Source organism: Setaria viridis, chromosome 1, assembly GCF_005286985.2.
Source record: "Setaria viridis chromosome 1, Setaria_viridis_v4.0, whole genome shotgun sequence".
Lineage (NCBI taxonomy): Eukaryota > Viridiplantae > Streptophyta > Magnoliopsida > Poales > Poaceae > Setaria > Setaria viridis.
In genome coordinates this window covers 23,990,636-24,051,583 of record NC_048263.2, presented here as the reverse complement: position 1 = coordinate 24,051,583, position 60,948 = coordinate 23,990,636, and the positions used below count along the sequence as shown (strand labels likewise).

Here is a 60,948-nt window from a genome sequence, read left to right as displayed (position 1 = left end):
ACATGTTCCAAAACACGATAGAATATGTGGCTATTTCAAGCACCAGATGGCGAGTTAGTGTAAGATCAGTATTGAATTACCAGAAAAAATACTAATAAGGTGCCTATAATGATCACCAACCAGACCCATACTTAAAATTGCTCATCCTAGAGTAAGTATAGGATACATGCTTAACAGGAAATTACTATTGCTTTTCATTGTCATCTGTTATACATAACAAAATATATTACGCTCTCAAACATTTAATATTAAAGTTTAAGTTGAGACTGACTACTTTTTTCTTCATAGAAAATAGACTAGCAATAAAAAATAAGTCATAACTAAATAAATATAATATTTTTGAACTTAGGTGAACTCCTATTTCTCAAGCATACTGCATCACCCCTTAATGCTCCTACTTTATGGACTATAAGTATATGATGTTGAAGTGTCATCAATTAGAGAGTTGTTGTAGACCACATATTGGTCGTGTAATGCTGAAGGATAAGGTAAGTGGTGGGTCACTATTTGATTGTGCAGGGTGATCTTTTTGCTTTAGGAGTTTGGCTTTGTGATTAATATCTAGCTTTGCATACCCATAATGTATATGTTGAAAGGATGGAGCTGCCTAAATCGCTTGATTGGGGTGAAAAACTAATGAAGGTTGGGGTATTTACCAACAGTAAGGGCGAAAGTGAGTTACATTTATGGCGGCCCATTGATGATTGGACTACAAGGAATGCAAGTAATCAGAAGAGGCATACATGCAGTGGGATGGTCCTGTTAAGAAATTCTTCTGCAACCACTTCTTCCAATATTTACAACTGTATATATGTGTGGTGTCTCTAACCATAATTGTTGTATCGGCGGAGTAATCTCAATAACAATAGACATAGAATCCAATTTACATCTAAATATCCATTATAAGAAAATATTTCAACGTAACCCTTAAATCTACACCTAAATTATCCGCATTTGCCAATGTAGAAAAAAAAACCCTCAAGATCTTCTTCGAAGGATTTTCCAATCGAAAGAAAAAAAATCTAATAATAATTCTTCCCCGTCCACACCTTATTGAGCTTTCCTTCGTCTCTCTTCCATTGTAGCCCTAGCCCTGAATCTTCACTTCTCGCTACATCCGGTTCTTGGCAAGACAAATGATGGATATAAATTATAGAATGATTTGTTACCTAACCTAATGTTCTAGCACGGTACAGATATAGATGATAAACTAAGGACACAAAATTGAGAGAGATGGAGTTCGGGATAGGAACCAAGGATCGGAGAATGGATTGCAGGACAAGGTAATCTAGAGGAGGAGCAATAATAACAGCATAGGGGAGGAGATGTATTCTTATATTCTGTTCATCGATGCCCCTTTGTTCCTGATGATGGCCATGTATATAAGTTGTGCATTGTTGCGGTACTCCAAAGTGACCATTGATCATCAATATAGTGAGATCTCGATGGACATGATCACCTATTAGGCTATTACAAAATGTTTATTTATACATTTTTAATTTTGAAAATAGGATAAATAAGAAAAATATCTTCTATAAGATCTAACTCCATACGTGATATACGTGATCCTATTATATCCAACAATGTCTAACGTGACAATCTATTAATTCTAATAACATGTAAACAATGTGCTACATATTAGATTTACGTGTTTTTTTTACATAGGTGATCCCTATTAGTCGAGACAAGGTGAGCTTTGCCTGTTTTTTCCCCTAACAAGACATGGGTTCGCCACTAATTCTGACCATGCACAATTAAAAAGTAAACTGCATGTATGCATGCAAATCAATTTCTCCTAGATCAACGGAAGCAGATGCGTACTACCACTACTGAAAAATGGACTTTCCGTTCAACATGTTAGTACCAGCCATACTGATGCGCATAGTACCCATTTCAAATTTGATAACCTCTGGAGGTCTTTTAATACTGGGTGGTAAAATCATCCGGTACTAAAAATTTTAATGCTAATAAAATACGAAACCAGGAATCCGTGATCCTTTGCTCTTATAGGCAGGATGGCACAGACATCCATAGTTGCTTCAGTTCTCCCTTGGCATGAGCAGTGTCAGTGAAATCAATTCTTTTCTGAACAGCACGCTGCCACTGTACAAAGAACACAAAGAAGCTCTGAACCTCCAAGATCCCATGGAAAATGATGCGTCTTGGAGAGCAACAGCCTTTTCTTCGTACAATGCATCAATAACATATTCTTGGTTGAGGTTTCTACCGGCAGCCATGCCTCGAGTAATAACAGATAGTAGCAGCCTGTTTCTCAAGTGAACACATGTTGTCACCTGTAACTGTAAGATCATAGCTTTGTTAATTCCTTTGATTCCAAAATATTCTTCTTTAACCTGCCGAAGAACCCCAAAACTGAATCGATTCTAGCTATCTTGCTGATCCATGTATCATTTGTGCCATGCTTTGTTTTTTCAATTCACTCAGTAAGGATACAATATCGAAAATGCTTTGGCTTGTTCAACCCATTGTTACCAAGAGCTGCAGTATCTCGATTGTAATTGTGCAAGTAGTTCTCTATGTAGGATATTGTACCTTACTACAGTTTCAGACTGGTTCGGCTAAATTTAATCATCCTAGTTCGTTGCTGTCGAATTCTAGACAGTGGCTGCAGCATGCTCAACTTGTGATTATTTTGGGTCACAGTTATATTGGCCTGGTTCCTTATTCACAATGCAGCCTGCAATATCTTTCTGCTGGACTGATTGTTGCTGATGGGCCCAGGATTGTTCTGTCTGATGGATTGGCTGCTGCTTGCTGGTGTGCTTCTAAAATTTCCACTTGAGCAACGATGGTTCCAGCATATGTTGGTTGCAAAGAACTACCACATCGAACTGTTGAACTCTGTTAGTAATGGCAAGCCAATTACACCAGCACAGCAGAAAGAGCCTCTAGAATGCTTATCTACTGGAATGAAGATATTTTGTGAAGCAACTAAAAAGAGCTACTACTCCCTCGTCCCAAATTACTATTCGTTTTGGTTTTTTCTAGATACATAGCTTTTTTGTATTGACATAGATGTATGCATGTCTAGATACGTAGCAAAAGTTATGTATCTAGAAAAGTTAAGACGAATGATAATTTGGGACGGAGGGAGCACATTGAAATTCCCTTGGCAACCGTAGCAAGCAAGTTATATCCATCTCCATTAACAGAGTCGCAAGAAGATTCGTCCGTCAAACTAGTGGTTGTGGTGTGCACTCGCGCGGCACCGTCATTTGGTGAATGTACCTGATCATTGCCCGCGTCGTGAAAGGTAATGGGTGAATAGTTTCTAAAAGAGAAAAAAAAAGATCTCCAGAAGTCTATAGTCCTTTGAAAGGAAAAAAAATAAGAGTAAAATGTACGAGTGGTTTCTGAACTTTGTTAAGTGTTCATCTAAATCTCTAAACTCTCAAAGTGCAGATCCGGGTGCATAAACTTTTAAAGTGGATCACCTAGGTCCAAAACTGCCACAAGATCCTTAAGAATTCTACGTGGCACTGACATGCTGCTACCTCCTCCCTTCTCTTTTATCCTCTCTCTCTTCGGACTTCGCTGACTGACGACCGACGACTGGGACTTGGGAGGAAAGCAGAGCGGCCACCGGAAAACGGCGCCGTGCGGCTCCGGCCGCTCCACAACCATAGCGTGTCGCATATCGCCGCGACAGCCGAGAGCATGGTGCCGGCGAAGATGGACGCTGTGAGGAGCGTGTGTGCGTGGCGGGTACGGGGCCAGCGGAAGCTTTCGTGGTTCAGGGCGGCCCCAAGGAAGGCGTCGAGGTCGAGTCAGAGTGTGACGTAGGAGGTGAGGAAACCGAGGAGAAACGCGCAGGTGGTGGCTGGGTGCTCGGCGAGCTTAGTAAGAGGCGGCGCCGGCGGCCATGGCCCATGGCCGTTGTGCGTGTATGGAGAAGATGGCTGGGCAGGCCGACCAAGCCCTGTGCGTGCCCGCGCGCGCGGGACGGCGGGAGCTCGATTTCTTGCGCCCATCGATGGACCTGGACCTATCATCTCCTTTCTACCTCCCATGTTCGATCAATTGTTCAGATCAGACGAGACGGTGGTTCAATAATTGTTCAAAAACTAGCTACTTGACGAGATTCATCCAGGACAAGTAGAACTGCCGGGGGGCAGCGCCAGCGCTACCTCGCTCAGTACGGCGCAGGCCATCTTGGCATACTTGAGGTGCCGAATGCCCGCTTGTCCGCTTGTTCAAACGCCGGCTGTCGACTGCGCCCCAGGAACTGCCAGAACGTGTGGCCGTTTGCCGCCGCGCGCGTGCCGGATCGACATCGCGACCGCCACGGCGTGGGCCCTGTCCGCAGGCCTCGTCCCTCGTGACCTGCGCGGCGAGAAGCCGAGAACCGGGGCGGGCGACCTCCATGTCTCGAGCTCCAGAACGAGCTGCATGAAGCCACGAACGCCTCCTCATGCTCGTCGTTCCCGAACGAGCTGCATGAAGCCACGAACGCCTCCTCATGAACTTGATGTTTGAGGAGGAGATGGCAGCGGGGAAGAAGTCGATGGAATCGGCGCGCAAGGCCAGCTCGCTGGCACGGTGCTCTGCTCTTTGGCTGACAGCTCTGGCTCACAGGCTTGTGGTGAAGCATGCATGTTTGAGTGTTTGACGGAGAGATGAATAGAGGTGGCAGCCACGGATGCCACGTCGGATTTTGGATGACCTTGTGATAGTTTGGGACCTAGATAACACACTTTGAAAAGTTCAGCACCCGAATCTGCAGTTTGAAAGTTTATGGACACCCCGAACAAGTTAGGAACTGCACATGCATTTTCCCCCAAAAAATAATGATCGGCTGTCTTGCCATCTGGACTCTAATCAGTAATCATCTCACCAAAGCAAATCATAAAAAGTTATACTAGAAATTTGATACAATATACATTTGTCACTTCTGTGACTTTGGTCCATGAAAACTTGCACAGCTCCTCCTAAAAAGAAAACAGAATAATCACTCACACAGCTCATTTGCTATGCACTACTGAGATTACACAACCAAGCTACACAAAATTTATAACAGAACCACAAAAGCAAAACCATCACCCTGTAGATCACATGTCAAATACTTTATCCTCAAAAGGACACTAATAATTCACCATGCTCTATTTGCAGCATGAATACACAGAAAAAGAATGATGCAGAAGGAAAAGGAAGACACGATTTGTTTCAGACCATGTAGATATGATCTCAAACGTAACACGAATTATTACTTCATCTTCAAGTAAATTTCACACATAACTCGATATAATCTGACACAGGGAATGAGCACCTCAATTTTGGAAGTAAAATCAATGGCACGCTGTCACCAAGACTATCAACCAGTATCATATATGATATATACCTTGTGAAGCAAGGGTTCAATGGACCAAAATTTGTTATGCACCTAGCTCACACTCATATCCATAGGAACTGATTTGGAAACAGATTCTTGAAGACATTCATGATCAACATCTATTAGTGACTTGGATATAAATGCTTCAAGACCAATAATGTTGCAGCACTCATTCAAAATTTCAATGATATTTAGTACGGGACATATTAACAACCTTGGTAAACTTAAGCATTGTCTAAATTCAGGGCTTGTTTGGTAGGGTTGTGGTTGTGGTTGAGGTTGAAACAGCTTCGGCTGTGGCTTCTCTAGTGGAGTGGTTTTTTTTGGCTTTGGCTTATCTAGTTAGAAAACCGTTTGGCAAAATGGTTGTTCCATGTAATTTAAAATGGATAGATAAGATGAAATGCCCATAATACCCTTTCCTTTTCCTTTTCCTTTTCCTTTTCCTTTTCCTTCTTTCTTTTCTCTTCCTTCCCTAATTTTTCCTTCATTATCCGGACTTCTTCTCTCCCATTCTCTCTCTTCCCTATCCAATCTCCCGCACTCGGACGCCACCTCGGCTCCCGCCTCCTGCCGCTAGCTTGTTTGTGCCTCCCGGCCTCCTACCACCGGCTCACCTCCAGCCCCCGCTGCCACGCATCCCGGTCTCCCATCGCAATGCCCACCCCCGCCTCCCGCGGTCCTCGCCGGCCACCTCCACCTCTAGCCATCTTCGGTTCCGTCACCCACCTCCGGCTCCCGGCCTTCCGCCACTGCGCCGCCATGCCTCCCACTGCCAGCCCGCCCCCACATCCTGCCGCGCCTCCTGCGGTCCTTGTCGGCCGCCTCCACTGAGCTCCACCCGCGGGCCCTCCTCACAAGGGCAAGTGGGGAAACGAGGAAGAGGAGGTGCGGGGAGCCAGTTTTTTTGGCTCCTCCTCTCTTTTCTAGCTCATATCACCGAAAATCGCGGGGCTTCTTCGGCAAAGCCGTTTTGATTTCATCCGTCTGGCAAGACTTCGGGAGAAGCCGCTCGAGGAGCCCCTCAAGAAGCCCTACCAAATGGGGCCTCAATAAGTAAGGTCAAGATTAAACCTATTTATTACAATATAAGAGGGGACATCCTCTATCCAAATAGTTAATTAGCACATAACAAAAAACCTTATTTGCTGCTAGCAAGAGCATGTGAAAGGTAATTGAATCTTCTCCAAAATACGTATTCAACTTCGTAGACTCTGTACTTATAAAAAATTATCTGGTATTTCTTTCAATAATATAAGAAATTTGTCACAAACTATTACACAATAATTCTCTAAATATCTATTCTAAGTTATAACTAAATCAATGGATGGCATTTGTATAGACAACATGAAATCACTCAGATTCCATATGTGAAAAATGATCTTGCAGGAGAGGTCCTAATAGCATTTAGGATATAGGATTGGCTACTACTCCCTCCGTCCCAAAATACTATTTGTTTTGGCTTTTTAGATACATAACTTTTGCTATGTATCTATGCATAGTATATATCTAGGTGCATTTTAAAAGTTATGCACCTAGAAAAGCCAAAACGAATAGTGATTTGGGATGGAGAGAGTATATATTAAGCAAATAAAACATATTCTAAAAATTTGCAAATACATATCTAAACATCGCATTGGTTAGGGATCAAGTAACCATGACATAATGATTTCCATATAAATTAAACCTAAAAAATGAACATGGAAAACATATGGTTCAAAAATCGTATTATCAAACATGGCACATACGTTAGGAAGCTTACACCAGCAGCCCAGTGTCAGCTGTAAGCAGAAAAGAAGCTCATCAGAATAAGATTTGATGAATTATATATCACCTAGTTTAGTGTTAGTATATATGGAAATAAAGTTGGTGGGTGATTGAAAATTTCAGCTGTGCATAAACAAAATAGGAAAAAGTCTAACTTACTCCCCGTTATAGTATAACCAAAGTCTGGATAACCCCCTAAAATATTTATTGGTTCAATTTACCCCCTAAACTATACCATTCGGTCCAATTTACCCCTTAACACAATTTATCTTTTTTGTTTCTCTATGCACAAGTGGAATCTTAAGTTCAAATTTTACAAGATGATAGCGGATATTATAAGACATATTAAAAAATATATCATGATTTTTTATCATTATTTCGATAGGGTAGGATATTTGATAATAAATTTATCCTTGAGGTGCAAATTATATAAAAAATAATGTTGTAAAATTCATACAGTATATTTTAATATAGATTATGATGTCCACTACCGCCCTGCAAAGTCTCAAATTAAAATTCAACTTGTGTATGGAGAAACAAAAATGACAAATTGTATTAGGGGTAAGTAGAACCAAATAGCATAGTTTAGGGGGTATTGAACAAAAACATAGTTTAGAGGCTACCTGGACTTTCGCTATACTTGAAGAGAGTAATTATTTGGACTTTTTCCAAAAAAAAATAGCAAAAAACATCTGGGACACACCATAATAGCAAGCAAGCAGTGAATCTTAATGCCCTCTTATATTCATCAAACACCATTTCTTGGGATGCTCATTTGCTACAAATAAGTTTATTAAATTACATTTCGAAATCATCATACAGGATCTGCTTTTGTGCAACAACAATAGATAATACTTCTTCAATCGTATCAACGATCAGCAAGAAATGTCAATTCATTTACTTCCATCCATTCCCAATTTCGAATCAAATACATTCTCCTGCCAATTCTTGCAACAGTAGATATATAAAATTATATTTCCATAATCTGATGTGGATGATACATAATAAATGCCTTACATCTCTCCAACGTTCTAAGGACCCTTTCACTCAACATCTCTGAGATAACTATAGTGTTTAGAAGTAAGTCAAGAAGAAATAGTTCCATAACTTGCAGAATGGTGCCTTTGCAGAGCATACCAGTTTATATCTAAAGGATAGACATGAAAAAGTGAGATCCATGATTCTTTGTGTAAAATTATGCACCCTAATATTCTTTCATTCGACAAAATGGGCTGATCTTGAAAATGCCAATGGCAGCACATGCCCAGTCAAAATTCTATGCCAAGTAAGAATGCAGAGCTGGATTTCACTGTAAACTAAGTGGCTACATGAAAAAAAAAATGGATGCACTACTGACATACAGGTTTGATTCAGATCAAACACAGTTTGCCATTGAACTCTACGTTTTCATTAACAAATTTTCAAAACCAGATATTTAACTGCCTGTTCCAACTTCCAATTGGGATGTTTGCTTTAACCATCACATGAGCACAGTACAGCTATTGATTAGGAGAGCGTTGACAATTAGTCTTGGTTACCTATATTTTCCGTGTTCCTCACACAAAATAGAAATTAAGTTAAAATTTCAGACCTGACAAACAGAAAAATAATGCACGTGGAGAAAACATGATGTGCTAATTACAATCAGAGCATATGGTTAATATTATGATCATAACACTTATTAATGTAATAGCTAATATTATTATCTTTCAGGAATTTTCACACATAATTTGATATAATTCCATATGCAAAAGCAGTTATCTTACCTAGCATATGTGCTTAGTGGTTTGACCACCACCTAGCCTTGACTTCAGTACAAGATCAATGGCACGTTGTATATACCATTGTCCATACTGAAATTTTACAATGCCATATACCTCATGAAGCCAAGGGTTATATGAGGTCTATACATTAAAAATCATTTGAAATATAAATAGAGGTCTTTTACGGTACACAATACTACCTTATACTGCTATTCGAAAAGGACTCGTATGTAAGGATCCGACAGTCGAGATTAATTATATACTACTAAAATCTTAAATTGTAGTAAAGGTAGTCTGCATGAGTAGTATAGGTAGTATAGGAGTATGTTTGAAAATATGTAAAATAGCATCCTTGAAACTTTCTTAATTATCCTATTCTTTATCTTGTTTCCTTCTCGCACGCGGGGGACCAGCGGCGATGGCGGCGGCAGCGGGCAGCTGCGACTGCGCGGTGCCGGCGAATTGCAATCAATAATCAATCTGCAAACTTGGATGCAGCCGGCGCCGTCGTAATCCATCCAGCGTACACCATGGAGGGGAGGAGCCATGCCGAGCAACCGCGTGCATGTCCACCTCCTCCATGACTCCTCTGGCCGGGGACGCGCCAGAGTATTTGGAAATCTTCGGGAGTTTGCCTGACAGGTTGACGAACTCTGCTGTCTCTGGTGAGTGGTGATGCAAGTCTGACAGACCCTACGGCGACGAGTGGCTAGGCGCCACCTCCTTCCCCTACGACGACGACGTCTGATTAACCTTGCTCTGTAAAATCTCAAGAACGCAGCGGTTAGTCACAAAGTTACTGTGCGCGCTATGCGGATCCATCAGTCTTTAGTAAGTTTTCCGTGTGTTTTTTGTCCAGTGGAATTATTGTGCGCCGTAAAAGAACTCTATAAATATTAGGATCTGATGGCATATGTCAGATAAAGACCGTGAACAGATCGATGGAGAACATGCAAACAGGTGAGCTGCAACAATTTGTACAGGGCAATTCGAGATTTAGGGATCCAAGATGTAAAGGGATCGAATGGACAACAGCGAAGGTCGCAGAACCAAAAATAAACTCACCAGAGAGCTCCTCACCCAAATCCATGGCAATTTGTAAGGGGATTCATGAAGACCTGCACTGCGAATATGGACGGAGCAGACTTATCTGAGATCTCCGCGTAGTGTACATTAGTTGCTAAATCTGAAAAAAAAAATAACAATTCAGTGAGCACCTTACCTTGGAGGCATTTCCTCGAGCAGCTGCCGGGCGTTGTCCATGACTCCATGTTGATACCTACTCTGGCTGTTGGGCGTTAGCGGGTACACTCTACAGTGTGGGAGGTCACACACGGGTGCAGGGGAGCTGTGCAGCGCTTGCGCCGCATGTCTTCTTCTTTGGGGCGTTTGGTTCTCTTTGCTTATTTTTAAGCAAGTGTCACATCAATGTTTAGATACTAATTGGAAGTATTAAACGTAGGCTATTTACAAAACCCATTACATAAGTGGAGGCTAAACAGCGAAACGAACCTATTAAGCTTAATTAATCCATCATTAGCAAATGTTTACTGTAGCAACACATTGTCAAATCATGGACTAATTAGGCTTAATAGATTCGTCTCGCCGTTTAGCCTCCACTTATGTAATCGGTTTTGTAAATAGTCTACGTTTAATACTCCTAATTAGTATCTAAACATTCAATGTGACGGGTGCTTATTTTAAAAGAACCAATCCAGGCCTTTATGTGCGTCTTTCGCGGTGCCGGCAAGGATACCATGGCTCCTCCGCGAGCGGTGAGCAGCGAGCGTCGGGGACAGGCGGAGGGAGGAGTAGAGGGAGGCGCAGGTGAAGAAGGTGGGGTTCCATGCAACATTGGCGTCGGGGAGCACAGCCTTGGAGGAAGCACTGAAGGTGACTCTGCAACTTGGTCTGCCTCCTTGTTGCAGCAGCCCGACACTACACGCCACCGGTGATGCGTGAGTCCAGCAACTCGTCCCCGACTTCCCGCCCCCGCAGTCATGAAGCAACCGGTGATGGGCGACTACCTTGGAACAACGCCAAGACACTGTGGCCGTTGCACGGCTTTCCCTCTCCGCCATGGTGGCTGCAAGCCCCTCCCAAGCGCGTCGGTGGAAAGTCGAGGGGAGAATGTTAGGGATGGTAGATATAGTTGGAGGGCGTCATGGACCGTGCTTCCTAAAGTGGCCCTGGTTATGGCCAATGGAAGAAACATACAAAAGGAGAAGAGAGCAATAGAAAAGACATTGATCAATTATCCAGAGATCAGAACTTACCCTCATCATCTCCACTGTATCTCTTCTTCCTCCTGAGTATAGTAGATTGATTGGCATTCTATTTCTTCAACCAAGGAACATGTATTGACAAAAATGTAATACGGTAGACAAGTATTAATCCTTTAATGAAGTAAAATGGTATTAAAAAGGTCATATGGTATTCAAAGTACACGTACAAGGTAGTGTAGATTGATTTTGTCAAACCAAAATGTGATGCGTGTGTGCGTGCGTGACTGATGTGGTCTTCTAGGTCTTTTCTTTGCATTCAAATGAGACTTAGATACAAAATTAAGGGACATATATATCAATCTTCATACATATATCTATTGGTGGCTCCTGAGACACATGCTTAGGTCTAGAACTGTGTCCAGAGGGGAAAACGATAGATTTTTCTTTGAAGGGTGGAAAATGATATGATGAGCCATGTTGTGAGTTGTGACCTAGTAACTGGAAAAGGACATCAAAAGCTAGAGAAAAGGATAAATACTATGAATTCTTACAAAAAATCAGAAATATTTGGCTATTAATTCAGTAGACTAAAATCATGATTGATAATAATAGTCAGTAGATCTATTATGTTTTATAAAAAGGTTACCAACTAATTTGATTTAAAAATAGTCCAAAGTAATCCCTAAATCTATATCTAAGTTTCCCACCTCTACAATTATGAAATTAATAACATAAATTAATCTCATACTCTATCTAAATTACCCACCTATGCCAGTAAATAATAATCTAAAGTAACCTCTTAAATTTACATGTAAATTACCCACATCTACCATTATTAAAAGTAACCTCAAGTAACCCCTAAATACGCATATAAATTTCCTACATCTATCATTGTAAAAAAAACTCAAAGTATACTAATATATGATTCTAAATTACTTATTTCTATTACTATTAATATAGAAAATCCTAACTTATTAGAGTATGCATGCATAATGTGTGTTACCATGTAGACCACGTATGCATGTATGCAAATACCGATTTTCATGTTAAACACATAGATCAAACTAAAGGTTCAATTAAACATATGCCAAACACATATGAAGGTGTGAATGCAAAATGAAAAAAATATAAATGCAAACGAACTGTATAGGGTAATTGCTAAGTAAAGTACATGAATAAAGATAGATAAATGTGATTGCTTGATTGGCAAATAGAATCAGGGTCTTCAAAAGATGAACGTAAATAGCAACACTTACGTAAGGTATCGACGAAGAAGTTAAGGAATAGATAGGAGTTGATGGAGCATTTTATTTGGATCTTAACATTTATGTCACGTAATTATGGCATGTCTAATCTCGTATACCATATGTTTTTTGGACATATGTATGTACACAAACAGTATACAAGGTATATATGTTTCTAATATTTCAGACAACGTTTTCCTATCCATAAGCATATTATTGAAGTTTGGGCGGTTCACTTCTATTAAACAAACGGTAGAATCAGAGCTGTACAACAAATGGGACATGCGTGAAGTGTTTTCCTTCTAATACTACATCTTGAATATTAAGTTGATTAATTCAATTATTCCACTACTCCAACTACTCCCACCATCCACAAATATAAGTGATTCCGTGTTTTTTATAGGACTGTTTGTCATATAGGAAAACACGCATATACCTCGCATTAAAGCTCAGTGGACATGTTCTGATTGGCACAAACCTCTAGAGTAAATGGCATGTTACACATGTAATTAGTGAGATTTGTTAGGGAATTAGTGTGCCGTATCCTTATATTTATGGACAGAATTTGAACCGACTGAATATATTAAATCTGTGGACATAGAAGTATTCACTTATATTTTAAAATTGGCAGCTTGTGCAGGTACACGGGTTTGTTATTATCAAAAATAATGTAAAGTAACCCCCTTAATATGCATAAAAATTTCCCACCCTTGTCATTACAAAGATCATTTAAAGTAATCCTTTAAATTTGCATCTAAATTGCTCACATTTGTCATTATTAGAAATAAACTAAAGTGACCCGTAAATCCATATCTATGAGCTGTGATTATAAAAAAAATCCAAAGTACACTAATATATGATTCTAAATTACCTATTTCCACCATTGTCAATATGAATACACTAGCTTAATTTATGCATGTATCCACGTAGACGATGTATATATGAATGCAAGAAGCGATGCGAATACCAATTTATATTTAAACACATAGCTCAAAATAAAAGTTTGATTAAACATGCCAAACACACATATGGATATGGGTTGCAAACTGAAAAAAAACTATTAATGTGGATGAAAAAGTGTACAGATTAATTGCTAACTAAAGTCTACCTTCTCAAAAAAATAAAGCCTATCACAATCGGATAAAGATAACTACCGTGTTAGAATATTTAATAAATGAGAGTGTGTGAGGTAATCAATTTTGACAATAAGTATATGCCCTATTTTTTGTGAATTTATGATACTTATATATCTCAAAATTATTAGCTCGGGCTGGAGCATGGGTTGTTGGACAATTTCAATAGATCCATATATGTTTTTAGTGTTGTTGATTGTCTCCTGTTGAGCAACCACTTGTTTAAATATATAGAATTGCAAATGTCTGGTATTTTTAAACTGTACTGTTGTAAAAATGATAATGTTACGAAATAATGAATTGATGTTAGTTGTGCTAAATTAAAACTACTTGACATGTTAATATTTCTTTCGATGGCAAGGACGAAGAGACTTTTTTGCATATCAAGAGGCTAATTTACCTTCGATTGGCAGCTAGTATACGTTACACATGTCTTATGCTGTAAGGACACAGAACCTTTATGTTGTGGGATTAAACTGGGAAAAGGAACCATTGGAAATATTTTTGTAATAATAGTCAGCCAATTGAAATCACATATTCCTAAACCTAAGCATCAAAAGAAGCATCATGGAAACTGTTTTGTGGCCCAATTGGTTGTATCCGTTCTGATTCGATGGAACGCAAACAAATGTAAAAGGGTTTGCTTCTTCATCCATATCTCTAAATAAAAAGTTGAAAGATGCAGCTAGGTCGCAAATGCCTCATGGATGTAATACTCCAGTCCTGCAAAATCCCCACCAAATCTCTCAGCGAGGCGAGGAGAGTTTATATCAACCAATGGCCAATGTCAAGTGTCAACAGAAGGTCCCTTCAAGAAAAATAAAGGTGGAACCTTTAATTTCATCAGCGAGGAGTGTTTGCTGAATGATTGCGCCAGCAAAAGGATCAACTATTCCGAGGGTGAAAGGGGTGGCGGTGCATATGGTTGCCGATGACAAAGGAGATGAGTCTTGAGCAAAACAAATGAAGTGGCTGCCATAGGAGGAGGTTGACTAGAACCTTGCCCAGTCGAATGAACCTGTCTATGCTGAGTTTTGTGTGAAGTGTCACAACCTGTCGCTGCTATCATCATCAAAGGAGTGGAACGATGACTCCATGGTGCTCCTTTATGCATGTGACCGCTATTGCTATGAGGATGAAGAGAAGTTCACGAAATTCCAGCCTTTGGGTCCACTGCAAGTACACCTCCAAAGGATTCGTGGAGGTTGACTATGAACATTTGTTTTGAAGCACATGAGCAGATGTTTGGAGATTGGGATCTCTATTCAAACAATATGGACGGCGATGATTGCAACTTCTAGAAAGGACAATTAGGAAATTTATCTAAAACAAATGTTGTGTGCTTTATACTTATATGCGATGATGCTTATGGCTTATCATTGCATCAAAGTTACTCTTATCTTATCTTGTAGCCCTTGTAAAAAAATTTAACGAATGAATGCAATTTCCTGGTTTAACAAAAACAAAAGGCTTTGCCCTGCAAATACCTCACCTCTTTAAGCTAGTGACATTGTGCTACTATTTGCAGTTTGCAGAAATTGGTGTGTGTTTTATCTATCAATTGTCATTCGCCTAATTTGGACTGTCATAGCTACCAAAATTCTTGTGAGCTATAATGTGCTATTTTGTTCATGGTTAGCAATTCTTTTGTTGTAGGATGTCTCCAAAATTCTCTCAAACTGCTTGGATTACACTACTGTGTGTTTGTATTATTGTTGGTGGTTAGCCCCTTTTTTTTGTTGTAGGAAGCCTCTTGTAGTTCAGAGGTTAAGTAACTACAAAAGTCCTTCGAAGAATTGGTTTGCTAGATTCAAATGGTTAAGACTGTGGGGATGATGATGTATCCAACCCTTAGCAGCCTCGAACGTAGAACGTGGCAACATTCCACGTTCCAGGAACTTCGTCCCGGAATGAGGAACAGGGATGACCGAGAACATCGTCCCAAAAGCTGGAGGAACGTGATCCGTTGCAGCTGGAACATGAACAGCAAGAGAAGATGGAAAGAATACTACGGCAACACTTGCAGTCCAACAAATCAAAGCTCCATGTCCAAGCCTCCAAAGACTCCTTATTCTAGTAATTTAGTAACCATATCTAGACTGCCATCTAGCTGGGATTTGATAATGAACGTGTGTTACTTCTTTTCGCTCTAGTGATATCGACTCAAATAATCTGGAACATGTTCGTTCCGGGAACATCGTTCCAATCATACTTGGTACGTGTTCCATCTCCCGTTGGAACATGCTAAAGAGTTGTACTCCATCCATACCATAGTTTCTTAAAATGGCGTTCCATGTCCCACGTTCCCGTTCCTCGTTGCCAACGTTCCGGGAACTCATAGTTGCAACTACAACTAAGCTTTTGTGCTGTTAAATGCAAAACTTTCAGATGATGAAGTTTGGACAATGGACGCCTGACAGGAGGATCTAGTGGCTTGTCATGGCATCAAAGTTCTTTCTGTCTTATCTTGCAGCCCTGCTACAACAATTTAATGAATGAATGCAATTTTCTGATTCAGCAAAAGGCTTTGCACTTATGAACAAATATTTCCCGTATGTAGGATATGAGATGGCGCTTCATTCCTAGTTCGCAGAAATTCAAAGAGTGTTTTGCTCATCAACACTGTCAGCCTTGAAATGCTGTCTGCCCAATTCAATGTTATGTGCTCTGTTGTTCGTGTTAAGAATTTTTTTCCTTATGTTGCATACTTGCATGAAGCTCTTACAGTTCAGAGGTCACGTGAAAATAAAATCTAATCTTTGACTAAACAGCTGCTACATTCATATGTTGTTAAGGACTTGTGAGTTATCCTGTTATCGGAACTTCTAATTGGAATTACAACTTAGATTTTGTGCTGTTCAATGAAAAAAATTTCGGAGGAAGGCGTTTAGACTTTAGACAATTGAAGACTGACTGCATTTAAATTGTGAAGGTTCTTTTATTTTAGACAAGTCGTGAAGATAAGGTAGCAATCTAGGTGATTGATTCTTGGTTTGTGTGGAACTATAAGTGAATACTCATATTCCCCTGATAGTTTAAGCTTTTGAGTTGAACCGATCGGTGCATGCAACTTATTATGGTATCAGGGTCAGAAGTCTCGAGTTTAAAATTATTGAAAGCCACTCCAATTTCCACATATGCAGCTAGCAGAGTCTGCAAGTGAGGGGGTGTTAAGGTATTAAATGAATTGTCCGTCTTTCCCCATCAACTTAAACTTTTAGGTTGAACTAATTTGTACATGCAACACAATAGTTTACGTAAGCTTTGTAGACCAATGAAGCACAAACAACGAAGCAATGCTCAATAATGTGTGCTAGTTCATCTGATGTTAAACTGAGTGTTAGCGAGACAAGGTAACTGATTTACAAGGCACCAAACATCATAAGTGCAAGTGCGAGGTTACTAAAAATTTAGTCAACAGTATTATTTTGCACATCTAGTTACTAATAAAAAAACAATATAGAGGATCAGAATTAAGAACTACCTCTACACTGTGAAAATGGCTAAAATTGAGCCCAGTTGATCTGGTCAGTGCAGTGTGCAGGTGCCGACCCTGCTGCATATATAAATACATCTGTGATATCAATGTTGAAGTTTCCAAGGGACAGATAATGTATCCTAGCGCCAGTCCATCTCAACGTTGACGAGTAATGCAACAAGCACCGTCTTCACCGGTCGACAGCTCAAATGAGACGAGGCATATGAAGGACCCAAGGCGCAGTTGCAGTTGCAGTTGAAGGCTTGCAGCCCAAAGCATACGTCGCCATGCCCTTCAAACACATGCTCGCCGCTCTGCTAGCGGTGGCACTACTCGCAGCGTCTGCCTCCCCCGCGCTTGCCGCCTCTCCTAGCAACGGCACCGACCACGCGGCGCTCCTTGCCTTCAAGGCCGAGCTCTCCGACCAGCTCAGCGTGCTCCGCAAGAACTGGACGGGCAGCGCCTCCGTGTGCGGCTGGCTCGGCGTGTCGTGCAGCCGGCGCCACCCGGGGCGCGTCACGGCCCTGGTGCTGCCCGACGTGCCGCTTCAAGGGGAGATTGCTCCAAGCATCGGTAACCTCTCCTTCCTCACCGTCCTCAACCTCACCAACGCTAGCCTCACCGGCCTGATCCCGCCAGCCCTCGGCCGCCTACGTCGTCTCCGGTATCTCAATCTCCACCAGAACAGCTTGTCAGGTTCCATTCCTGCTACCATAGGGAATCTCACGAGCCTCCGGCTTCTTGATCTGCACCACAATGAGCTATCAGGTGAGATCCCTCCGGAGTTGCAAAATTTGCATGATCTGAGGTACATCCGCCTTGATGACAATTACTTGAGCGGGCCGATAGCTTATAGCATGTTTAACAACACACCTTATCTAAGCATGATCAACCTGGGAGACAATAGCCTCTCGGGTCCGATGCCAGCGAGTGTTGGGTCTCTGTCTGGGCTCAAAAATCTTTTCTTGCATGCTAACCGATTGTCTGGTCTAGTGCCGCCCGCCATCTTTAACAAATCTACGCTTCAAGACCTGGTCCTAGCAAATAACAATGAACTCAAAGGCAGTATCCCTGACAATGACACCTTCAATCTACCAATGTTGCAAATATTTTCAATCTCCGGGAATAAGTTTAGTGGAAAGATCCCGTCAGGCCTCTCCACGTGTAGATTTCTTCAAAAACTTTCTATGTACATCAATTTCTTTGATGACTTCATCCCAGCATGGCTACCAACATTGTCACAGCTTGATTTTGTTTCATTGGGGGGCAACGAACTTGTAGGGTCAATCCCCACCGGAATGAGCAATCTTACTCGCCTGAATCAACTGATAGTTCTCCAGTCCAACCTAAGTGGAGGGATCCCAGCAGAGTTAGGACAACTAAGACAACTCTCATGGTTAAATCTTGCAGAAAACCGACTAACCGGCTCTATTCCTGCTTCACTTGGCAACTTGTCCATGATCGATACATTGGATTTATCTCACAACCAATTGGATGGCACCATACCTGAAACATTTGGTCATCTCAGATTTCTTCGATTTTTTAATGTTGAAGGAAATAACCTTGGAGGAGGGCTTCATTTCTTGGGTGCTCTTTCTAAATGCATGAACCTTCAAGTACTAGACATAGCAATGAACTCTTTCATGGGTAGCATCCCCGATGGCGTGGGGAATTTTTCAAACAAATTACAGAAATTGTATGCGCATGACAATCAAATCTCTGGTAGCCTGCCAGCTATGATGGCAAATATAAGTGGTCTCATCTCAATATTTCTCTCTGGTAACCAACTAAGCCAAACGATTCCCTGGGAAATCATGCTAATGGAGAATCTCCAGAGCCTAAACCTCCAAAACAATCTCATGGTAGGGGTGATCCCGACTGAAGTTGGCATGCTAAGGAGTCTGGTTGAATTGCATTTGGACACTAACAAATTCATTGGACCAATACCTGACGGAATAGGTAATCTCAGCAATCTACAGAGATTGACCCTATCTCAAAACAACCTATCTTCTTCCATACCAAATAGCTTGTGGCACCTTGAAAATCTAATCCACCTTAACTTGTCTCGTAACTCTCTAAGTGGTATGCTACCAATTGGCATCGGCAGCGTGAAAGTAATAGATCAGGTAGATCTGTCAACAAATCATCTATCAGGGGCCATTCCTACATCTCTAGGTCAACTCCAAATGCTAACCTACCTCAACCTTTCACATAATATGTTTCAAGATTCGATACCAGACTCACTTAGCAAGTTAGCTAGCCTAGTGACACTAGATTTGTCTGACAACTCTCTTTCTGGAACAATACCGAATTCCTTGGCCAGACTCACGTACCTTAGGGACTTGAACTTTTCATTTAACAAGCTCGAAGGTCAGATACCAACAGGTGGTATTTTCTCAAATATTACTCTTGACTCTTTGATGGGGAATGTAGCTCTTTGTGGTCTACCGCATCTAGGATTCTCACCATGTGCAAGATACTCTCGCTCGACGAAATTCCATATCCTGAAATATGTTCTTCCTAGTATCATGGCATTTGTTATTGCCACCATTTTCTTGTCACTAATCTTCAAAGCAAAATTTAAGACACCAAAGGAGGGATCTACTCAGCCCCCTATGATGGCTGATGCTGTCAACATCATGTTTGTATCATACCATGAGATCATTCGTGCTACTAGAAATTTCAGTGGGGAGAACCTTATCGGTGTTGGGGGCTTTGGGAAAGTTTTCAAGGGCCAACTGAGTGATGGATTAATGGTTGCAATTAAAGTCCTTAACCTGGAATCTGAGCGGGCCTCTAAGAGCTTCGACGTTGAGTGCCAAGCATTGCGCATGGCTAGACACCGCAACTTGGTGAGGATAATTAGCACTTATTCCAATCCTGATTTCAAAGCATTGGTTCTTCAATACATGTGCAATGGGAGCCTAGAAACACTTTTGCACTCAGGAGGCAGGCCAAACTTGGGGTTTCTAAAGAGGCTAGACATAATTTTGGACGTGGCAATGGCACTGGAATACCTACATCACCATCACTCTGATGTGATCTTGCATTGCGACTTGAAACCGAGCAATGTCCTGCTTGATGAGGAGTTCATCGGGCATCTCGCAGATTTTGGTATTGCAAAAATGTTGCTAGGGGATGAAACCTCCGTTATATCTGCGAGCATGCCAGGGACAATCGGCTACATGGCTCCAGGTACTTGCCTATGTCTGTTTGTTACCGTTACACATATATAATTCATGTCATTGGTGTGAAGTATTTGGCTAATATTGTGTTCAGAGTATGGGTCAATAGGAAAAGCATCACGAAAGAGCGACGTATTCAGCTACGGGATCATGTTGCTCGAGGTCTTCACCGGGAAGAGGCCTACAGACCCCAAGTTCGTTGGAGAGCGAAGCCTGAGGCAGTGGGTTCTGGATGCATTTCCAACTCGGATTGCTGAGGTTATCGACCCTGTCCTGCTGCAAGAGGAGAAAGCATATGGTTTCGGTGCCATGGGTACATGCTCCAATGCTGGCTCCACCTCTACTAACACGCTGGACAGATGCATGGTGTCAATGGTGGAGCTGGGCTTGCTGTGCTCCAGTGAGTCGCCTGACATCAGGATTCCGATGAACGAGGTGGTCAACAAGCTGAAAAAGATCAGGACAGGTTACAATTCCCTGTCTGATGAGTAATGAACACGTTACTACATCTACTGATCGATGACCCTTGCTCTGTCTGTTCCCCTTCAGTAATCGCCGTTTCCTCATCTTGGTACCAGTTGTTTTTCTTGGCTGTTGTTGTAACCATACGGTATATAGCTACACGAATTTACGTAGCACAGTATGAAGTTTCATTTTATTATTTTATTTGAGTTCAGTTTATGCACTATAGAAGAATGCTTATGGTATGGAGAGCACGGTCACCTGGCTTTGTGCATTTGCTTCTGCAACCGAGATTGTGAATGCAATCCTACTGTCCCCTGCTCTGGCGACGATGCTCTGATGAGGCATCGTAATGACTAAGGTTAGGATATGAGGTTCAGTTTTAGGCTGCATAGCGAGAGCAGAGCTCCACAGGAACTGGCAAATGCTATGCTGTCTGCTGCAACCGAGATTTGGCGGAGATTCTCAGATGAGGCATCGTAGAATCGTAATGGCTAGGATTAAGATTTGACGTTTGGATTTGGGCGATACATCATATAAATATGTAATGATCGTTGGAATGTTGGATCGCATCGTGCAGGTAAAAAAAATATAAGGCAGACTCCCAACCCGGTTTTCTTTTCCAGGCCGTCACTGTAACCTGGCTGCGGAGCGAGAGCAGAGCAAGGCAGGAACGGGCAGGTGCTCTGCTCCCTCCAACGGCTCCTCCTGCAGCAGCGCTCGAGGCTCGAGCACGAGCGGCGCCCGGCGCGCACGTGATTCCGCCGCCCGCAACGTTAGGCTCAGGAAACGAGTCGGGCTCTTGACAGGTTGGCCAGGGCGACCGTTGTCCTCTTCCCAATTCCATCCTCGGTACATGCCGGCTGGTGGCTTCACCGTCCGTCGGTGGGCGGTGGAGCCGACCTGATCTGAGATTTCTCTCTCGCCGCGGCGGCATCGAATCGTGCCAACACTGCAAATCGTGTGCGTGACGCTCCTTCCCCGCACGGCCGCTTTCCCCTTCTTCTTCTCCCCGAAGCTCCACACCAGACACTCCACTCTCCTCCACCAGCAGTCACGCACAAAACTCAGGCCCCGCTCCCCGACCTCCCTCTCCCCTCTCGGTGCTAGCTGTTGCTCGGATCGGATCGGCAGGGGGCGGATCGATGGCGGACTGGGGCCCCGTGGTGGTGGGCGTGGTGCTGTTCGTGCTGCTGTCGCCGGGCCTGCTGTGCGAGCTCCCGGGCACCCACCGCCACGTCGACTTCGGCGGCTTCCACACCAACGGCAAGGCCATCTTCGTCCACACCCTCATCTTCTTCGCGGCCTTCACCATCCTCACGCTCGCGCTCCACGTCCACATCTACACCGGATAGGTCTGTCGATCTGTCGAGTCGGATCGGATCGGAGAAGCATGCCGTCGCTGTTGTTCGTCCCCCTCCTTCAACAAGTGCGTGGTGTACTGGTTGTACTGCTAGCTGCTGCTGCGTGCTCGATCGTTTATGGACAAGGTCATCTGTAATCCGATTCTGTAGTAGTCTATCCGCAGGAACAAGTGCTTGCTCTTTAATCCATTGAAGAAGCAGTTCTCTACTTGTTGTGGTGTTGCCTGTCATCTGTTCATTCCGATCCGTCTGTATTCTCGTCATGCTTCTCGATGGGATGATCCAAGCTGTAGCTGTTGAATGTCGAATCCGCGATGTTCTATTGCGTGCGCTGTGCTCGTCTTGTGCGGGGGATGCTCAATCGGTTGCTCGCCGTGAGCTCTGAATTTCCGACGGAATCTCAGATCCCCAGCTCCACTTGGGCAGAGTCAAAATCAACCTGCGCATTCTCGTCTCACGGTTCGTAGTCGCTTCCGGAATGGTCTCGTGACGATGGCGATTACTTACGAACCATTCCGATCTCGAGCAAAGGATACGACGGGGATGGATGGATGGATGGATGGATGGACTCGTGAGCGAAGCGTGCGGAATGGGATGGTCGGTCTTGGTTTCTGAATTCTGATGTGCGTCCCGGTTCAGCAGAAAGGCAACTCTGCTCCGTGTCACGTTTTGCTCCTTCCCCCTCATCAGCTGACCGTGGCAATGGCGATCTGCGTCAGCTGACTGCGGCTGGCTGGCCGGTCGCCACCACGTTGGGCAACGCTGCATACTATCTGACACCAGCGAGATGAGCGTGGCAGCAGAGCGAGATTCAGGAGGCCTAGTCTGTCTATACAATGCAAGTATATTCCGGAGACCTCATTTCACAGGTGAGAATATTTCATAGTTGCTGGACGCCAGCCACATGTATCTTTGTAGTTCGTACCAAGCAACCCAAAGCCGAAAGGGAGGGCATGTAACTTGATGGTTGTGCAAGCTTCACGATTCCCGGGCTTCTCCTCCTTCACAAGCACACAAAGGAATCTGTGAGACGTCGTAGTCTACCGAAGCACACTGCGCGTCTACTGGATCACTGGTTTTCTTCAGGCCGTACTGCAGTACTCGGCGATATTTTTTTTTTTAGTCCCGATCCGATAGCCAGGTAAGGTAACAGGATGAGCTCTTCGTTTCGACGACTGCTGCGACGACGACCGCGGAGAGGCATCGCATGATCTTGAGAGAAGAGTGCCGCGCGCACCCGAGAAAATCCATCCTTTTTTAGAAACATACTTGCTGTTTCCTTTCATAAAAAAGTTTCCACTTTGAAAAAGCACCTAGGTGTATTTTGGATGCCTCTGTACGCGCGACGTGCAATCCAGCAACGGCCGGTACGGCTTTACCAATGAGAAATCATGCACTAGGATTGCATGAACCCGATTTGTTGAGAGATGCTAATATTCCATTTCCACCAACGGAAGGCGCACTCCTGCAAGGTGGTAGATCAGTGTCGATTGATTGTGCAGACAGGAGATAGCCCCTCCTCGGTCGTTCGTTTACTCCTTTTGCCCTCGTACCTTTTCTTTCAACTCGTTGCTGAAACAAGGCATCATTCTCTCCGTGGCAGCCGAAGCTTCTTTCCTTGGCCAGCGGCGCGTAGATCTGATCATCATGCCGAGGCCGTTACCTTTCCGCCGGCACGAAAGCTGGTAGAAAGCTTTCCTTTGCTATAGGCCACGTCGGCGACCGGACACCTTTTTCCTGGAGGCGAGACGTGAGGCGACACACACACCGCAACCATGCCACCTACTCCCCGCTCACACTAGGCAACACGCAGCAGAACACAAGCGAACGCCACTCCATGATCGGCGCGAGAGAGGATAGGAAACGTACAAGCCGAACCGCGCCGCACGGGGATCGGCACGTTGACGGCTCTGCGCATGCGCGTGGGCACAGGGTGAGCGAGCCAGCGCCTGACAATACGGCGTCACCGCGTCAGCATACCCGAAGTTGTACGTGCACGTATGTCTGTACGTAACTTTTGAGGTGGACGCATGCCGTCGAGGCGTCGACGATGGCCGACGTGCTAAGTGCTATACTCTCTCCAACCTAAGCTAATTAAGCTAAGCGTAGGACGGTAGGAGTATTTTTCAGTTCCACCATTATGTCACCTCCTACTCCTGCACTGCACGTTATTTGCGTCCACGACCGTTTTGACTTTTTTTTGGCTGCTGAAGTGACATGAACTTTAGGATGGCATTGACATGTTCTCGCTGTATACTGTGAGACTCTGTTACTACTAGCACTGAGGTAATAATGGAGCGGAATAATCAAATTAGCAAACTAACCTATCACAAGTATTTCACCAAACATCTTGTGAGCATGAATAAAACAGCAATTATGCTTCAAACTTTCAAACCACAAGCTGTCCAATGATTCAATAACAAAATACTTGCAGCAGTTAGCTCACTAGAATATCAATCCCCATCATCTCGTATCAACATATCAAAGAACACACATAAGCCTCTCATACCAACTCATCCATACAAGCAACCACTTCACATATGGATCAATAGCAAGTAAGATGGTGACTTAATCAACAAATATGGCAAGGGAAATACCAAATCAAGAGTAGACACCAAGATTTACATGAAAACCCCTTGCGGGGAAAAATCACGGGCGGCGGCGAGCAATCCACTATATGAAGAAGCAATACAGGAGGTGGGAGCCAACAATGATGGGGAGGCTCCAAATCCCCCACGGATTTCACTTTCTCTTGGATGGATTTGGTGGATCTAAACCTCTCCTCTCCTCTCCCTAACCCTAGCTCTCTCCCAAGAACAAGAACTTCACTCTCTGTCTATTCCTGAGTTGGGAAGAGCCATATAATGCCTGCTTTTAAGTCTCCCTATGTTCATAATGTCCTCTGAGATCCTTAAAGGAGTCCTGAAAAGACTGGATTTTTATCGATCCAAATTCTTTTGGCAAGGTAACAATAATAAATAAAAATACCGCCTAGCCAAATGGGACATATTGTGCCGTCCGAAAGATCAAGGGGTTTGGGAATAACAAACCTCTTGATTATAAATAAATGTCTACTCAGTAAATAGTTATTTAAATTGCTGAATGAAAATGTCATGTGGCAAACTTTACCTAGAAATAAACATATGAGTTCAAAGTGCCTATCTCAGGCTACAACCAAACCCGGAGACTCGTATTTCTAGAAAGGTTTGTTAAAAGTTAGGGAAGATTTTCTAGGCTGTGAGACTTTCAAGATAAAAGATGGGTCATAAACCAGATTTTGGGAGGACACTTGGATTGGCTCTACATCACTCAAAGAGCAATTTCCTAACTTATATAATATAGTCTATTATCCTCACACTATAGTGGCAAATGTTATGAATCAAATGTCATGGAATATCTCTTTTAGAAGAGTTCTAATTGTGGATAAACTGACTATCTGGCATAACCTTGTAGCTAAAATAGCTTCTTACTAGTTTTCTGAAGAGAGGGACAATTTTACCTGGGACTTACATAGCCAAGGTGATTTTACTATAAGGTCTATGTATCAATATCTCATAAACCAGGATGCTTCTCCGACCAATAAATTTATATAGAAGCTAAAGATCCCTCTAAAAATTAAAATTTCCTTTGATACCTCCAACGAGGTGTTATTTTAACAAAGGATAACTTAGCTAAGAGAAACTAGTCTGGAAGTCAAAAGTGTTGCTTTTGTGATTGTAATGAAACAATTAAGTATCTCTTTTCTTATTGTCAACATGCCAAGACAATTTGGAGAGTTGTTAATATAACTACTAGGTTAACCCCGCCAAAATCAATAGCGCATATGCTTGGAAATTGGTTAACAGGCATAAGAATGAATTATAGAAGTTTAATTTTTGTTGGAGTTGCAGCTCTCATGTGGGCAATTTGGTGTACATGAAAAGATGTGGTTTTTGAGAAAAACCATTCACCTCTTTTATGCAGGCTGTTTTCAGGGAAGCATATTGGCTGCGATTTTAGTCTTTGTTACAGTGGCGAGAGGAAACAAGGGAGACCATCTGTCTAGCAAGTAAGGCGTTGGAAGTCATCGCCTTGGATATCTTTGCTAAAAATGGATGGAGAAGCAATAATAGACTTTGCTTTTGATTTCTTCCTGTCATGCGTACTTTTTTTTCTATTATATGTGATCAGCTTGTGAGCTGAAAAGTGTGTAAAAATATGGCTGTGTGTGATTGCAGAGGCCGGAGACAATTCCTTTTTCTAAAAAAATATAATGGCAGCTTTTCAGATTTACCCTCGGAGCTCCAAAATATTACAAACAGCCCCAATTTCAGTATACACCATGTACAACTTTTGTTTTGCATAACAAATGAGCTAATGGGTTTCCAAATTTGGTGAATCAGAGCTGCACATAACAAGCACGCAATCGAGTTTCGAAAGGAGTACTGTATGCGACTTGGCGATGGTGCAAAGGCATTTCCTCCATACGCAGAGAAAGGACCAGTTTGTCGCAATCTGTCTTTGCTGTCGATCGATCTCTTCAGTTCAGACCTAGCCCTCGAGCTCATACTACTACTGTATTGTTTGTAGGCTGCTGTCCTGCTCTTTCCTTACAAGCAATCCTATTTAGGGGATGAACGGCATCGTGCGGAACGAGATCCTCTAACGTTTCGTTCTCATTGGCAGAGGGATGTTCGGCAGCTCTGGAATGTTGATTGAGCATCCGATAGCAAGAAGCATCAATAGAAGAAATAGAATGGACCCCTTGGCCAGGAGCACAATGCAGCCCAGTCCGAACGCAAGTGGAGGAGGAAAAACAGCGTGAGACTGACAGAAAAGGGTGTGAGGCTGACGAGAATGGGCACGGGAAGGAGAGAAGCGGCTGCCGAATGGAAGAGCTGTTGTGCTCTTCAATCTTGTACGAAAGTATTAATCCGCCTTCTCCTGCTATCTCTTCAACATGAAAGGATCACTGATACTGATAGAAGTTCCATCATCAAATTGCTTGAACTTGATCAAACTTTCTCTTTTCTCATGAAAGAAGCAGCTGGTTGAATATGTATTACATAGCATTGATATGGAACAAGAGGCTAACAAAGAGCATCATGTTTTCAATATGTAAGTAATACAACCCCACTTTGTTATTTTTTATGTGACATCAAATTGGTTTTAGTTGTTCCAAATTCCAATATCAAGTATTGCTACTCCTTGCTTGTTCTCTGGAATTGCAGCCCCTACTCATATTATTTTTTCCATTGCAGAGCTATGTTGCCTAGCTTTTGTACTTCATGTTGGCATGGAATTTATAAATTCGGATGGGGCTTGGGCATTTTGGCTTAGTTATAGTGGACAGAAAGGCTTTGAGGCCAGAAAACAGTACACAAACAAAAGACAATCCGATGGGAAGATTACATCATGCTTTTAAAGTTCTTGATTTGATGAGTATTAAGTTATTGCCACCACAATATGTGTTAAAACGATGGACACGAGAAGCACAGAGTGGAACTATACAAGACAAGCAAGGAAGAAATATAATCGAAAATCCAAATAGGGATGCTTTGCTTCGCTGCAGATATATGTCTAACAAATTTCTCAATTTGGCATACCAAGCAACTAACTTTCCTCAATGCACCAAGTTAGTGGACAGCACACTTGACATCCTTTGTAAGCAAATTGAAGAGATGATCATTGCATTTCCAAGCACTTCTGTGAGTCCATTTGTAGTTCCCACAAATGCTACTCCACCAAATGATATGTTGAGTAATGCACGCCTAAAGAAAAAGGAGGTCCAAACAAAAACTTCAAAGCGAAGAAAAACTTGGCTTGATAAGAAGCACAAGTTTAGAAAAAATAGAGAAAACAAAGCTTCATCATAGTTTGGGAAAGAGGCAAATAATGATGCAGCTCATGCATAGGTGCGAAATATTTTAGTGGTATCATATGCATAATTTTGTTTGTAGTGTTACCATTCTGTCCATTATTTCTCAAAACCTTCCAATTTTAATACAGGAGGGTGGGGAAGAGGCATGAAGAGGTGAAGCACTAGCACAAGCACAAGCCCAAGCACTAGTTGCATATGGTACTGATTATAAAGATTACAGGGGTGAACTTAGCTTTACGCAAATGCTAATGGTAATATTGCTCATCACATTCTCAATTTGCCATCCTAAATTACAAAACATATGTGTGCTACTATCTGAAGTCGTCTTCCCAGTTTGCTGCCTTTTGCCCAATTGCTGAAGCGTCCCCACATAAGTAGAGACTAAATGTGGTCCAATTATCAGTCCCAGGAGGCTGATAACACATTTATTCAACAGATAGTTCAGAAACCGTACAACTCCCGAAGGAGCGGGCGGGCAAGCCACACCCAAAGCAAGGCTAAAGCGATAACAATACAAATCCAAGTTGCAGTCCAGTCGGACTCCGGGCTGCAATTGGAACTATGCGTCAGCGGAAGCATCCTGCAAAAGGGCCAACACCGCAGGCAGCGTTGGGTGCAGACGCAACCTCCTAGTCGAAGTCCTCGGCGACGAAGTCCGGATCCTCCTCTGAAGCAACAACACAGGGGTGAGTACAAAAGTACTCAACAAGTCCAACCCCATCCACGGAGGGGGATACAACAAGAATATGCATAGGATTCAACAAGAATATGGTTAAGGTTTATTTGCAATAAAGCTAGATTTTTGACACATGCAGGGTTTTATTTCAAAGAGTTTTCACAAAGCAGTTTCTTTACTAACTGAAACATTAAGTGGGGTTGATCCTACACAAAGGATCCAAGTTTTATCGCTACCGGACTCCCCGTCCGCCGTAGCGCACGGCACAGCTGCCGGACACTTCCAAAATCCAACACACACCATGAAAACCAACCATCTCTAAAAGCTTGTTGTGTGACCGAGCCATAACTCGTCCAATGCCGTGGACACGACTACCCGGATAGGTTTTAACTCTGCAGAGGTTGTACACTTTTCCCACAAGTAGGGTACCGCATCACGATCACCTTAGTGATGGTGCGGATCCTAACAAAGCCATTACCCACCTTAGCCAACACTGACTAGTCAACACGGAAGCACCCAAGGGGTTAGCAACCCATCCACGAGGCCGAAACGGTGACCTAAGTCACCAAGAGCTTAGTCCTTTTCCAAGAGCTCCCGTTGCTCACCAGCACACCTGAAGCCTAGCAGTTTAGCTAGTGGGGTTTATGCTAAGCCGTTGCCCATACAACGGTCGAGTGGTTGCACGATGATGGAATTAGGCAAGATGACACATCAACTCGGTCCTTAGCCATGACAAGATGGATATCTCCCAACTCTGCTCAACCACTAAGGTACGAGCTCAACAATCCGGCATTCCACACAAGAAACGCCCATCCATCTCATCCACCACCTCTCTTTACACCCGAAAAACCCAACTCCTCAGTTGAACACACTCACACATTTATTTTCCGAATAAACAGATGTAGTCATGATTGAATTTGGGTAACGAGTTCCTAAGCGTTCTAGCAGTATTTATCATCTAAACAGAGCAACTCATTTTTAGAGATAAATATAGGACAACAAGGAATAATCATAACAATCAAGGGGTGGCTATCCAACCATGTCTTGCAATGAAACAATATGCATTTTATAAAACAGGCCAATAGGTTGTGTCTGAAAAACCGGGTATTAAATATGCATCAAAGGGTGAGATTGGACTTGCCGTTCTCAAAGCCTTCCGGGAGCTCCTGCTCGTGGTACTGGTCCTCGGGCTCGGGCTCACGGTCGAACTCCTCCTCGCGCTCCTCCTCGGGTACTCCGCGATCTACGGCACACACAAACGAGCACACAATAAATAAAAAGGAAAAAGATTTTACCCGCTGAGCTCCGAACAGGAAATGTGAACGGAAAATAGGTAGGAAGGGTATTTTCATGAAATTTGGATATGCCTCGGCGAAAATATATGAGAGGAGGCCGTGGTCGAATTTGGGATCGATTGAAGGAAGTTTGGCGCATGAAATGACGGGTTAAAGGGAGGTTAGGGGCTTTAAAACAAGGCTTAGGACTGAATTGTGAAAACCGAGGACCTATTTGTAAATACTCTAAAAAGTGGAAGGGCTTAGTTGCGAGAATCTCTGGAGAGAGGTGGAAGGGCCGGGTTGTAAATAGAGAGAAATAGGGGGGGTAAATCGAAAGGAACGAGGTTCTCCTTCCTCTTCCTTGACCGAAAAAGAGGAAAGGGAGGAGGGGAAGAATGGCCGGCGTTCGGCCGGCCGGCCGGACTCCGCCGGCGGCGGGCTGGGTGGGGGAGAGGTAGAGGGGGTGAGGGGGAACCCGTTTGAGGGGTTACCTCGGCGATTGGTGGCCGGAGTAAATGGGGGGAGCGGTGGCGGTTGAGGGGCGGCGGCGATTGGAGTGCCTGGTGGCGGCGGCGGTCGGCACAAGGAGGCGGCGACGGTCGGCACAAGGAGGTGGCGGGTGGTCGGGTGAGCTCGAGATGTGGGAGATGGAGGCCGGCCCCGGGCGGCTTTTATAGCCGGCGGTAGGAGGCGGGCGGATGGCGGAGGTGATGATGGCGGCCGGACTTCCGCCGGTGGCATGCCGGAGTGGCGAAGCTCGTGGATGGTGTGGGCTCGGTCGACGAGGGGAGGGAGCAGGGGTGGCGACCGCTTGGGGAGGCGCGTCGGGAGAGGCGGCGTGCTATGGCCAGCGGGCAGGCCAACGCACAGGGCGGCGACGCGACGACGGCTTGGCGCGGAGCGGGCGGCGCGATGCGGCTGACCGGCTCGGGCGTGCGCGCGTGGGCGAACGCGTGCGGCGTGGGGCCGGCGCGGGTGGCGGGCGGCGCGGCGCTGCGCGGGCGCGGGCGGCAGGCGGTGCGGCGCGGGGCGGGCGACAGGCGGCGCGGCGCAGGGCGGGGCGGGGCGCGAGCGGGCGCTGGCGCGCGGGCGCGGGCGGCAGGCTCGAGCGGGCGCGTGGCACGTGCGGCAGCGCGGCGCGCGGCCCAGCGCGGTCAGGCGCGCGGCCCGGGGCGAGGTGGGCCCGGTGCATGCGCGTGCGGGGTTCGGCGCCAGGGGCAAGGCGCCGAGCGCCGGGTGCCAGATGAAAAAAAAGGTGACAGCCGCAGGAAGAAGAAGAAGGAAAGAGAGAGAGGAAAAGAGGAAAAGGAGAAGGAGGAAGGAAAAGGGAGAGAAAAAGAAGAAAGAAAGAGAGGGAAAAAGGGGAGAAGGGAAAAGAGGGAGACGGCGGAAATTGCGGGATTTGGCGGCACGCGTGATGGACTTGACGGGCACGCGGCGAAAAATACGGGGACGGAAAACGAGGGTCGACGACGTCAGTGCCGGGACGGCGAATCCGACGGGAAGGAAGAGATTTGACGGGGCTCAGCGGTCGGAAAAATTTGGAATGAATTTTTAACGAGTGATTTAATCTGGTAGATTTTTTTTTTACGGACGTTACAATTGCCCTCCTGTGCAATGATCGCTCTTCCTCCGTAGTGGTTCCGGCTTGGCAACACCGGTGGCCCTCCCCATGGCGGTGGTTTCAGCTTGGCAGCACCGGTGGCCTTCCCCATGGCAGTGCTGCCCCTGGGCGCGCAAACCCCCTTGCCAGTCCCAACCGTGGCCTGGCCCCTCGGCGGCGGCGACCGGTCAGAATCACTCCGCGATGGTCGAGGCGATGGGGACGAGCGCGACATAGCATCCCAGCGTCGATGGGCGGTGAAGAGCGAGGTGGGGCACTCGGCGGTGCTGGACGGCGATGAGAGAGCTGCAGCACCCATTGACATTGTTGGCGGCATGGTGGCAGTAGCGACGAGATGCCCGCTACCGGCGCTTCCTTTTTTATGCGGCCAGAAAAAGGAAGTGCATCTTGTTCTCGTGTGTGTAGGCAACTGGGCTGTTTAGTTGCTGATGATACTGGGCTGACATATGGACCGCATGGTCATGGAATTTTTTTAGTGTACTAGCAAAATGCCCGTGCGTTGCTACGGTAAAAGATCTTATATTTTTTAAACTTATGATATTTTTTATTTTCATCACTAAATTTTTATTGCACTTATTGGATGTCTACACATTTAATAGAAAACCAAAATAATTTTGACTTAATTATTTCCTTCAACTTAAATACCCATTAAATTAAAATCTTTTTTTATTAAGTAAGAGAGTTGCTAAAAAAAATATGTAACCATGTTGTACCATACATACAAAGCGACAACATTTCACATATATTATATATTATGGCTTAGCAAACACCGTTGTCTCAACATTGCGTATATGCGTTGGTAGACGCTGAATCCATTCCTAAGTGCAAGTAGCATAGTGTACAACCAGTCTACACCGACGCTGCTCAATATATGATAATTTTTATCTTTATGTGTATTTTTTCTACACTAGTACATATTGGACTCCTAATAAATGCCATATTTTTTTCAAGCGACAAACGATTCCTAAAGTTTGGAAAATAAATAGATAGCTTGAAATATTTTTTAAAAAAATATTTACATGTATGTTCTTTGCAAACTATTTTTACCGTGATACCAAAAGGAATACTATTGCCTCGTATGGCATGTGTTGGTGGATGCCCCTATGCGGTTTCCTGGTTAGCTTTTCCCTGGTTTTGCATCCTATGTGCCGGTTCAAGTGTGGGGAAGTTGATTTTTCTTCGGTTTTCTACTGGTTCACCGTGATTGACAGCAGAAATCCAAAATCTGCCCGTATTTCAAACCTCTGTCGAGTCTCTAACGACAGTTCGCTGCCGGCTGCTCATCCGCCGAATCCACCGCAACCCCCTCAAAATCACTCCCAAAATCCAATCAACCTATAGATCCAGCATCCCCACATTCTCGGCCGTCGATTTATCCAATTTCCTAACCAGAGAGGCCTACAAGCCTTGGTTGTGGCCATGGTGAGTTGAGGTGTTCGCCGCCCCTGCTGCCGCCGGCGATGTTGACCCTCGGCGCCGCCGATAGCTACCTCTCCGTGAGCCGCAGCAGCCCTTCAACGTCTGCTCCCTACTGCTGCCAGTCCTGACGCTCCCGCTGCTCCGGGTGTTGCTGAGTCAACGCTGCCCACTGGGGTCGAGGCTGGGGAGGCAGCTCGGGCGCGTCCAGGCAGGTGGCGCGGGCGGCCCTTCGGCCCCCACCTCCTCTCCTCCCTCTCCTTCTCCTCCGTCGAATCCGACCGACCCCCACTCCCTCTCCCCTAGCTCCTCCTCCCTCTCCCCCGGCCGAGGCGGGCGGCAGGCGCATGCCGGGTGGCCGGGGTTGGGGAGGTAGCTCGGGCGCGGTCGGGCAGGCAGGTCAGAAGAGGAGGTGGACGGGCGGAGTTGCGGAGAGGGAGACGGACGGTTCTCGCGGAGGAGCGCACGTGGCGGACGGGAGGAGACGGAGCCTGGCAGGAGGGATGAAGCCGTGGCCGCGCTGCCGCGGCAGGCCAGGCGCGCCGCCTAGGGCAAAGGCGTCAGCTAGCAGGCGAGCGTCGAAAGGGAGAGAGAGGAAGGGACGGGAGGGAGGCGCGCAGTCAGCGGACGGGAGGAGATGGAGCCTATGACAGGTGGGACCCACGGCAGACGATAATCTACCATTATTAAACATCAGACCTACCTCTCATTGGTAGAAGTTGGACCAAACAAAAAAAGATAGAAACATTCCTCACTTTAATAATAGACTTTAATAATAAAGGTATAGATATAGATGTAGATGTGTGCATCGGATGCATGTCGGCACGTCCCCCGAACGTCCCTGTACCGATGAGAATGCAACGGCATATGATCTCGTTCCCATCGTGCGGCATCTCTACACTGCAGCAGCGTGTCATAGGTTGGCGTGCTCTACTAGGCCCGCATTGAAGCACCCAAGCAATGTCGGTCGGTCGGATGGAACAAACGCTCGTGCTATACGAGTATAAAACATGCGAGGCGCAGTATTGACAGCTCTAGCTTTTGCAGGGATTTCTTTCTTTCTTTCCTTTTAATTAAAAAAGGCAGAGTGCACGTCTGTATGAACTTGATTTACGGGCACATTACTCCCCCAACGAAGTCTTTTCGAGAAAAAAAAAATTCCCAACTAAAACAACACGCACTCCAACCTCCATCCAGGTGTAGTATCCGGCCTGCTTTCCCGTTCCCGCTACGAAAAGGGAAGCCTTTGATTGCTGAAAGCCGGAAGCAAAGCATCCTCCTCCTAATTTTCCACTTGTACGCAACAGCGGGCGCATATCGATCTTTTCTTCGCACTTGGTAAAAGCACGAAACGAAAAGCACTGGCTGTTTTTATTCCGCGCGCGGATCGATCAGATTCTTATCCTTCTCCTTTTCCGTCGGGGACGACGAACTCGCTTTCGACCATCAGAAGACCGGCGGCGCCAAAGTTTAGCGTACAGTACGTGCATACCGGTGCATCTAGCTGATCCTTCTGGCCACGTCGATCGATACCGCTTGTGGCTACCTTTTTCCGGACGTAAAGGCAACAGCACAAGCACCTACCACTACACCACAGGACGTGGGGGCAGCGCGGTGAACTAGCGCCACGGCGTCACGCCAAACAAACGGCCAACCCGAGCGGCGGCGCGACGCAACGGGACGGGGCGGATGCGCCCGCACGGGCACGGCGAGCGGAGGAGAAGTCGAGCGACCGCGCTGCCCGCCCACAGGATTTGAAAAAGGGAGGGGGACGCCTCTCCCCGACTCCCCGTGCGAAACGGAGACCGAGGGCTCACGTGCCCGTGCCACCGGCCCGCCCGTTCCTCACCTCTCTCGTGCTCGTCCCCATCTGGGCCCACGCTTCCGTGCCGATGACAGGTGGGCTCGCGGATGCGCCGCTTCGGTTCAGTTCAGGAGATGCGCGTTCACAGCCAGGTCACGCGGTGGAGCAGGCAGGAACGGCCGCAGGACCCGCCGCGCGTCCGCGCACGTGTCCCCGCTCGGAGACCCAGGCTGGGCCCGCAGGTCAGCCGCCCATCCGGCCGACCGTTTGCTCTGCCCAGGGGTGTACTACTAGTGAGTGGTGACACGGCCAGCGCTAGCAAGCTCATGCTCCTACATAAACGCAACGTCTCCCGCACTCCTCACCTTCCCCTGCCTCCCCTGCTTCAGTGAGCCAAGACTCTGAGAGGGAGGAAGCGAGTTTGAAACGGAGGGAGGGAGCGGTCGATCGAAGGAGAGGAGAGGGGAGGGAGAAGGCGCCGATGGCTGACTGGGGCCCCGTGGTGATCGCGACGGTGCTGTTCGTGCTGCTCACGCCGGGCCTGCTGTTCCAGCTCCCCGCGCACGGCCGCATCGTCGGCTTCGGCACCATGCACACCAGCGGCATCGCCATCCTCGTCCACGCCGTCCTCTACTTCGCACTCATCACCATCTTCCTCATCGCCATCGGGGTCCACATCTACGCCGGCTAAGAAGCTCCGGTCCGGCCATCCGCTGCCGCCTGTCTTCGACGGTTTCTTCTCCAGCCCTTCCCAAGTCCGGTCTGTTCGCTTCCTTTCCGATCGATCTACTAGTACTAGTGGTATATGTGATTCCTGCTTCCTCATGTTGCTTGCTAGCAGGTAGCAGCAGTAATAGTATCGTTGCTGTTGGTGGTGTATGCTGTTAAATGTTAATTTGACTGCAGCGAACAATCTGGTGGATGCTGCAGTGCGTTGTATTAAATTAAGGGGATTTGCTAGATTCTCTCTTCTTCTTTCATACTGTATGCTTGGTTGTGCATCGATTTCAGACGACGACATGGTCCGGGGCTATTATTGATTCAGTCTGAGCGGTTTGAATCGACGTGGGAGCGGAGAAACTGTTTCCGATCTCCTTTTCCGAATACTCGATCGAATCCCTTCCTTCGTTAACCCACCGACTCTTCTTCCTCTGTTCAGACGGCGCGGTGGGTGTGCTGTCCGGTGTCCGCTTTGCCCAGACGAGAGCTGCTCATCTGGAGAAATCGAAATTGTTCTTGAGCCCAACAGCGACACTGATGCCACCAACATCTCACGTCTTCGCGAACGGCTCTCGCTGTCTCAGGCCGCCCGAGCTCGTGATCACTTGGGCGTCGCTACAGCCCACATGCAACAAAAATAGCGCAGAAAATTCGTCTATTTCTCTTTGCTCCGTAGAAAGAACCCAGGTTTCTGTCAGTTTCAGCTTTGTTTCGTTTCATTTTCCTCCCAGCCTGTGGCTGCCAAAGCTACTAGCAGCTCCATATCGCAAAGCCACTCGTTGCATACAGAGCATTTTTTGGGTTATGCCATATCACTACAGCAAAAGTCTACTAATTCGCGCTACAAAGCATGCACACAAGGACTGCGACATCCTATCATAAAAGACTGCTACGAACAGAAATAAGCTCCTTTCTGAAACTTCTTTTACTTCTCCTTTTCTCTGAGACAGTGAGACTAAGCCTTTGTTTTTTCTTACTCTACTGAACCAAAGCAGCTCGATCACCGGGCAGCTCGATCACCGGGACCTTGGTAGTGGTTCGGTGAATAAGCTACTTTGTTTTTAGCTAGAGTAACAACTCTAATTAAACCGAAGTTAAATTAGGTAGCGGATTCAGTGAATATTACTCCAAATAATAGGAGTAGGTAACAATCCTGCCAAAAAGGGAAGCAGCTTATAACAACAAAAATCAAATATTTAAACCAATTTTATATCATGTTGAGATTACTGACAATTTTTAGTATATAATACTTACAGTAACTTTTATGGAGATTATGTAGCAACCTGAGAAACATTATATATAGAGAGAGGAGACTTCATCAATCAGAAGGTTTGCACGTAACCTGTCGGTTAATAAATGCCTTCGAAACGTTTGTAACATGGATGTGGATGTCATCTCGTTACGGTCCTCGTGAAGAACACAGTTGCGCAAACAGAACTTAAAACGAGTATCGAATGAGAGAGTTTTCCATTGTCAGTCTTCTAATAAAAATTCAAATGAAGAAAAATGTACAGTTCCACAACTAAAATTATTTACTACGGACTAAAATTATTTACTACGGACTAAAATTATTTACTACGGACTAAAATTCACTGTCAAATCGAATATTTTAATTAGAAGTATTAAATATAGACTAATTACAAAACCAATTGCAGACTAATTCGCGAGATGAATCTATAATATGACAGGGACTAAACTTTACTCCGTGGAACCCAACAGCCCTTAAGCTAAGAGAAATATTATGTTACTAAGGCCCATTGTCACATAAAGCCCAGCCCAAACATCCGGTCCAACAGCTCGTCGTAAACGTCCCCACGAACCCATCACACCCTCCGCCCACTCCCTCACGCGCACGGCCACACCTCTCCACCTCCGACGACCACCACCACCATGGCGGCCGCCTCTCTCTCGCGCCTCTCCCGCCGCGCCACCTCCTCCGCCGTTGCCGCGGCGCCCTCCCTCCGCCGCCTCCTCTCGGCCACCTCCACCGCCCCCGCCGCGCAGTCCGCCCCGCCGCCGCCCCCGAGCGCGGCTGCGGCCGCGACGGCGGGCGCGGATCGGGTCCGGTGGGACTACCGCGGGCAGCGGCAGCTGGTGCCGCTGGGACAGTGGATGCCCAAGGTGGCCGTCGACGCGTACGTCGCCCCCGAGGCCGTGCTCGCCGGCCAGGTCACCGTCCACGACGGCGCCTCCGTCTGGAGCGGCGCGGTGCTGCGGGGGGACCTCAACAAGATCACGCTCGGCTTCTGCGCCAACGTCCAGGAGAGATGCGTCCTCCACGCCGCCTGGGCGGCTCCCACAGGTCACATTCCTCACTCGATTCGGCTCTGGAACCTTCCCGAATGCTAGATCTGGCCGGCGATGACTGCTTCCTGAATTACTGATGTGATCTAGGACGCGGTGGGACTGTTTTCATTTCGGTTGTTGAAGTGAGGAATTGTGCGTGTTTGGCAATTTGATGATGCCTTGTGCAGCTTGAGTGACAGCAACCATTTTGTGCCATGCTAGTTGTCCTCAGTGTTTTAGGGATTTTGGGTAAAAATTGCAGTCAGCAATTCAGCATTTCCGTCATGGTTGAGCTAACTAGCAGATTGTTAAGAGGACAGTAGAACCGTACTTCTATGTTTGTTTCCTCTAGTGTAGCTGTGCAAAAATGCTCCTGTAGATAGACCTGTCCAATTACATTAGACGTCCATTTAAGTAATCTTTGATTCATTTAAATGGAAAATGGATCTGTGTTAACTAGGTTGCGTGTGTGTGGTTGCAAGCTGTTTCACGGAAAGGAAAGAAACCACCTCTAGTTCTTATTATCTATGTACCTTATGGTTCTGTTATCCTCAAACACATAGCAAATTGTCAGTTTACTGTATTTAACTCTTGTTCAAGGAGCCACTTTTGGTTATATTACCGATTCTTCTCATACTATAATAATTTACTTAAACTAGTAATGATGTACTAGTTAGCCTGTTATTGGAGTTTCCATGTAATGTTTTGGAGGTCCCTGAACTTGTAAGTTGTAATGGATGGTGCAAGCTGTGTAAGGTTTAGGGACCTGAGAAGGTACTTTTCAAGTTGAGGGAGCTTTGTAATATGACCTAGCCAGTTCAGGGAGCTCCAATGTAATTACTCATTTTCACACTACTGAAAAAATTTGGTTCACCTTAATATTACTAAAAGACTGTGTCTTTGTCCTGTGAAACTCCTGTTAACGTGGGCCTCATTGCCATCAGATGTCCATTTTGTCTGGCATTGTCTGATTAGGACCCCCATGGCCTGCGGCGCAAACTTCCTAGCCTGATCCCTTCTGCTGCCACCACTCTTCTCCTCGTCCTTCACTGGTCTTGACTGCACAACCCAAACTCTCCTCAGCGGTCTTAACTGCACAACCAAACTCTCCTCCATTACCACAGAGCTGGTTCCTAGCTGGGTCCATTCTCTTTGTCTCCAAGAATTTCCTCTTCAAATCCATTGTCTATGATTCCTGATAAAAAAGAATCTACATTTGGTGTTAAACAGATAAAACTCTCTTCTGCTACTTTGCTTACTCCCCATCTAATTCTTGCTCCCAGAACTACAAACTGACAAACATAACCCCACAGAACAAGGGAAAAAGATTCCAAGTCTTGTGATATAGTATCCTTTCATCTGCGCATAGAAAAAAGTAGCGGAGGAAAGTAATGCATTGCTAGCACCTAGAATTTATGGATGTGTTCCTGCTCTCTCTTTGCTGAATCCTTGAAAGTCCAAATAACATTGTTGTTACAGCATCGTAATACTCGAGTGGCTGGTGGGGCAGTTTTGTTACAAGGAACAGAAGAAACGTGTTAGTTACTTAGGGTTGAAAAATGCGGTAATTAGATGTTTTGGCAAGGGGAAAATCTAAACAAAAGCCAGAAGGAAACGGGAGCAGCCATAAAACTAATTTTCACAATATTTTAGCTGTAACTCGATTGTTGATCTTTGAATGTGACAGACAAGAACCAATTTTTCCTTTGACAAGTGCTTGTCATGATTTCACACTTCATTGGAATTTCTGTAGAAATACAACTAACAGGACCAGTTGTTGATAAAGATGTCCGACGCATCTACTTTTTCTTAGTTACTACTTATTGGCACGAGGTCACAAAGCAGCAGGCCACTCAAAGCGCTGATTCAAATTTTTTGCATTGAAAAATCTTTTTATTTCATGCTACTCCCTCCAGTCACAAACAGGTTCTGTTGGGTTGCATGCAGTCAAACTATTGTAAAATTTTGTTACAAATTACCTCTTTTGTGTTTAGTTTGGATATCTGAAAATGATGGGCAGATTTGCCTAAAATGGTTTCAAAGTATGCTTTTGCTTTGTTTAATAAATATATTACAACAAAAGGTACTAGTCAAAGTTATGTCTTCGAGATCGTGTCGATGTCCAAAACACCACTTATCTGTGACTGGAGGATGTATATTGCTAGTAAGCCTGTGAAGGCTGTTGGACTCATTAAATTGTTCCATCAGATTTTCCTGACTTCTTATCTGGAACACATTTTCACAGTGTTAAATACTTTGTGAGATTATTTGCACATAAGTGGATTCATTAGTGGCTTAATACTTATATTTATCAAGTTCTGTGAATTAAATTTACTAGATCTGTTTTTGTGGGATACTGGACACATGCCCTTAAACATGAATATCCAATATGACATCTGCTGTACCTTGATCTGTTTTTGCCTAATGTCACCTACAAACGTATAATTTATTCTGAACTATAAATCTCTGAGTAATCCGGATGCTTTGCTGATAATTATTCATGATAATATTATTGCCTTCTGTTGTAAGCTGTGCTAGTAAGCATTTGTTATAACAAGGAAATTGCTACTTTCGGTTTAGCTGGATTGGAAATCTCTTTCTGTTGTCTTGGTGTGACTACTTAAATACATGCCCACAAACTTCATTACTGAGTACTGACATTTTAATTTATTATGACTAATAGCATCCTTTACCATTTTAACAGAAAATTTTGTGAGTTGCAAGTATAATCAGTGCTGTTTGATTAAAGAAATCCACATATGCTATTTAGTTGGAATTTAAATTTTCCTTTAGAAAAATGTATACCTCAGTCATTGCTTGCCCAGCATTGAGTTAACTACTTTTGATCTTCTATCCAAAGGACAATGTTCTGCCTTCTTCTCTTTGCATGTTTAGGCAACTTTGTTCTGGATATATGTTCTAAGAATAATTGGTGATTTTCACCTTGTATTCTAATGTCCACACTCTGTATGTAACCTGTAGTTTCTGGTGATAGCTACTACTATATGGTTGGCCTCAACCTCATCTCCAATTTTTTTGTTGTTTACAGGACTTCCAGCTGAGACTCTTGTTGACCGGTATGTGACAGTGGGCGCCTACTCTCTGCTGCGATCATGCACCATCGAGCCTGAGTGCATCATTGGTCAGCACTCCATCCTTATGGAAGGTTCGCTGGTTGAAACCAACTCGATCCTTGAGGCAGGCTCCGTCCTGCCCCCTGGAAGGCGGATTCCTACCGGTGAACTCTGGGCTGGAAGCCCAGCCAGGTTTGTCCGGAAGCTGACAAATGAGGAGATCATGGAGATTCCAAAGCTCGCGACGGCCATCAACGATCTGATGCAAAGCCATTTCTCGGAGTTCCTCCCTTACTCTACCGCTTATTTAGAGGTAGAGAAGTTGAAGAAGTCGTTCTCGATTCCCCTGTAAGAGCATGTTTCCCCCCCTCGTCCAGCTGAATGAATGAGGAAATAAAGGTACCCAAATACTAGATGTTCTGTGTTGATTCTAACTTGTACTCTGGGTTAATATGTTGCATCGCGAAATTTTTGTCCATTGTTGTTGTGAGCCTGGGGCCACTCTTGCAGGAACCATGTCTTTGTATCTGTTTACCCAATGCAATGCAATGCACTGTTCTCTATTGTGCACTTTCGCTGTGTTTTCTTTCATTCTGTTCATCTGTTGATGTCTGTGAGAGATGCTAAATTGCAGTTGACTGACCGTCCGATGACCAAGGCAGGCAGTGTGCTAAAAAAAATTGATCTTACGCAGCGAATGTATCCTAGTCCAGCACATATGCACTATGCTAGCTAGCGATACGCAAGAGGTTTTTATGGTCTGACTTTAAGCTCATTGCTTGCTTCGCCATAGTGAATAAAAAATATTTTCGCTACGAGTGTTGGTCATAGTGAATAGAAAAAAAAATTCTCCGAATGGAATGACGGACAAAGCTATGGTAGCCTTGAGTATTGTATTGCTAACCACAACAAATGTCAACTAGAAGAAACTAAAAGAAACTAAGGCCCCGTTTGGATCCTTGGAATTGAATTCCATTTTAATAATCATAATTTAGATCCAAATTAATCTATGTGGAATAGATTTGTATATTATTGTTGGGCATATGGAAGAGATATTTATATGCTGCACTTCTGCGATAGGGAAGTGAGTCGAAGAGCGTGCTATAGGTTGCATATTAGAAATATAGCATGAGGATCTATAGAATCAATTTTCATAACCCACCCCCATGAATTTAAGATAGGCTTATATCTAAACTTTGGAAAGTCGTGGAATGCCACATTCTAAGACAAATAGTCTACTCCATTAAGTAGATTCCAGTTCTTCAAAATGAAGGGATCCAAACGGAGCCTAATAGTTTTTCATTTAGAGGAAAATAGGTACCCTATTTCTATTGATGTGATAGCCTGCAGAACAAAGGCTGACTAGAAGAAACTAGGTGTTTTTCCATCAAGAAGAAAATATTTACCTCAATTCGAGTTTAAAATAACTCAATATTTACCTAAATTCGAGTTGAAGATAACTCAAGTGTGATTGGTTACGGTGCGTATTATCGTCCTCACTTCCTAGCCCGGAAACACAAATGGGTTCTAGGCAATCCAACTCGCGTCGGGTGCATGCGTGTGACGCCAGCAATTGCTACCGGAGCAGATGCACGGTAGTTCTCCTTTTCACTCTGTTGTGCGGCTCTGAAACAAAGTAAATCATTCAGATGTCGAAGTCGACCAACAAATGTTGCTCATGTTTGACATCGGTGGTTATGTTTGCTTTTCCGATTTCTATTCGGATCAAGTGCTTACACGGGGCACCGCCGGGGGTCGGCCCCTCTCCGACTCCGGAGTCCGAACACACGAGCGCATTGGTCCAACTCGGATCACTTCCCTTAGCCTCAGGCGCAACAGGCCAACAGACCCTCCTTACGTATCAGAGAAGCCCCGCGACCAGAAGAAAACCCCATCGAAGAAGAACCAGAAGAAACCCCCACCGAAGAAGAACCAGAAGAAGCGGACGACGCGGCGCCTGCTACTGTACCTTATTCTTTTTTACCTAATGTCACGTTTGTTTGTATAACTTGTTGTAAATAATAAATCTCTTCGAGTAATCCGGATTCCTTGTTGATAATTGTTCATGATGATAATATTGTCGCCTTCTGTTATAAGCTGTTCTAGCAAGCATCTCTTTATAATAAGATAATTGCTACTGTTGATTACGACAGCCTCGAAGTGAACTCCGTCACAATAACCTTCGATCTGTCACTCCTCTCCATTTGCTCCGACTACTTCTACTTCTGATCATATTGCTCCGAAGTAAAGACAAGAAAGTAAATGATAAGAATAATAAAAGCTTTCGTTAATTTGGAACCACCCATTTCATCGGTTACCTTTACCCTTCTATTTATAGATCTTTTGGGAAAAACCCCTATAAAAAAAATGAATGATCTTAAAATACAATTACCCTTTACTGTTACACAATGATTGGATTTCGAAAATATTCTAACGTACAACGGAAATTACACCATCAGTATGAACATAGTTACATAGCCTTCCTCCTTAACAAACTTCACTCTTTTAAAGGGGACCCCCTCGTCCGTCTCGTCCTTCGGAAAGCCTCGCGCTTTCCGGAAAGGGACTTCAGTCGCTTCCCGGTCCGCCTTCTTCGAGTTGCCGATGTGACGATGCCACAACGCCCCCAGAAGAAGATTTTTTGGCTATGACTTCTGAAGGGTCCTTCGTCCTCCCGCAACATAGACAATCTTTCTGCAAAATTAAGCCCGAGGTCCAGGGTTACTGTGTTCAAACCTTCCGAAGGTCATAAACTCTATGAAGCTCGTTCCAAAGGTGGTTCCCCAACAGCTACTTTTGGTATAGCTGGATTGGAAATCTCTTGGTGTTAATAGTCGTTGGTCACCTTTCTGTTATCTTGGATTCATCGTGTTTGATCTTTGTGACTAAAATACATGCCCACAAACTTGGTTACTAAGTACTTACATTTGAATTTGTTAGAACTTGCATTTTAACAGAAAATTGCATGAGTTGCAAATTTAAGCAGTGCTATTTGATAAAAGAAATCAACATGTGCTATTTTGTTTCGTTGGAAATTTAAATTTCCCTTTAGAAATGTATGCTAGCCGGAACCTTTCCAATTTTCTTAAAGAAAAAATTGTATGCCTATGAGTTGTAATTTTGGATCCTCTATCCAAGGAATACTGTCTTCTTTTCTTTACCAGTTTAGACAACTTTATTCTTGACATGTCTACAACTCTAACAATAACCTTTATGGATAGACCTTCCTAGAGAACTTCAAGGAATAAGGGGGGAGGAGATAAAGAACCTAGTAGAGGGCTAGAGGCCCACTAGGAGTGTAGCCCTTTAAATTATTGGGGTAGGGGTAGTTTACAGGGTCTTCTGGAGTTGCTCTAGGAGCATATGTTTGCCCCTTTGCCCAGCTGAATGAACGAGGAAACAAAGGTTCCCGAATACTAAATGTTTTGTATTTGTTAGAGTGCCCAGTGGATTCTGGCCCGACCCGCTGTACCCACGAGCTGTCGTCCCACCAGGCCTGGATCCACCGGAGCTCACAACAATAAGACCTCGGGCCTAACTCAACCCAAAAGGCTAGTCCGATGGGTGAGGATCGCCCCACCTTATATGTTGTGCACCCCACCATCAATTTTTGATGTGGGAACCTAACAATCTTCCCCGTCACATATCGGGTCCAACTCTTCCATCACAGTAACCCATGTGATCTTATGAAAGACATTATCCTAGACTTCTCCGGTTACCCGCAACCTGTGTGACCCTTTGGAGACGTTTAAGGGCTCCCCTGTCACTATGTGATCCCAAAGATGTTCCAGGTTCCTGACCTTTGACTTTGATACCACTTGTTAGAGTGCGCAGCGGATTTCGGTCCAGCTCGCTATACCCACGAGCTGGCGCACCCAAATCCACCAAAGCCCACAAGAATAAGATCTCAGCTCTAACTCAACCCAAAAGACTAATATTATATATGTTGTGCTTTCCCACCATCAATTTTCGATGTGGGACTAAATCTAACAGCATTGATACTAAACTTTAGCAGTGTCACATCGGATGTTCGGATGCTAATTAGAAGGACTAAACATGAGCTAATTGTAAAACTAATTGCAGAACCCCTGTGCTAATTCGCGAGACGAATCTATTAAGCCTAATTAATCTATCATTAGCAAATGGTTACTGTAGCACCACATTGTCAAATCATGAACTAATTAGGCTTAATAGATCCGTCTCGCGAATTAGACTCCATCTGTGCAATTAGTATTTAGCCTATGTTTAATATTCCTAATTAGAATCCAAACATTCGATGTGACAGATGCTAAACTTTAGCATGAGATATCCAAACGGGGCCTGACTCTACCTTATACTCTTGGTTGGTCCGTTGCATCGTGAAATTTTTTTTCATTGTTGTGAGCCTGAAGCCACGCTTGCAGGAACCATATCGTTGCATCTGTTTACCAATGCAATGCAATGCACTGTTGATGTCTGAGATGCTAAATTGTAGTTGGCTGATGAGTGATGACCGTCTGTTCGATGCCCAGGTGATGAGGACATGACATGTATGCATACGGCAATGCTTGGAGAATGGCATGAACACGGAGGAGACCAACAAGGCTATTCAAGTGGAGAAGGAAGTCCAAACTCATCCGGTTCGAGTCCCCAAGGTGAAGGCTCAAAGCAAATCAAAGTTCGAGTCCACCTCGAAATCCAGGAGCAGCCTGTACCAAAAACGACGCTCAGATCGCATACGGGCTCCGTTTTGAGCGTTCTACATATGCACCGGTCCCAGGCCCAAATTCGCTCGGAGTCAACGGGAATTGTGGAAACAAGTGGATGTCCAAAATCTGTCAAGATGTTGCACCGTCATCTTTTGGGCTGTTGGTTCGTGTATCGGAGCCCATGGGGGCGTGTCCAGGGGGGTCATGCACGACCTAACCCATTCAGTAGCCGCCACCACATTAGGGTTTGGGTTTTGTGTAGTTCTAGTTTTCCATTGAGAAACAGATCATTGTTATTGTAACTGTGGTGACAAGTCCTTTTACTGTGATCCAGGGTCCTTGTTCTCGTTCTTCTTGACTATGGCGATTAGTCCTTTCGTGCCAAGAGCTTGAACTCTTTTATTCGCTTTTGCTTCATACACATCTGCAATTTCAGACGGCGTTCTTCACGTTCTTACTTGTTTTCTTCGATTTGCTTGTAGGAAAAGCTTTCGTGGCGAGGTCAATCGTGTTGTGCATGGCAGATAACTAGAAGAGATGTGGTGCTACAATTGCGGGGTTCAGATCTTGTTGATCGGAAGCTGGATCGTGTGTGTTATATCCACCAAATCGAGAGTTATCCCCATGACGGAAGATTGGACCAGTGTCATATCAACAGGGCAGTGTGCTAAAAATTTGATCCTATGCATTATGCAAGCGACAGGCAAAAGAGGTTTTTTATGGTCTGACTTTAAGCTCATCGCTTGGCCAATGACCATAGTTAATAAAAAATATTTTCTCTCTAGTGATGTTGGTCTTAGTAAAAATATTTTCTCTTCGAACGGAATGCTGGCCAATTAGCTATGGTAGCCTTGAGCATTGTACAGCCTACCACAACAAAGGCCAACTAGAACTCTAGAAGAAACAATGGTTTTTTTATTAAGAAGAAAATAGGTACCAAAACAAAGGCAACTAAAAAAATTAGGTATTTTTTCATTAAGAAAAATACGTACCTAAATTTGGGTTGAAAATAACGTTGTTACATTACATAATCGTCCTCTTGTTCCAGCCAATCAAGTTAGGCTCACGTAGACCTCATTTTGGGCCACTTGACCTAACCCACCCGAAAAACTCCAACCCGACCCAACCTGGTCAATGTGTTGGACGGACTCGAGCTAATATTTATAATCTGATCTAAAATACTGGTCGGGCATGGTGAAAAAACCCATCACAACCAAAAGATTACACGCAAAAATATGAATTTGACCGGACCCAATCCAATCATGTGATGGGTCGGGTAAAAAAAATCCGACCTGATGGTCAGCCGGACCGGGACGGGCCAAAAAAATTTTATCCAAAACCCAAAAGAACCCCACCGAACCTGATCCGACCCGATAAATAATATGGTCTAGGAAGTCCTAATGACACACACAAATGGGAGAATCTATTTTCACTCTGTTCGCTGTGGGGCTCTGAAAGTAAGTAAAGCATTAAGTATAGGAGTACTATTCTTCCTTCCTCTCAGATGTCGAACAACACTGTTGCTCATGTTTGACATCGGTGGTTAGGTTTACTTTTCCGATTCCTATCCGGATCGAGTGATTACGTGGGGGCGCGCCGGCAATCCGCCCCTCCGACTCCGAACACACAAGTGCATTGATCTTCCCACTTCCATTTCGGATTCAGGCACAGCAGACCATCTCCTTAAGTATCAGAGCTCGAAGCCCCTGATTATTATTGTGCGATCCTTAAGCATCAGCTCTCTGCATGCAAAGCTGCCGCCCGACGACTGCACGGACGACGACGTGGCAAACTAAAAACGAAGCCATGGCACGTCTCGAGACGATCTACGAGATGGACGTCGATCTCGAGGCCGGCCACTCCCCGCCGCCGGCGCTGGCGACACCTTCAGCCGCGGCGAGCAAACCCCCACCGTCCACCGAAGAGCGGCACGTGAACGGGGACGGCGGCGGGGAGCTGCCGCTGGTGTTCCGCGGCAAGGTGCCCGTGCGGGTCAAGACCGGGCCCGTCACGACGGCGGTGGTGACGCCTCGCGTCCGGTGCGACCTCGTGCTGGACAGGCTCACCACCGAGGGCAGCGTCGGGGTCAAGAGCATGGACTGCAAGTCCAGCTTGAAGCTCTGGTGATGGGATGATCGACGACTCTCGGACTAGGTTTGTTTAGGCTCTAGCTTAACTGCGTAAGTGGGGGAGAGGGTGTTTTAGGACATGCACAGTATGTATACAGGTGATTACATTTGTACTAGGAATTATTGATGTATTTAGTTTTTTTAGGGCATTACCATCCCCAGTGTCCTCATATTCATTTCATACATAGCGTTCCAGCGAACATACGGTTCTTGACTTCTTGAGTTGCCAATCCTTTCGTTGCTCGTTGAATTGACTGACGTAATGCTTTATTTTGCTCTGAAAACTATACCTCTGATCGAGTTTGTTTCCCTTGTTTTCCCGACGAACCAACGGGGTGAGACGCCAACCTGATGGTACCGAAATGTGCATGCTCAGTTCATCAGTTGAAGTTAACTTAATTTAGACCACAGACAGTTTTAAGTTAATTTTTTACTAGATCGCGCTTTGTTTTGTCAAACATTGTTGAAGTTTGCTTGCCATTGACGCTGACGCATTTCTGGGGCTCCCCGTTAGACGATCGCTGAGTTTTTTTTCCCCCCAACCTGTAACGTGTGGATTCGACAAATTTTTTAGCATACGGCTGAAGCTGTTGGATTTTCCATCTCTAAATAACGAAACCTGCTCCATAGGATCTTGCGTCTTATTGGGCCACGTCACTGAAGGTTCTCACCCGCTGGATCTTGATCGGACCGTCCACAACCGCAAATGGATGAGTTGGCGTTTCTAGACGGTTCCGTCTCGAGCGCGAAATCTTCCGCAAGTGCTAGACTCGCCGCCATCCTCCGCTTGCCGCCACCCCCTTGCCTTGGCGGTCTTCGAGGCGCAAGATGAGTTGTTCCCATTTCACTTCACGAGTGCTAAGGGCCCACCTCGTCTCCCTCTTCTTGCTCTCCAATCCGCTACAGCATCCACTTCTCCGGCGAGTTCCCGTCCGCGGTGGCACCGCTTTCACCCGGCCGCCGGCTGAACCTCCTCCGCACCCATCCATCAACGGAGCAGTCTCTAGTCGTCGTTGTTCTGTCTCCATCCACAAGGGCCGTCAGCCTGTTCTGCAGTTCCACCATTGCTGTACCTGTGCACACCCACGATGTGTTGGCGAGCCCAATGACCGAATTGAAGCTAATCCCGTGCGCGAGCTGGAGCAACTGAATAACCTCCTAGCGAGCTTCTATGCAGTGCAGCTTCGGTGGGAGAGATGGACGGTGGCCCAGCTCGTGGATTTGTGACGCTGGCTCCGAAGAGCAGCTCTGTGCGCGCAAAGGAGGACAACGCCTGCCCTGCTGCTGCAGTACAAAGTGATGGAAAATTTAATTCAGTTACCCGTTTTCTCCCCTCTAATTGAATTATCTAATGAGCTCAACTTTTCTGAAATCTCCACTGGTGTGTAGTATAACATGTAACTGTTCCATTTTATGTACATTCACAATGACAGGTGTTGTGTAGAATTTGAATGGTTCGATCCCTAATTGAGAGCTAAATGTTATTTTGATTTCTTAACAGTGATCACTTACACTGATTGTGGGCCCTGGAAAAATAGCAAAGGAAGTCTAACCTCCACCAAATTTTGGGTGCACGGATCAAAGAAGAAGAATTCACAACATACGGTTGAATTACAGAAACATGAATACAATTGCAAGGACATAACTGAGAATATGGTCAAGTGTTACGTCTATCAGCTATCTAGAAAAGTTGATCACTTGCAATTTGGTAGGCTTCACATTAGATACAAACACATCAAACTTTGAGTTTCAAAATTTATGTTAAATGTCCAAATACTGTACCACAATTCAGATCCAAACCCATCGAACATGTTGTGATGATATGAGAGACATACACCGAATTCTACGATGGCCACAATCCAGTGTGGGCACGGCAACGCTGTGCCTAGCTTTCTAGTGGATTCGGTTAACGCGCCATCGTGAATTCCAAATGCAACTTTACCTGGGCCAATTTTCTCAACGGCCCAACTCCAGAAGCGGGTAGGCAGGCTGAAGAAGCCCGAGATTGCCCTCAAAAGAGAAGAAGAAGCCCGAGATTAGGCTAAGGAATAAGGAGGAGGTTGACACAAGCATATGTCCGACTCACCATTTCCTTCAAGCTCCTCTGCTGGGTTTGGGTCAAAGTAGCCTACAGACTGAGCGTCATGTACAGAGTTGCCGGCCCATTCTAACTAATTGTATGGCATTTTAGCTGATCAAGTTTGTCTTTTGTGGCGCTTTGCTTTGTCGTAAACTATACAGTGGTAGGGAGAAGTTTGCGAGATCATCACATCGTCATCTGTGAGCCCAGCCCCCGGGCGCCGCTCTGTGGAACGCACGCACGCTGCACGCAGCGCCCGTACACGGTAAAAAGTGCGGCCCTGCACCCGACCTGAGCGAGCTGGGCTCAGCTCAGCTGAAGCGATCGTGAGCGATCCTGGCGAGTGATAGCACTGGAAGGCAATGCAGCTTCCTCTTGTTGCCGTTCCTTCAAAGCTAAGGCTACACGACGACGGCGAGGGCACCGCGGGGGGGCAGCCGGGCAGGGGACACTGGACAGAGCCGAATCCATGCAAACCCGTCCTGTCCTCACCGCCCGTGCCCAGTCGCGATCACCTGCATGGCTGTATCTCCTTGTGATTCCTGAACAAACCAACCTGCCTCCCCCGGTATCGGTCTCCCCACCTCCCCATCCATTTATAGAGCGGAGGGCGGGTGGAGCTTTCATCTCTCCCCCTGCCGGCTGCCGCGCTCCACACACCACATGAGATATAGGAGTGAATGCGTACAGCGACGGGTCGGCGACGCGCTTCCACGAACCAAATCGCGACAGCCTCGACACGCTGTAGGCCCAGCACGTACCGCCCGCCACCGCCTCTCTTCTAGCCCGCGCGCGTACCGGCGACAGCGAGGGTAAGCGGCTGCAGTACGACGTGGACCTGCCGCGAGGCTCTGCTCCTGTCCTGCCTGCACAGCACAGCCCGATAAGCGCTCTCCGGTGCAGTGCTCCGGCACGCCACGGCGTCGTGGCTGCGTCACGTCGGCGGCGCGCTGCTGGAAAACCGCCGGCGCCCGGCAGGGCGGCCAGGCTTTGCAGTGTTTAGGCCTGCACTGCAGTACTGCACTGCGCGCTTCGGACAGTCGGACGCCGTACGCAGATTCTCTCCGTCAAACGGTCAGCGTGGGATCCCACACGTCGGCCGCCCCAGCCCAGCTTATTCGCGCGCGCAGCCCAAAAGTTGCAGCGCCATTCTCGATCGCCTCGCCAACACCTTGGCGCGAAGGGAATCCATCCATCGGCGCGCCGGAACGGAGGGGAGGCGGGCTACTCGATGCCGATGGAGACGTATGCATGGGTAGCTGACCACGACGCCTGCTTCCCTCACGAGCGAAGCGACGTGAACCCGCGTCGCCGTGTCGCGTTGACAGGAGGATAGGAGAGGTCGCCGGAGTCTATGGCTCGGCTGGCCGGGTTGCGCGGCGTCGGTCCATCGTCCATTGATTGCTGCGATCGCGACCGGAGAGCGCCCGCCGGGGTCCGGTCCAACACGTCGGTCGCCCCAGCCCGGCGATGCGTGTGGAATCCGGACGAGCCGCGACGTGACGAGGCGCCGAGCCGTGCTCGTGGGTGCCTCACGCCAGCAGACGCACAGGCTTTCATCGCTCCTCTGCCTCTCCCCTTTTCCTGCTGCTGCTGTGTTTGTGTGGTACGTGCGGGTATCTGCGCCGCTGAGGCTGAGCACAGCTCTGGGGCACCCGATCTGGTCTCTTCCATGAGAGTCTCCGTCCGACCCATGTCCACAAAATCTGCTTTCAATGATTCTTGCCATCAGATTTGCCTTTCGAAACACAGATCCCTGTCAAAATTGGGCTTCAAACGGAGCCTGAATCTATTCTCCAGATAAAGCGATTCTACCTTGAGATCCAAGATTTCATAATTAAACACACAACCTGATTTGGAGATCGTGCACTTCGTTTTTTTTTCCTTATAAAATCGTTCCTTGTTGTCTCTAGAGTGAAACTTCCTTGTTCTCAAGTTTCTTCTCGATGCAACGAAATGCTGTTAATAATTGCCACATACCCTTTTTTTTCTTTTTGATTGAACAGCACTAATTCGGCAACGTTTTTTAAAGATTGAAACTTCAAGATAGATTTTAGCTGAAAGTTTGTAGACAAAGAGTTGAAAGGTGATCCGTTGTTGTCTCATAGAATGGATGAGCAACATAATGGACAGACAGTTGATTTGTTTAGCTAAACAAGCGAGACGGGAGGAAAGAACCGGGTATTCTTCTTAATCAAGTGACACGTAGACGTAGCTCTCAACTCGTGCCTATTGGAGAAAAAAAAAGGAAAGAAGAGGGGAGGGAGGCAGTCCACTGCCTACGCCATGGCATTTCCAAATTCCACTTGGCTTGAACCTAACCCTCTATTGATTATTGAATGCAGATGTTGCTACGCAGTAGGAGCAAACTATTTAATTATTCAAAAAAAAGGGAACAAACTATTTAATTTTGAGCCAGTTTGCTCACTCTAATTATTTCCCACAGTTTAGGCAAGCGTATTGGAGCGGTGTTGTATTGTTAAACATGCCTTTTGGGTCGTCAAACTTTCTGATTCTTAAAGCCCAATTACACATGACTTATTTTCTTACCAAAACTTACCATATATGCAACGAGTTTCATTTAGAGAAGAACTGTGTGCACGCTACAATTTGCCAAGCAATGGAAATGATGCATGATCATGTTACCGGTACGTACTACGTAGTCTTTTAATTCGAATAACTGCTACTGTTACTTTGTTACCGCGGAAGAACTATGGCAGTACTCCAAGGAAATGTGTGAATGAATCCTAGCTGGTGAACGAGACAAGCAGGACTAGCGCTACTGTTACGATTTTATGGAATGGTCCACGGTGTACTCGGGGACGGAGCAATGAACCCCCTAGGATCCCCTAAACAATGGCCCAAAAGATGAGAGAAGCGAGGCAAGCAATCCTCACTTTATCCAGTTATCCCCACAACAGTGTAGCCGCCAAACAATGGCCGGTGGTACCTGATAGCGATAGCTCCTGCCCCCTCTTCCTTTTTTTTTGAGAGAGAAAGCTCCTGCCCCCTCTCTTCGCCTGATAAGCGAACATCGCCATGCTCCCCTGCTCTTCCAGTCCCCACCACCACCACTCCGTCTCTCCCATCCAATCCAACTGGTTTTGAGCAGGCCACTGACCACGTATGGGATGGGAGAATACAATGCTGTAAAGATGAAGCATTCACCCCTGACCCCACAATGTTCTGTTCTACCCTCCCAGAAATGCACACGGTTACAGAGAGAAAAAGCTCGCAACTTGGATCTGAGGCGGTGAGGCGATAAGTCAAGTACGAATCAACAGCGCATCAGAAACCAGTAGGAACCGATCCTGCTGAGCAAGAGCCACAGTGGCCATCGTGTACCTGAAGAACTTGGGCAAGAACTACAGTTGTTAACCTGAGGCGATGCCTGCAATTGGGACAAGCAGGAGGTCCATTCTCCCCTGTCATTTCCAGGACGAGATCATTCACAACAACCAACCAAGCAAGCAAAACAATCTAGGCAAGAACTGAAGAGACCAATGACACAGGCCAGCCGATCATCGAAGGAACACTGCATTGACTAGGGAATACTCTACATGATCGATCGTCAGAAAACCACCAGCCTAAATTACACAAAAGGAAGAGGCTTCTCCTGCTGCGACCCACCCCGAGCAGGATCAGGAAGGCAAGGAAGGAAGGAAGCTATGAACACAGCAGCCAGCAAGCAGTTTACCATGCCAGACCAAACAATTCAAAAGGGACCAGAATTCACACCATCATCAAGCACCAAGTGATGTTCATCTTGTTCAGTTGCCGTTGCACCATCACTGGTTGCCAAATTACCCATACTACAATACTAGCTAGCAGCGCCTGTAGATTCCCAATTTCCCCAAGGGAGAAGAGGAATTTACCAGCGCTTCTTTTATCTCTGCTGCGACTTCAGCAGCCCATCCCAACTGACTTCCCCAAAAGAACCCTAGAGAGGCCCGGCATTCACAGGAATGCCCTCGGGCGGCGACGGCGGCGGCTGCCTCTAGGTGGCGCTCTCCACGGCGGGGCTCCAAATCCCCCAGCGGCGCGGGTTCAGCACGCCGCCCATCACGTCCGCCCACCCGCGCTTCCTCTCCTCCTCGGCCTCCGCCGCGACCTCGCCGCCGCGTTCCTCCAACTTAGCCTCCGCGGGGGCCGCCTCCGGGACATTCTCCTTGTTCTCGGAGGGGCACGCCGCGGGAGCCGGGGGAGGAGGGCACGAAGGAGGGGGCGGGGAGGAAGGCTCCGGGACGACCTCCGCCTCGGCCGGGGGCTCCGGGGACTCGGGGCGGCTCTGAATCGGCGGCGGCGGCGGAGGGGTTGGCGGGGGAGGGGTGGCGGCGGCGGCTCTGCTGCGCTTGCCCCTGTCGCGGCGCTTGGAGGAGGGAGGGGTGGCGGCGGAGGAGGAGGCGGCGGCCGACTCGGCGGCGTTGAGGTGCTCCTCGAAGGCCTCCAGGGCGGCGTGGATGCGGTCGTGCTGCGGGGAGCAGCCCCACCGCGTCCAGAAGCTGCCGTAGCACTCGAAGCACAGGCAGCCGACGGTCGGCGGGTGGCCGCGCCGGCGCCGCCCGCCGCGTGCCTGCTCCGGCGGCGGCGCGGTGGCGGCGTCCCAGCCCACCAGGAACGAGCGCGTCACGAGGTGGGCCAGCACGCGCTGGTCCTCGGGGGTCAGCCCGGCGACGAGGACGAGGATGGCGGCGGGGAGGAGGCGGAACGCCGCCGCGATGGGGTCCTCGGCGGGCGACGGGTGGATCTTGCCGCCCTTGCCGGGCTTGGGGCACAGCGTCTTCATGGCCGCCGCTGGGGCCTCGAGCGCGGTAGGGTTTAAGCCCACTCTTGGCCTCCACGCGGGCGGTGGTAGGCTGTTAGGGTTTGGGGGTTGAGGAAGATGGGGGGAGAAGCGGAGGGGGCGGAGAAGGTGGTGGGGGTGGTGGGCTTTGGGAGGAGCGCTTATAGAGGCGAGGTGCACAGGCACAGTCCCTCTCCCTCCCCTGCTGCTCTTCGGTTCCTTTTGCTTTTCCGCTCAACTTTTCTGGCGCTTTCTTGAGATGGTCCTCCAATTTTTCGCGTTTTGCATTACGTGCAACGCATTTGTCGTAGTGTAGGTTCAATGGTTCATCCTCCCCTTAACGGTGCTTTTAGGAGCATGAGTTGTTAGCAGTAGAACTAAAATGATTTATCTTATACTATGGTTTAATTACAGTTGTAAGCCTGTAATCGTATTACTTAGTGTTTGAGGTCCATTCTAATCTTGCAACTTTACGTTTCTCCTTCAAATTATGTACTAATTTGTTTAAGTGTTTGGGTTATGCTAGAAAGATTATTGTTATGTAAATATGATTAAGCAAAATATCACTTGTATCATTTTAGTAACTCATGTTAACATTTTTTCTGCTCTTAGCTATAGTAAAACTGAGTCTATGACATGTAACGACATAAAGATGACCACCACTCGTTTTTGGACGTTGTGGGTTCAAATTTCTCTTTTCAAGGTATTGTGCTAATAAGAAAATTTTGTGGTTTATCTCAACTAGAGTTTGATCTTTGTTGCAGTATCATCCATTAAGTATGAGCTGCGGTTCATAAAAACTCTCTACCACCTTCGTTAGTTGACAACACAAAAGTCACTTTATTTAGCATGAATCGCGACAAAAAAATGTGATCTTTTTTGCGTGGACTGGCCGTCCTATTTTTTCTTTTTACTACAACATCACACATATTACCGTGGAACTAAAAGCTGATGAATGACGGCACATCAAACAAATGTTTGAGTGGTACTTGTGGTTCATATGAACTCTCACCCACCTCCATTAGTTGATAACAATACAAAAAACTTTATTGTGTATGAATTACGTTAGAAAATATGATCTTTTTTGCGCATTAACCGTTATATCTTCGATCTTTACTACAACATCACATGTAGTAATGGTGGAACTAGAAACCGATGAATGACGATGCATCTCAACCAAGTGATTGAGTGCTAGAGTCGTGGTAGGTTTAAAATGTAAAGAAGTAACTCAATTATGGTATACACATCACATCACATATAGTAATATTCAAAGCCAATACCTTCGATGCTATCCTCTCGCCAATGCTTTTAAGATGTGCATTGCATTGATCTACCCACGACTGATTCAAAAGATTGGTCTGTTGTGTTGAGGGACCGATGCAACATTTGATGCCATTGCACAAACCAGCAGCAAGCAGAAGCAGGTGTCCTCTGGTTTTATGACGTAAACTGTCCAATGCAAAATGGTGATTCGATGAGGGGCCATTTGGGGAAACCGCTGGTTTTGCCAATTTTAAAAAGGGCAGCGCAGCTTCCCAAAATCTAGGACCCCGCGCGGCGCAGGGCAACCGCCTATCAGCAGTGCGCACTCCTCGCACCCGCCCGCCGGCACACACAGAAACCTCCCTGACCAAGATGGGGAACCGAGGCCCGTCCGGCCGCGCGCACGTACCACGCCAGCGCCGCGCCCCGTTCCGCTCGTTAAACCGCGGGGCACGGGCACCTGCCGGTCGCGGTCGCGGTCGCGCACGGGCGATCTTATCGCCGCAAGCGGCTTCCCCGCGGGCCCGGGGTGTCAGAGAGACCGGCGAGGCGGGGCGTCGTCTCGGATTGCTCCGAGCGGCCGAGCCCCGGGGGCCCGGAGTTGGTTTGGCGAGTTCCTCCTCACAGGAGTTCACCGGAACGTGGGCCCGAGACCCGTGCACGCCGGAGTGGGGCCCGGTTGTCAGTGGAGGCGGCGCGATTGGAGGCAGGGCTCCGCAGGGCAACGTGTCGTGTCAACGTCGCTGTTGTGCATCTCAAGTGTTGGGCACTGCGGCATGCAACGATGGGATTTCGGTTTCGTTTCGTGGTCAGGTGACGAGATTGCCCTGGCTTTCCGTGGCGAAACGGGGAGGGGTCCAAGGGCTTTTTGGGGCGAATGCCGTGTGCAGTAGCAGTACTGTTCAAGTACCAGGCAACCAATGAGTGCAAAGGGCACAGAGCAGCCGGCCAGCAGTGTCGCGTTACTGCCATAGTCCCATACTGCTGCGAACCATTTTCTTTTTAACTTTATAGATATTATTATACGTATAGACATACACTACATCTAAATGCAAATCAAAATTTATATATAAAAAAAGGTAAAATGACCTACAATCTGGAACGGAGTGGGTACTTTACAACGTAGTTGACTAGTTGTAAAAAGAAATCTACTCGCAACAAAAAGCTAGTGTGATGCATTAATGTTAGTATATCACCATTTCTCGAGTGTGTTGATGTAGAGTTTTAGACTCAATCGAGCAGTGTGAGAAATTGTGATGATGTGTCATTCACATAATTTATAATGATCTTTAAAAAATGAAATTTAAGGTATTACTGTATTAGTATAATCACATCTAAATATAATCGCATCAAAGTTTGAAATGGACTGTTTCGAACTATTACAAGATACATGTAAAAATAGTGCATATAATTTCTCACATTTATGGGGACTAGGGAAAGGTACAAGAATGTCTCAAAAGTTCAAGCGCAATGCAGCACATGCCTCGCCCTTCATTTCAAAGTTTTGACTTTTGAATTATACTTTTAGAGGCACGCTCTTCACCCTACCTACACAATCTTGAAAGGGGATAAGTTTTGGCTTTTCATTGTTTATCATACTCCCAAAAAGCTTTCGAATATTTTGTCCTCCCGGATTTTAAAGAACAGCACGTTGGCACTTTACCTGACCAAGTTTATATTAATGGAATGCTGCCATGCCTTAGGCCTAGCTAGGTTCGTCCGCTCTGCACGTCGGCACAAACCGAAGGACCCTTTTTTTTTTTTGCACCCTTTTGTCTAACTTTGATGGTGGTACATCAATTTTTTTTTTTCACCGTCAGCCTTTTGAGGGAAGTTTCCAACCCCTAAGGTGATAGGTTTGGTCAACCAAGATACAACCTTCACTTTACTTTAGTACTGAGCTTGACACCTTCTGTGCTACAGCAGCAAAAGGTTTGGTCACAAACACACTGTCCAGAGTGCCTCTGATAACCTACCTAAATGACCAGGGATCCTTTCCCTTGCTGCAGCTGTTAACACGCATCACCCGTTCAGCTATGTTCATCATCAGCTGTATCAAGGTAATTCGGTCATCTTCATTTGGAACCAAGCTTGAAACACATAAAGAGCAGCCACTCATTTCAGATGGGACTGCTCCAACTTTTGAGAGCAGATTGCTCCTCCAGCCTCCTTCCCTAGAGCATCTCCAGCAGATTTGGTATAATGGATTGCTAGACCTAAAAACTGCCAGATTACCTTAAAAACTGCAAAAAATCTGCTCCAGTAGATGACATGTATGAATTGATACTTAAAACTTTTAGGCTAATATACCAATCCAAACCCAGGATTGCTATATTGCGTTTCGCTGGCGGGAGAAGCCAACCGCCGCTCGAGGGACTTTTCCGTTCGCCTCGCCGCGCCCCACCTGCGCCGCTCCGTCCATTGTCCGGACGCCGGCCACCACCCTCCGACCCATCCCCGACCTCCAAGATCACCGCCGCCGCCAGAGGAGCGCCGCCCGTCCTTGGCTCGGCCTCCGCCTGTGCCTGCACTGGCCTGAGCTCGTCCCAGCCGACGGCCAAATTTGACCCGTGCGCCGCCATGGAAGGGAGACGACTCCGCGACGAGATAAGGGATTCCGCCATGGAAGGGAGGTGAGCGCGCCCAGCCCTGGCAGGGGAGGGAGGAGAGGGCGGCGGGGAGGGATGAGCAGATAGGGAAGAGGGAGAAGAAGAGAAACGGCAGGGCCTGCACGAGCGGCCGCGGGAAGAGGAGCGGCGGCGGTGCTGCGGGGCAGGGCGGCACGAGGGAGCGGCGGCGGGCTGGCATGGATGGAGCTGCAGAGCGGGCGCGCGGGTGAGGGAAGAAGGGGTGAAGGAGATGAGTAAATTTGTAGATTGACCCCTTGAAAAGGATTTCTTTCACAGATATGCTACCGGAGAAGACAACTTTGAAGTATCTAAATTTTTCTCTCTTCTCTACCTAAAACTTCTTCTTTTAGGTATTCAATTTTACCAAATCTACTGGAGATGCTCTTATCCTGCCCTTTCTTGGGCGACTTTATTCGTTCGGAAAGACTCGACGTCTACCCATCGATCCTTAGACCGATGGATCACCCCGTGGAGCCTTTTACTGATGCATGAGTATCCCAAAAAGTCTCGACAGAACCTAACCTAAGATTCAAACTTTTAAATCTTTGATTAAAAATTACTCTAAATTTTTTGAGATTATACGTTCAAATTAAATAACAGTATCAAATTTGAGAGTACTGTCATATAAAGTGAAATTTATGTTCTTGAACAGTATAATATATGAGATATTATCATATTAAGGATCAAATATAGCCTTGGCGACCACACTAGGTTGGACTGCGTCCTGCATTTAAAAAGTAGAGTCCAATTTTAAGAATATACCTCTTTTAAATTTCTCACTTTCGGCACACAGCCTTTTTTTGTCGGCAGCTATTTCCATCATCGGAGAATATCAGATTCGCTCATAAACAGCAATGTACAAATCCCTTCCTTTTGTTCTCCTGAGTCCTGACCACCAGGCAGAGCTACCATAGTTGCAGACTTGCAGTGCTAAGCTGAAAATGCAGATCAGATTTCCAACGGGGACACGCGCGTCCCAAATGGATCAGGTTTCAACAAATGTTCTGCAGGCTCAGCTTAATCGCCCGTATAATAATGAGTGCACCGCGTTCTACTACTCCCTCTGTTCCAAATTAGTCATTTTAACTTTTCTAGGTGCACGTACTCCCTCTGTTCCAAATTAGTCATTTTAACTTTTCTAGGTGCACGTAGACATAGTGTATGTTTAGATGCATAATAATATCAATGAAACTAGAAAAACTAAAACAACCTACAATTTTGGAACGGAGAACGAAGGGAGTATCCATTTTCCATCACCCCAATTCTATGCGAATACAACTGCCTATGTGGCAAGAATATATTGTGCTCTTCTATAAACAAACTGGTCTCACATGTGACATTGCATCGGCATGGGTTCCCCAAGCACCTAAACAGTTCTCCTTTTGAATCTCGAGCTACATCGATGGAACTAACTTCAGTATAGGCATCTGACCACTAATCCCTTCCTTGGCTAGCATGTCATACTAGTCCTTCCAATTCCCTCGCCAAAAAGAGGATGATGCAAACTCTGCTTTGCAAGCTTCACTCAGCAGAGCAAGGGAATCTTCACGATTCAACTGTTCGATGTACAACACTCCAACCTGCAATAGGCCATTAGCCCACTATAAAATGATGCAACCTAAGAAGTATAATCTGCATGATGTCTTATCCTGTATTAAAAATAAGTCACCAATTGTACAATACCACCGATACGATTTATGTAGAATAACAATACCTATTTGTCATTCACAAAAAGAATTTCATGCGCATATCTTTCTTCATGGCATTGTACACCGCTTGGACCTGGAAATGAAATAGTGTCAAACATTCATGACATAAATGGAAGGGTCTGAAATGAAGTAAGGCCTTGATCGATGCCTTGGCTCAGGTCGTGGGCTTGTGTTTTGTATTGATCACAATAGGAATGACACGATTACCTGCTCGCTGGAAACCACACGGATAGGTCCAATTTTGACAGACACATATTTCCCTTTAGCAGACACTTTCTGGGATATTTGACCCTACACATAAGGTTAACAGTTCATAAGAAACATGATGGTTACACAAAGGAAGAATTGGATCCCATGTGGCATTGTAGACAATTAAAGGGCTTGCAACATTGAACTGCATCAGAAACTAAGAACCTAGGAGCTTACACAGACACAAACAAGTATTTTGGCAATGTTATTGACAGTTCTCGCATGTGCTAGTGTATTTTCTTACTTTCAAAATATATGGTGAAATTATATTGCGCAGCAACATTTGGAATCTCAAATCCATGTAAATGAATCAGAATCACTTTCATCAATGAATGCATGCTGTATTTTACAAATGCAGCAGCAAAGGCACTGACAAAACTAACCTCAGGAATACGTTCTTCGATAACTGATTCGACAGCAACAACCATTGACTGCACAAAATCATCGCCTCCTGTACCAATTGCTGTAAACCCTCTAACTGTAGGATAAGTATTTACCTGCAACATAGAACCAGAAAGTGTTTCAAAATGATGCACCAAGTGACATCCAAGAGCACAGTTCTTGTTTTCTTATAATTGGCCTCAAGTGTAGTTAAAAGAAGCAGTAGGAAAATGGATCACAGGTCACAGCCCACATTTTGTACCATTTTATCTTGTGCCATGATAAGTTACTACCTCAACTCTCAAACAACTTGTGCTCTTTGGCAAAC

The 60,948-nt window shown here is 45.8% G+C and overlaps 6 protein-coding genes across 6 annotated transcripts in view; 4 read left to right on the top strand and 2 right to left on the bottom strand.

Annotated features, from left to right (window-relative positions):
* The first annotated feature begins 17,128 nt into the window (after positions 1-17,128).
* On the top strand, positions 17,129-20,806 carry LOC117864752 (uncharacterized). Its single transcript, XM_034748855.2, has 2 exons — positions 17,129-20,155; positions 20,240-20,806. The coding sequence occupies exons 1-2, from the start codon at positions 17,248-17,250 to the stop codon at positions 20,635-20,637; spliced, it is 3,306 nt and encodes a 1,101-aa protein (XP_034604746.1). The 5' UTR covers positions 17,129-17,247; the 3' UTR covers positions 20,638-20,806.
* Positions 20,807-21,446: 640 nt separating this feature from the next.
* Positions 21,447-22,179, top strand: LOC140222457 (uncharacterized). The gene has a single exon (XM_072293108.1). It carries the CDS (start codon positions 21,753-21,755, stop codon positions 21,960-21,962), a length of 210 nt encoding a protein of 69 aa, XP_072149209.1. The 5' UTR covers positions 21,447-21,752; the 3' UTR covers positions 21,963-22,179.
* Positions 22,180-34,972: 12,793 nt separating this feature from the next.
* Positions 34,973-35,588, top strand: LOC140222456 (uncharacterized). The gene has a single exon (XM_072293107.1). The coding sequence runs from the start codon at positions 35,110-35,112 to the stop codon at positions 35,317-35,319; it is 210 nt and encodes a 69-aa protein (XP_072149208.1). The 5' UTR covers positions 34,973-35,109; the 3' UTR covers positions 35,320-35,588.
* A 1,579-nt stretch (positions 35,589-37,167) lies between these two features.
* Positions 37,168-41,278, top strand: LOC117852127 (gamma carbonic anhydrase-like 2, mitochondrial). Its single transcript, XM_034734099.2, has 2 exons — positions 37,168-37,650; positions 40,684-41,278. Exons 1-2 carry the CDS (start codon positions 37,239-37,241, stop codon positions 41,058-41,060), a joined length of 789 nt encoding a protein of 262 aa, XP_034589990.1. The 5' UTR covers positions 37,168-37,238; the 3' UTR covers positions 41,061-41,278.
* Positions 41,279-53,126: 11,848 nt separating this feature from the next.
* On the bottom strand, positions 53,127-54,596 carry LOC117842171 (uncharacterized). The gene has a single exon (XM_034722543.2). The coding sequence runs from the start codon at positions 54,389-54,391 to the stop codon at positions 53,603-53,605; it is 789 nt and encodes a 262-aa protein (XP_034578434.1). The 5' UTR covers positions 54,392-54,596; the 3' UTR covers positions 53,127-53,602.
* Positions 54,597-59,497: 4,901 nt separating this feature from the next.
* Positions 59,498-60,948, bottom strand: part of LOC117852016 (uncharacterized) — a 3,489-nt gene continuing 2,038 nt past the window's right edge. Inside the window, exons 3-6 of the mRNA XM_034733933.2 lie at positions 60,623-60,736; positions 60,198-60,281; positions 59,996-60,063; positions 59,498-59,861 (exon numbers count right to left, since the gene is read on the bottom strand). Coding sequence (XP_034589824.1) covers positions 60,007-60,063; positions 60,198-60,281; positions 60,623-60,736 — 255 coding nt within the window. The 3' untranslated portion in view covers positions 59,498-59,861; positions 59,996-60,006. The remainder of the gene's footprint in view (positions 59,862-59,995; positions 60,064-60,197; positions 60,282-60,622; positions 60,737-60,948) is intronic.

What these genes read in the sequence shown, in the direction of transcription:
- LOC117864752 (XM_034748855.2), top strand. Translation starts at nt 17,248, where the DNA reads ATGCCCTTCAAACACATGCTCGCCGCTCTGCTAGCGGTGGCACTACTC. An exon ending in AATCGGCTACATGGCTCCAG is followed by an intron (nt 20,156 to 20,239) that starts GTACTTGCCTAT and finishes TATTGTGTTCAG; the next exon opens with AGTATGGGTCAATAGGAAAA.
- LOC117852127 (XM_034734099.2), top strand. Translation starts at nt 37,239, where the DNA reads ATGGCGGCCGCCTCTCTCTCGCGCCTCTCCCGCCGCGCCACCTCCTCC. An exon ending in CGCCTGGGCGGCTCCCACAG is followed by an intron (nt 37,651 to 40,683) that starts GTCACATTCCTC and finishes TGTTGTTTACAG; the next exon opens with GACTTCCAGCTGAGACTCTT.
- LOC140222457 (XM_072293108.1), top strand. Translation starts at nt 21,753, where the DNA reads ATGGCGGACTGGGGCCCCGTGGTGGTGGGCGTGGTGCTGTTCGTGCTG.
- LOC140222456 (XM_072293107.1), top strand. Translation starts at nt 35,110, where the DNA reads ATGGCTGACTGGGGCCCCGTGGTGATCGCGACGGTGCTGTTCGTGCTG.
- LOC117842171 (XM_034722543.2), bottom strand. Translation starts at nt 54,391, where the DNA reads ATGAAGACGCTGTGCCCCAAGCCCGGCAAGGGCGGCAAGATCCACCCG.